The following is a 72,089-nucleotide window of genomic DNA, read 5'->3' as shown; positions in this document are numbered from 1 at the left end:
TCAGTGTATTAAAATAGTTAGAAGGAAATACCTAAAACTGTTGAACTGTATTCTAGTAACCTTGATTCTTAAAGATGATTGTTTAACTATATAGTTTTTAGAAGGTGACTGTGTGGTTGTGAAAACCTTGTGGCTAATACTCCCTTTATTCAGGGTATGGGCAGATGTAAAAAATTAAGGACAAACAAATAAATAAATAATGAAGGGGGGATAAGTGGCATAAACATTTTTGGTTGATTACAATGCTAATGGTCAATGGCAGGGAGGAGTAAGAGGTATGGGATGTATAGGGTCTTTCTTTTTTCTTTTTATTTCTTTTTCTTGAGTGATGCAAATGTTCAAAAAAATGATCATGTGATGATGAATACACAACTATGTGATGATAATGTGAGCTATTGATTGTGTACATTGGGTAGACTGTATGACATGTGAAGATATCTCAATAATACCATAAATGTTTATTTAATATTAATGCTAATAGATTTCATCAGTGAAACCAGTTGAAACTGGAGTTTCTTTCTTACTGGGGAAGTTTGTGACAATAAATTAAATTTATTTAAAAGATATAGAGCGATTCAAAATTTTCAAACTTGTATCAGTTTTGTAAATTGAAATATCCAAGGAATTTTTTCATTTAAGTTTTTTTTCATAAAATCCTTCTTTTTATATTCTGTAGTATCTTCAGCATTTGTAGTGATATATATCTGTGCTGGTTTGAATCTGTTATATACCCCAGAAAAGGTCATGTTCTTTTAATCCATTCATGTGGAGACAGAACCTTTTTCGGTGGAACATTTTTATGAAGCTATTTCAATTGAGATGCGATCCAGCCCATTCAAGGTGGGGCTTAATCCTGGGGCCCTTTATAAGAGGATAAAATGTGTGTAAGGCAGGAGAGTATAGAGAGAAATGCCCAGAGAGATTTGAAGAGTGTTATTGATACCAGAACCCAGGAGAGGACAAACAGACTTCACCATGTGCCTTCCCATGTGGCAGAGGAACCTCAGATGCAAGCAGCATTTCCTCAAAGAATGTATTTCCCCATTATTCCTTAATTTGAACATTTTCATGGCCATAGAACTGTAAATTTTTAGTCTAATAAATCCCCATTGATAAAGCCAAACTTTTTCTGATATATTGCATTCTGGCAGCTTTAGTAGACTGAAACAGATTTTGGTACCAGAAAAATGGGGTGCTGTGATTGGCAAATACCAAAATTCAGAATGGCTTTATAAATGGATGAGGGGAAGATTCTGGAAGAATTGTGAGATGCTTGATAAAATAGGCCTAGATTTCTTTGAGGAAACTATTGGTAGAAATATGAAAGATCAAGGTATTTCTGATGAGGCTTATGCTGGTTTGAAAATGTTATGTACCTTGGAAAAGCCATGTTCATTTAATCCTAAAGCATTCTTCTGTGGGAAGCCATGTTCTTTTAATCCTATATTGTCAGATGGAACCTCTTCATTAGGTTTTTTCCATGGAGATGTTACACATCCAATTGTGGGTTGTGACCTTTTTATTAGATGGAAATGTGACTGTGCCCTTTCAAGGTGGATTTTAAGTAGTTTTCTGGAGTCCTTCAAAGAGTTGGCATGGAGAACAGACCTAGACATTTGAGAGATGACTTGGAGAGCTGACACAGACATGGATGTTTGGAGATTGAGACAGAAAAAGATGGAAAAAGCCTGAGTACTAAACAAGTATTCACAAAAATGGTCAGGAGGACTATTCAGCCCTGAGAGATGCTCAGTTAAGAGAAGAAACCCAGAGTTTTTCTCCAGAGCATCCAAGCGAGGGCCCACAGATGCTTAGTGAGGAAGCCATTGGAATCAGAAGCACAGAACAACTAAACCAGGAACACGGACCAATGGATGCTATCATGCTTTGCCAGCTGACAGAGGATTCATGAACACTATTATTCTTCCTTTGGTGTGAAGGTATCTTAATCTGGATGCCTTAGTTTGGACAATTTTTTAGGCCTTAAAACTGTAAACTGATAAGTTAATAAATCTCCTTTACAAAAATCATTCCATTTCTAGTGTATTGCATGCTGACAGCATTAGCAAACTTAAACAGTGACTTAGATGGAAATTACGAATGTATCATGGCTAATTTGAAAAAACCCTTGTTTTAAAGTAGCAGAAATTTGGCATAATTGAAGCTTGTTATCAGATAGAAGGTAGAATTTGAAAGTGACAAGCTGGAATTTTGTTGAAGAGATTTCCAAACTATGTGGCAAATCCATCCTGGTTTCTTCTTGTGGCTTTTAGTGAAATGTGGGAAGAAAGGGATAAACTGAGAACTAAACTCTTGAATACAAAGCAACAAGAAATTATTGGTTTGGAAAACTCTGAGTTTCCAGAAAGTAGTCCCCAGAGAATAGAACCCTATATGAGGATTTAACTAGTCAGCCTTTTCAGACTGAGTCCAGTACTGTAGATAGAGTTATCCAGAAATGATCTGTGGAAAGTCCTATTGTCTGATGTTGGGACCCTTGTATGGTACATGCAAAACTAGCAAGTGTGTTGTGGGATTTGTATAAATGGAATCACTGTTATTCAGACTAAAAAGCACAAAAAAGGGACAGAATGAAGGAAAAATGACTTCAAAGATAGAACAATGGAAGCTAAGATCTTGAGCCAAGAAACCTTGGCCCAGGAGAGCAAACTCAGCCATGCGCATGGAAAGGATGAGTTTGCCTTGGAGATTGCAGAGTTTGAGCCTTCCACCCCATTGTTCAGGAATTGTTATCACTCCAGGACTCTCAGACCCCTGAGGAATTGAAGGAAGCCCATTGTTCAGGAATAATGTTACCACCCCTGGCCTCAAAGTAGTGGAGGACATTCCCCGGGACTGAAGAATAAGCTCTACATTCTACTCTTCTAAGGGGCTTGAGAGTGTGCTCCAAAGATGGCAGTGAGTTAGCTGCGAATCAGATGCTTGAGGAGGATTGGCAGAGAACAAAGTGGTCTCCCCAGTGCTTAGAGTGATTGGAACCCTCACCCCAGTGTTTGGAGAGAGCAAGGTCCCTGCATCAGCCTTTATAGTGGGTAGGGCTGCAGCTCACTCAAGCCCTGAGGATAAAATGTCATTGTATAAATGTCTCCCAGACCTTAAAAACTAATGAAATATGCCTGTAGCTTTTCAGAATTGTTTGGATCCTGTGACCCCTACTTTCCTTTCAATTTCTTCCTAGGTAATGGAAACATTTATCCTATGACTGTCCCCCCCACCTTGTATATTGGAAGTAGATAACTTGTTCTAGGTTCCACAAGTCAACAGCCAGTGGGGAATTTTGCGTTAGGATAGACCATGCCTGCAACTGTTTCTGGTAAGATGGTGTACTTAATATGGCTGCTGAAGTGACTTAAGGCTTTTGTGATATTGTGATAGAATGAATGTATTTTGCATATGGAAATAACATGTCTTTTTGGGTTCAGAGAGTTGGTGTGTTGGTTTGAATCTGTTATGTACCACAGAAAAGGCCATGTTCTTTTAATCCATTCTTGTGAGGACAGACCTATTTTTGGTGGGATATTTTGGTTAGGATATTTCAATTGAGATGTCACCCAGCCCATTCAAGGTGGGGCTTAATCCTTCACTGGAGCTCTTTTTGAGATAATAAAAGGCAGATAAACAGGTCAGCATAGAAGAAATGCCCAGAGACATTTTGAGAGCCCTTGAAATAAGAACCCCGGAGAGGACAAACAGACTTTACCGTGTGCCTTTCCTTGTGACAGAGGAACCCCAGATGGGCAGCAACGTTTCCTCAGAGAATGTATCTAACTCCTGATGCCTTAATTTGGGCATTTTCATGGCCTTAAAACATAAATTTGTAACTTAATAAATCCTATTGAAAGCCAACCCATTTCTGATAAATTGCATTCCAGCAGCTTCAGCAAGTCTAAACAGTACTGTTTTAACTCCTGATGTTGGTGATTTGTGCTACCTTATTTTTTTGCTTTTTATAGCTTCAGATTTATTATTTTGTATCTTTTTATTTTTTGCTTTATTAGTTTTCTCTTTTGCTCAGTTTACTTTTTTTCAGTTTCTGTTTTTATCTTCATTATTTTCTTTATTTTATTACCTTTGGGTTTATACTGTGCTTCTTTTCCAAGTTTAAGATGGAAACACAGGTGAGTGAATTTAATCTTCTATAGCTTTCTAATATAAGGAAATTATGTAATACATGTCCATCTAAACTCTCCTTTAGCTATTTTTCATACATTTTTTCTATAATATTTTAAATATTTTATTTTTACTTTAATTCAATTTAAAATAGTTATTTAATCTGTGCTATTTAGTTTTTACCCAGGAATAAGGTATTAGTGACTGCTTAAATTCTCAATATATGTAACTTTTCTAATTCTCTTATTGTTGTTCATTACTAATTTAAATTTGTTGTAGTCAGATAAAATACTCTGTATAGTTTTAGTTATTCTAAATTCATTATAACTTATTTCATGACTTATCATATGTCCTTGTTTCAGAATCTTGGAAAATAAGAATTATTCTTCAGTTTTCAGATGTAGTATTTTAGGTAAAAAAAAATTTTTCAAAAAATCTACTAGAGTTAAGATTGTTTGCTTTATTGCAGGCTATAAGTTAAATATAAATCATCAAATGTACTTCTGTAACCTACCAATTAAAAGTTGGAAATCATAACATAAAATAGTACTACTTACAATAAATATGAATAGTTAGGTAAAAATTTAATAAAATATGTGAATGTCTGCACATTGATATGTTTAACACACTCAGAAAACAGAAGAAAACAAAATAAGATGACAACCAAAAAGACCTAAGCACATGGGGAGACATACTACGTGAATGGATTGAAAGACTCAGTAGTGTTGAGATATTGATTGCCCCCAAAGAATCCATAGATTCAACACTTTCCAAATTTAAAAAATACCTTTTTTTCTCTTTTTGTAATAAGCAAGCTAAATCTAAATTTTCTATGGAAAAATAAAAGAAATAGAATACTTTAAAATATTTTGAAAAAGACAAGCAAAGTTGAAGAGTTCATATTACCTGATCCTAAGACTTACTATAAAGCCATCATAATCCAGGCAGTGAAAGTATAGACACTTAGATAAATGGAGCACATTAAGGATTCCAAAAATACACACACATACACATACGCACACGGGGTCAATTCTTTTTACATAAAGGTGCAATACAACTCTATAGATAAAGAATAATATTATCAACAAATGCTTCTGTAAAAATTGGATGTCCAAATGCAAAAATAATGATCACACTCATACCTCATACCATATACAAAACTTAAGTTGAAATGGCCAAAGACTTAAATATAATACCTAAAATATGAACCCCTTAAATACATCATAGAAGAAAAACCTTTGTGGTCTTGGATTCAGCCAAAAAATTAAAAAAGAAACCCTTAAACAGAATACCAAAGTAATATTCAAGAAAGAAGAAATAAACAATAAGTTTGGTTTCATCAAAATTAAAAGCTTCTACTTTTCAACTGGCACAACTAAGAAAATGAAAATATAAGCCACAAACTGGGACAAAATTTTTCAAAATAAATATGAGAAAATATTAACTGTAAAAATTTTAAGTAAAGAAATAATCCAATAAAAAAGCAAAATTTTGAACAGACACTTTACAAAAGATGATACATAAATAGCAAAGGCTCAAATGAAAAGATGCTCAACAATATTAGTCATTAAGGAAATTCAAATTAAAATGCAAAAATATCATTGCACTCTGTAATCATTGTCTCTAGTCTAATATTGAGTATTGACATTTTGAAATAGATGTGCTTGTCTAGTCCTGTAAATTCAGATTTTTCTTTTAAGTCAGATTGACTGGGGTATATTTAGTACATTAAAATTCACCCTTTTTGCATAGTTCTAAGAGTTTTGACACTTACAGTTGTATTGCCACCATCATCACAATCAAGATGTAGGACAGTACTATCAGTTTCTAAAATTACCCCCCAATTGTAGAAATTTAAATGTCCTGCAATGGATGAATGAATTAACCACTGTGGTACACTCATTTAAAAGAATTTTCCTCTGCATTAAAAAGGGGTGAACTTCTGATAAACATTGATTGTGTATTAGAGTGTATCACATGTATACTACATGGGTAATCGCAAATCTACGAAAGAGCGTGAGGAAATTTTAAGGGCTGATGGTGTTGTTCCATATCTTGACTAAAGACTGTAATTACATAGTCAGATGTTTACATATCTGTAGCTTGCTACAAAGGCAGTTTAATAGAGATATGATGTGCTGACATCCCAAATACTACAAGCTGTGTTAACATCAGAAATGTTATTTTCTAAGTACAGGAAAAAAATCTTGGTAAGCCTTAAAAAATAATTAAAACATCCCCACATTTTATACGTGATTACCCTACTGTGTTTGTCAAAACTCATAGACCTTTATAATAAAAGGGGAACAAACACTATGAAAATTGATCAAATCATATAGTTGTATAGCCACCATAACAACATTTCTGAAAAATTCAGTATATTAAAACTATGAAATGATGTTTAAATGGAAATGAAGTTCAATTCTAGGCTTAGAAAGAAAATGAAAACTATGTGGTAACTCAGAGAAGGGACCCTCTAGCCAGATTTTCTGGGCTGGAATAGTGCCTCTGTTACCTCATAGCTCTGTGAAATTGGGAAAATTTCTTAAATACTTTTGTGCTTCTGTCCTCTTCTCTGTCAAATGGAAATGGTAATATCAATCTAATTAGGTTTACATCATTGTTTGTAAAACACTTAGAATAGTTAACTTGCCCATATTTCACACTATAAAAGAGTCCTCTGATTATAATTATTATTGTTACTGTATTATTTAGGGTTCTCTGGAAAAACAGAATCAACAGGGAAAACTTACAAATACAAAATTTATGAAAGTGTCTCATGTGACTGCGGGAACACAGAGTCCAAAATCCACAGGGCAGGCTGTGAAGTTGATGATTCTGATGGAAGGTCTGGATGAACTCCACAGGAGAAGCTCGCCAGCTGAAACAGGAAGAGCCTGTCTCTTCTGAATCCTCCTTAAAAGGCTTCCAGTGATCAGATTAAGCATTACTCATTGCAGAAGACAGTCCTTTTTGGCTGATTGCAAATGGATTCAGCTGTGGATGTAGCTGACATGATCATGATTTAATTCTATGAAATGTTCTCATGACAACAGATAGGCCAGCACTTGCCCAACCAAACAGGTACCACCACTTGGCCAAGTTGACACACGAACCTGACTATGACAGTTACCATAGACAATCTTAATTTTTTTTTATTGATAAGAGTATTTGGGCAGACCTTTGAATTCCTGTAGGGCACTGAAAATACCTTTGTTGTACTGGAGCATCCCATGGAAATGCAGTCCATGAGCATTTCTGGCTCATGCCCTCTAAATGGCAGAACACTTTGAAATTATGGTGACCATGAAAACACTTGAATCAAACTTCCAAAGTGTCCCCAGGGGGCAGAGTGACCTCTTTTAAAAGGAGCACCCCACCCTATTTACTCTCCGCAAAAAAGGCCCTTGTTTGCTTTGCCACTTTCTAGGGAACACATTGGTAGCAAGTTCATTGGTGGCAAGCCATATCCATCTTTGCACATAGTTCACCAACCTCTCAGAATGTCTTTAAGTTTGTACGTTCCCATTGTCTATTATCCTGATAAATGTCTAATATTTATGTTTGGTATTTACAAACTTATCTGCCCCTGGGAGCAAGATAATGACACAGATAATAGCATTCAATAGTTTTCTAAACTCTTTTAAATAATGCTTAGAATATCCATTGTATATGTGCTCTCATGTTTACTTCCATGAGATACAGCCAACTTTTGGCTTTTACAGGAATTATAAGGGCATAGAATTTTTTTTTCTTTGAGATATACTTTAGCTGAAAGGCTGAATTTAATAATTGAAAGTGCATGTTTTACACTGTAATGAAGGTCTAAAAGCAACAGTCACATTTGAAATGGGTCAAGCAAACATTAAGATGCTTGAAACATTGAACAGAAATGTTATTGCTGTAGAATTTCTTAAAAAGACATATTCATTTTTTCTTTTCAGGTGATTTTAAATAAGCCTTATAGGAAGACTACTCTTGGAAATATATTTTTGGTTCAAGTAGATTTTGAAAATAGTTTTTTTCAAGAAATTGGAAATGTTAATAATGTCTTAAATAGTCCATATTAAAATCACTAACATAGTTAAATGGCCCAAAATAAAGTGCATTTCAACATGACATCTATAATCAAAATGTATTTTGTTTATCTGAGGTATCACAAGACTGAGATTCAGATCACTTGTATCTCAATCCTGGCCCTGCTGTAAGTTAATTGTCTGATTTGGAGCAAGATATTGATCAATAACTCCTCAACAAACCTTTGAAGAGTACTTACCAAGCTCTCAACATGGGTATAACAAAGTAAAGAAAATAAGCTCTGCTAATAAGAAATTGATACTCTACTTTGAGAGAGTATAATTATATAGTGAAGGATATATATTACTAAACAATGGAGAGCATAAGTACTATAAAAGTGATATCAAACAAATGGAATAGAAGTACAGTAGAATAGGTAGTTTGGCCAAGAGCCAAAGTATAGAGGGGTGGGGATGCTATCTTTTCCAGAGAGGGAAAATTGAAATTTTGACAGTCAAAAAGATTTTCCATGTGAAGGTAGTAAGAAAGAAACGGAGAAATTTTTATAGTTAGTCAAGTTAAGTACAACACTTCCAAACTGTGTTCCTTGGAATACTTTTAGAAATGATAATCTGGGAAAAAAGGAATGAAGATAGGCAATTGAATGTGGAATCGTTGATAATATGTTTGCCTCTTGGAGCATTTCAATGCATATTTATTTTTAAGGTCTCTGAGAAATCCAACAGTAATACATTTTTATTTAGTCTGTATTTCTCAAAATGATTTGACCACTGAACCATTAAAAATTATGTATGTATGTTTATACATTTAATAACACCAATACTTGATTATTGTTCTAAAAAGGACTTCTGGGATGCAATGATTTCAGGGAAGAGATGAGCGATAAGAAAAGGTGATGGACACAAGAACAATTTTGGAAGTAAAAATAACAAAACTTAATGACTCTTTAAGTGTTAGAGATGAGAACGAGAGAATACTATATGGTAAATACATGAGCCCTGAATAAAGTGACTGAGTAAATCTTTTCGTTCATCAAATAAAATTTCAGAAAGAAAAAGACAAATGAGTCATTTGGAAGGAGAACTTTTCGAGTATGATAAAACCAATTTGTGTACTTCTGGGAAGATGGCTAAATAGAGTAGCTCATATTCAGCTCTGCTCCACAAAAAATTAGAGAAGGGATGGGAGGGTGACTGAGACAGTGATTTAAGGGTGCAACTGACCTAGGAGAACCTTCTGCACCACACAGGGCAGCCCTGATTGCAGAGGCTAAGGAACTGAAAAGCAAAAAGCTGGAGCCTGGCACAGAGGCACAGAGCCCACAGGAGTGTATGGATGGGAGCCAGGGACTAGGAAATAAGCCAGGCTATGTTCCTTGAATGTGCTACCCTCACTGGTGACTCACCCTACATCCCATGCACCTGAACTCTGTTACCTGTTCCCATTCCCCACCTTCCAAGTGCTCCTGCCCTACCAGCCCCTAGTGCGTGCACCCACCCCACACCCCCACACCAATTATAGCCCAACCTACCTCTCCTGCACCCCTCCTGAACACTACCTTCCCTTCCTTGTTCTCTGTAGGCTGTGGCCAGTGCATAAAGACTATGGGCGCTAACCTCCATACCCAGGCTACCCCTGTCCCCTGCCTATAGTGTTGCACAGCCAGGTCACATCTGCCCCCACAAATGAAAGCATTACACTGACCTGCTGACACAGCTCTTTGCATATGCACAAAGGGCCCTTCACCCTAGGAAGAACACACCAGGGTTACACCACCCACACTGGTGCATTCACACAGCTACATCCTTCCTGGCTGCTGGGTGCCTACATTCACAAGCATCAGGGTGACATCTCCAACCTCCACCTATACCTGCTCTGAAACAAATCACTGCATGGTCATGTCCCACCCCGTGTCCTGCCCCCTGCTGCACCTCCCTGAAAGAGAAAGACTTCCAGCCAAGAATACTGTACCCAGCCAAATTGTCCTTCAAAACTGAGGGAGAGATTAAAGTTTTAACAGGCAAACAAGCCCTGAAAGAATTTGTCAACAAGAGATCGGCCCTACAAGAAATACTAAAAGCAGTTCAGTGGGCTGAAAAAAAAAAAGACAGTAAATGGAAGTCTGGAGGAGGGCACAGAATTGAAGAGTACCAGTAAGAGTAATTTAAAAGATAAAAAGATAAAAAGGGAAAAGAGCATATAGATCTGACAAATAAAAGTAAAAAGATAAGATAGTTCATTCAAGAAATGCCTTTGTCAGTAATAACTTTGATAATGGACTAAACTTCCCCATATAATGATACAGATTGGCAGAATGGTTTAAGGAGCATAATCCAGCTATATGCTGCTTACAAGAGACTCATCTTAGACACAAGGATACAAATAGACTGAAAGTGAAAGGATGGAAAAAGATTTTCCATGCAAGTTGTAATGAAAAGAAAGCAGGATTATCTATGCTAATATCAGACAAAATAGACTTTAAACATAAAGTCATCATAAAAAACAAAGAAGGACACTGTATACTAATAAAAGGGTCAATTTTGGTTGTTATATCAACCAAAAAGATATAACAATCATAAATGTTTATGCTCCCAATCAAAGAGCTCCAAAGTACATGAGACAGACATTGGCAAAATTGAAAGGAGCAACAGATGTTTCAACAATAATAGTAGGAGACTTCAATACACCACTCTTCTTTATCGATAGAGCAAATAGACAGATGATCAACAAGGAAATAGAGAAGTTAAATAACTCGATAAATGAATTATACCTAACATTGTATGTCAAAGTGCAATGTTACACATCCTTTTCTAGTGCTCATGGAATATTCTCTAAGATAGATCATATGCTGGGGCACACAAAACAGGTCTTTAAAAATTTGAAAATACTGAAATTATTCAAAGCACTTTCTCTGATCACAACGGGATGAAGCTGGGTCTCAATAACCACCTAAGAATGAGAACATTCACAAATATATGGAGATTAAACAACACACCCTGAAATAACCAGTGGGTCAAAGAAGAAATTGCAAGAGAAACCAGTAGCTATCTGGAGATGAATGAAAATGAGAATACAACTTATCAGAACTTATGGGATGTGGCAAAGGCTGTGCTGGGAGGGAAATTTGTTGCCTTACATGCCTATATTAAAAACAAGAAAGAGCAAGAATCGAGGACTTAACAGCACACCTGGAGGAACTTGACAAAGAACAGCAAACTAACCCCAAAGTAAATAGAAGAGGAGAAATGACAAAGATTAAAACAGAGATAAATGAAAGAGAGAACAAAAGAACAATAGAAAAAAATCAATAAAACCAAAAGTTGGTTCTTTGAGAAACTCAATAAAACTGATGGGCCACTAGCAAGACTGACAAAGAAAAAAAGGAGAGGATGCAAATAAACAATATCAGAAATGAGAACAGGTGCATAACCACAGACCCTGAAGAAATAAAAGAAATCATAAGAGTATACTATGATCTACCATATACCAACAACTATACAACTTAGCTGAAATGGAAAAATTCCTGGGTACACACAAACAAGCTACACTAACTCAGGAAGAAACAGAAGATCTCAACAAATGAATCACAAGTAAAGAGATTCAATAAATTATCAAAAATCTTCCTAAAAAGAAAAGCCCAGGGCCAGATGGCTTCACAACAGAATTTTATCAAACATTCCAAAAAGAATTAATGCTAATCCTGCTCAAACTTTTCAAAAAATTTGAGGAAAAAAGAACTCTACCTAACTCATTTTCTGAAGCTAATATCATTTTAATACCAAAACTGGGTAAACATACTATAAGAAGGGAAAACTACAGTCCAATAATCCTAATGAATATAGAAATGATCAACAAAATACTAGCAAATCGAATCCAACAGCACATTAAAAGATTATGCACCATGACCAAGAAGGGTTTATACCAGGTTCAACATAAGAAAATCAATTAATGTAATACAGCACATTAATAAATCGAAAGGGAAAAACCACATGATCATCTCGATTGATGCTAAAAAAACATTCGGCAAAATTCAACATCCTTTTCTGATAAAAACACTCCAAAAGATAGGAATCAACGGGAATTTTCTAAATATGATAAAGGGAATATATGAAAACTGATAGCCAGCATCGTACTCAATGGAGAGAGACTGAAAGCCTTCCCCATAAGATCAGGTAGAAGTCAAGGATGCCCACTGTCACAATTATTATTCAACAGTGTGCTGGAAGTTCCAGCGAAAGCAATCAGGCAGGATGAAGAAATAAAAGGCATCCAAATTAGAAAGGAAGAAGTAAACTCTCATTATTTGCAGATGGTATGATACCATACTTGGAAAATCCTGAGAAATGTACAGCAATGTCACTTGGGCTAATAAACAAATTCAGCAAGGTGATGAGATATAAAATTAATGTTCAAAAATCAGTAACATTTCTATACACAAGCAATGACCTAGATGAGGAGTCATTTAAGGAAAAAAATTCTACTCAAAATAGCAACTAAAAGAATCAAGTACTTAGGAATGAACTTAACTAGGGAAGCAAAGGACTTCTACACAGAAAACTACATAACATTGTTAAAAGAAATCAAAGGAGATCTAAATAGGTGGAAAGACATTAGCTGCTCATGGATAGGAAGGTTAAATATAGTTAAGATGTAAATTCTCTCCAAACTGATCTACAGATTCAACACAGTACCAATTAAAATTCCAACAACCTACCTTGAAGATTTGGAAAAACTAACTACCAAATTCATCTAGAGGGGAAAAAGATCCCAAATAGATAAAAGTACCCTAACAGAAAATGATGAGGGAGGATTAACTCTCTCTAACTTTAAAACTTATTATAAAGCCACAGTAGTCAAAACGACATGGTACTGGCACATAGATAGAAGCACTGACAATGGAATCAAATCAAGAGTGCAGAAATAGACCACCAAATCTATGGTCAACTGATTTTTGACAAGGCCCCCAAATCCTCTGAACTGGGACAAAATAGTCTTTTTGTAATTGGTCAATGGAAGAACTGGATATCAATAGCCAAACAATGAAAGAGGATCTCTAACTTAAACCCTACACAAAAATTTACTCAAAGTGGATCAAACACCTAAATATAAGAACCAACACCATAAAGTTTCTAGGAGAAAATGTAGGGAAACCTCTCCAAGATCTAGTAATAGAAGGTAGCTTCCTAAACTTTACACTGAAAGCACAAACAACAAAAGAAAAAAATAGGTAAATGGGAACTCCTCAAAATCAAACACTTCTGCACCTCACATAACTTTGTCAAAAAGGTGAAGTGGCAGCCAACTCAATGGGAGAAATTATTTGGAAATCACATATCTGACAAAGGTTTGATTTCTTGTACATACAAAGAAGTCATACAACTCAACAACAAGAGACCAAGCAATCCAATTAGAAAATGGGCTAAAGGCATGAATAGACATTTTTCTGAAAAGCAAATACAGATGGCTCAAAAGCACATGAAGAAATACTCATTTTCATTGGCTATAAGGGAAATGCAGATCAAGACTACAATGAGATACCACCTCACACTCATAGGAATGGCTGCTATTAAACAAACAGAAAACTATAAATGTTGGAGAGGATATGGAGAAATTGGAATACTTACGCACTGCTGGTAGGAATATATAATGGGACAGTCATTATGGAAGACTGTTTGGCGGTTCCTTAGGAAACTAAATATCGAGTTGCCCTATGACCCAGCAGTAGCACTACTTGGTATATACCCAGAAGAGCTGAAAGCAATGACACAAACAAACATTTGCAAACCAATGTTCATAGCAGCAGTATCCACAACCACCAAAAGATGGACACAAACCAAATGCCCATCAACAGATGAGTGGATCAGCATAATGTGGTATATACATATGATGGAATATTATGCAGCAGTAAAATGAAATGCCATCCTGAAGCACGTGAAAAGATGGATGAGCCTTGAGGACATTAGGCTGAGTGGAATAAGCCAGATGGATGAGCCTTGAGGACATTAGGCTGAGTGGAATAAGCCAGACACAAAAGGAGAGATACAGTATGATTCCACTTTTATGACCGGCATAAAGGTATAATCAGAGGCTTCTAGCAAAGAATACAGGGGACTTAGAAATACTTAGAAAATAACGATGGGTGAATCATTAGCTAATGAGGTTGAACTCCAATATAAGGGAATAGATAGAAATTAAGGTGGTTCTTTAGTGGGTCTATAAGTAATATTATCATATTGAAGATGCACAAGATTGAAAGGGGTTTTATAGACCTATGCATCTGTGCTAGTTTGAAAGGATGTATGCCCCCTAGAAAATCCATGTTTAAATCTTAATCCCAGTTTGTAAAGGCAGCCGTTTCTTCTAATCCCTATTCAGTACTCTATGTTTGAAACTGTAATTAGATCATCTCCCTGGAGATGTGATATAATTGAGAGTGGTTGTTAAACTGAATTAGGTGGCGATATGTCTCCACCCATTTGGGTGGGTCTTGATTAGTTTCTGAAGTCCTATGAAAGAGGAAATATTTTGGAGAACAGGAGATTCAGAGAGAGCCAGAGAAGAACGATGCAGCCACAAGAAGCAGAGAGCCCACTGGCCAGCGACCTTTGGAGATGAAGAAGGAAAACTCCTCTCAGAGAGCTTCATGAAACAGTAAGCCAGGAGAGAAAGCTAGCAGATGATGCCATGTTTGCCATTTACCCTTCCAGATGAGAGAGAAAACTTGATTGTGTTCACCATGTGCCTTCTCACTTGAGAGAGAGACTCTGAACTTCATTGGCCCTCTTGAACCAAGGTATCTTTACCTGGATGCCTTAGATTGGACATTTCTATAGATTTGTTTTAATTGGGACATTTTCTTGGCCTTGGAACTGTAAACTAGCAACTTATTAAATTCCCCTTTTGAAAAGTCATTCCATTTCAGGTATATTGCATTCTAGCAGCTAGAAAACTAGAAGAGTTTCCCACTCATTAACACCAGTAATATGAATTAGTTCTTGCAAGAATTACTACAAAGAGTGTTTAAGTCCAGGGTACAGTGGGAAAACTGCTATTGTAGTCTATAGGCTATATTCCAAAGGAAAACATCAACACTGCCTTAGCAACAGCAGAGGTAAATAATGGGGGGAGGGGCAAGTGTTAAGAGGAGGCTTAGATTTCCTATTTGGCACGTATGTGTTTATTGGTTTTCTTCCTCTTGGGGACAAAGAAATTATCGAAAACTGAAAATGTTGATGGACTGTGGACTTTGGGCACTATACGTGATGACAGATGATTGCAGGTGGCTGAAGGATGCACTGACTGAGAAGCAGATTGCAGAACGAGGGTGGATACTTCTGAATGAAGTTTTGTGCTGCTACAAAAAGGAACAAAGTTGTGAGGCAAGCAACGATGTGAATGAACATGTGGGACATTTAGTGAGGCAAAATAAGCTAGAAATAAAAGAACAATAATGGTATGGTCACCTTTAGAAAATGCTTATAAGAAAACAGGGCCCAGAATATAGGCTTTCAGAGCAAACACATTAAGTCCAAAGGCTTATATATATATGAGCGTCTCAAAATCCAGAAATAATAATATGTATTACTATATATATATATATATATATATATATATATTACTATATATATATTATCACATATATATTATAAATATCAAGTTTATATATGTATATATATATATATATATATGTATATAAAACCTGATATTTAGAAATAAGGTATTCACCAATCAGAACTCAGGGGAAGGAAGACAATGTCTATATTTTAGAACTACACATACCATTTGAGACCAAAGGATGAAAGGTTTATTTGGTCTGGAACTGAAATTTTCTGTAGTGCGTAATCTAACTCAACCTATCTGTATAGCTTATTTGAGCAACTGAAACACAGGGACCCTAGAATAAGAACAAGGTCCTTTAATCCTGCATAAATTATTGTAATGTCTGAATACATCCTAGAGTTTATTAAACAGAGTAACCAAAAAGTATTGGCAAAATCCCTTGAGGGATGGGAGAAAGAATATGAAACTATTAATCCTTACCGTCAGGGAATTCCCTGATACTGTGTCAAATTTTAGGGACACCCAAATTAATAGGCATTCCCTCAATCATGAGGCTTTTTTGTGGGAAGTTTATGTAGGTAGTGGAGAAGCTTAGACTACCTATAGGCATGCCTAAGAGTTACTTCTGGAGGACCTCTTTTGTTGCTCAGATGTGGCTTCACTCTCTCTAAGCCCAACTCTGTAGGTGAAATCATTGCCCTTCTTGCTACATGGGACATGACATACAGGGGTGAAAGTCTCCCTGACAATGTGAGAGATGACTCTCAGGGATGAATCCAGACGTGATACCATGGGATAAACAATTCCACCCTGATCAAAAGGGGGAAAAGAAGTGTAACTAATGAAATATCAGTAGCAGAGAGAATTCAATAGAATTGAGAGTCTACTCTGGAGGTTGCTCTTATACAAGCTTCAGATAGACTTTGCTACCTATTATAAACTGCCAATCCCCAACCAGGACCATTTCAGTCTATCCTAAAGAACACCTAGGGCAATATATAAGATTCCACAAGGGTTCCATGCACTAGAGTAACTTTCCAGAAACCTACAACGTCCAGATGGTCCAGATAGTCCTGAAACCTAAAGGGCCCAACCTCTATAGAACATCAGAGAGTTCGATCTCCCTACCCCACATTAGTGTCAAAACTGTCCAATACAAAAAAGTTAGAATGACCATTGTCCAAACACCCCTAAGGAGAGGAATAGAAAGATCAAAGTAATTGGTGGAATTATACAGTGCACATAGGATTTGACAAATGAATATGAATGCTGAATGATTAAATTGATATCTCTTTTAGTCTCCAGTATCTTAGAGCAGCTAGAAGTAAAAACCTAAAATTATGGAATTGTATCCCATGCCAAACTCTGAAATATGTTCTACACCTAATTGTGGAGCTGTGCTTTGAAATTTATAGCTTTTTTGTGTATATGTTATTTTTCACACACATGCACACAAATAAAACAGAAAAAAATCAATTGTGATGGTAAAAAATATTTAAGCCTTCTAACCTCCTATATTCTGAAGCAGCTAGAAGGAAAAATCTGAGAGGATTGTACGGCAGCCCATGACAAACTCTGGGATCTGGCCTGTAATTACATGTTGAAGGGTGCTTTGAAAACTATTGCCTTTTAACTTCTTTGCTTTGTACATGTTATACTATAAAATTTAAAAAATTTAAAACAAACAAACAAAAAAATAAATTGTGATAGGTCTACAATGTATTTGACTCTCCTCCCTTTGGAAGGCGGAGCTTAATTGCTCTTCCCTTGAATGTGGGTTGGGCTTCATAAATAACTTCTAATGAATAGCATATGGAAAATAAAAAAAAATAGTAACTTAAAGTGGAGAAATCAGGCAAGCATCAGCTTAACTGAGTCATCAAACTTACCATCACCCAATAAGTCATATTTCTGTCATGTTGCTGCTGATAAAATGCAATGAGAAAGACACTTCTCCTCTGTATTATTCTTCCCCCAAACCTATAATCCCAAGCACATCAGGCAATCCATATTTGAGGGACTCCTACAAAATACCTACCAGTCCTTTTCTAAAGTGTCAAGGTCAATGAAACAAAAGGAAAGACTAAAACATGGTCAAAGTTTGAAGACATAATGACTAAAATAAGGGTGATGACTAAATGCAAGATGTTACATTGGGTAAGATCCAGGAACAGAAAAAAGACATTAACAGAAAACTGGTGAAATCGGAATAAGGATGCAGTTTACCGAATAGTAGTGTACCAATGTTAGTTTCTTAGTTTTGTGAAATATACCACAGTAATGTGCGTGTATATGTGTGTTTGGGTGTGTGTGTGGAGCAGCTGAAGCTAGAAGAGTAGGTATACAAGAACTCTTTCTGTATTTTTTCTATTTTTCTATTTTTGCCTCTTTTCTGTAAATCTAGAATTATTCCAAAATAAAAATATTAACACAAATAAATAATGATGAAATTGATTATAGCTTTTGAATTATACAGGCATGTTCATGTCCATGTTGATATAAATAAATGAACAAATTAAAATTTGATGATGAGCATGATATTTATATAGTCTCAAATACTTCTCCAGAAAATATTAATTGATTACAATAGGAAAGTAGAATTTCACTTTGGAGAAGTCTTTCAAACACTTCCTTAGTCACGTATATGAAGTTAACATTATCAGAAGTAGGACAAATCAAAATTGCCTGCTGTGTCATAAGATACAATAAAAATACAGCTTTTGTGATATTCATGCCAAATATGCATAATCTGAATCTAATTATACGAAAACTTCAAACAAACCTGAATTGTGAGATTTTTTTTTAAAATAACTGTTCTGAGATCTTCAAAGTTATCAAGGTAATGAAGATGAAGGAAGGATCTCATAATTAAATGTGTGCCATGCTGATTCATTTGCTATAAAGGACATTATTGGGACACTTGTAAAATTGTAATGAGGTCTGAGGATTACATAACGTTAAGACATCAATGTTAATACCCTATTTTTAGTGATATTGTGGTTATGCTCTTATTTGGGTGGATGGGACATCGTGTTAGAAACTTACTCTAAAATGGTTTGCAAGAAAATAAACTCTTGTACTCTACTTATGACTTTTATGTAAACCTATAATTTAGGAAGGTTGGGAGGGAGGGAAGGAGAAAAATCATTATTATGCTTTAGGTCTTTAATGGACACTCTGCTAAATTACTAAAATTGGAAAAAATATATATATTTTGAACAAAAGAGGCCAGCATCTCTCTTGCCAGAAAACAGTCTGACAATAAAGGGAGGCGATTTACATAAATCACAGAAGTTAGGAAGAAATTCTACCAAACTATGTAGCCTTCAGTTCTGCTAAGGTAAAGAGCATTTCTCACAAAGTCCCTTTTGTTTCCTCCATGAACCTGATTGATCTGTCTGAAAGGACTGCACCCCCAGGAGTCTCTCACTTTACTAAATAATTTTACTATCTTGGTGGTGTAGAGTCAGTAGTTGCTTGACCTCACTGTTGAAAATTGGAGACTAACAGATTTATCTACATTCTGGTAAAGAATGGGGATTCATTGCATAAAGAGAAATTAAGTTGTTTTCATTAGAGGAGCTAACATTAGTAAGAAAATAAGGCAAACAAGACATATAGTGCCAAATGTCCATAAAAGCTGAATTCAGGATTTTTGCTTCCCAAAGGATCAGGGGGTCTGACAATATTCCATTTTCTGAATTATGATCACATGGGTGTATTCACCCTGTGCATAGATTCATTTACTTTTCTGCATATGTGTTATACTTAAATTGTTATGTTAAAGTGTATACTTTCTGAAGAACACTTTTGGATACACTGGCCCACACTTTATATTCAGGTTCATTTGGCTTTTGGAAGACAATACTATACATTGAAGAAACTACTCTGTTCTCAAAATCACCCCCATTCTTTACCAGCAAAGCACAGTGGTTAAGTGAAATTGCAGTCCACAGACTTAAATTTGTGAACTACTTTTAATACATATGATGTCACCTTGCCTAAATTACTCAGTTTTCTTAGTGTTTTATAATTACACAACATTGGGAATGATCATAGATTTTTGGATCATGGGACATAACATGAAGACAATTCAACAGATTAAAGGCAGAAGTAAACTACTTACAGCTCCAAGGAAGAGAAAACTGCCATGCAGGATTACACAGAGGGTTGCAAACTGGAACTTGCAAACTGCAGGAGGCAGCTTAAGTATGGAAAAAGCAGTGGGGCTAGCTAGGTTACCTGTCCTCCCGGTGGATTTGCTAATTTGAATAATTTAAAGGGCCGCAGCATACAGAGTAGTCTTCAATTGTTTGATACCTGGCCCAAGGGTGATTAGGGCAGGTGCACAGTGGCTCCAGAGTGAGAACCTGCTGAGGAGAATTACTGGGGAGTGGCAAGAAGGGGAAGTGACAGACCTCCATGCAAAGCCTCAGAGAGGAGCCGATAATCTCTCCAAAGACAGCATTTGGAGGGAAACTATATTGTCCGTGTCTTGCCCTTGTAGCTACACAAGGGGTATTTGCAGAATAAATGTTTAAGTCTTGACATTGTCATCTAGTATCTCAGAAAAAAAGATAACAACCTTTTATTCCTACCAAACAGGGTGAAATGCAAGGCAAATAGAACTTCTACATACAATAACACAATATTTGCTTAATTAGAGTTCCTGTGACGTTATACATCTTATTATTTTATTTGCATGGTGTTGTTTTGAAGTAAGGCAGCTGCAAGACATATCAGATTATGTTTTTTGACTCATAGACCACTAGCAAAACTGCCAAACTGTAGTTTAGTCTATAGGAAACTATAGTGATTTTCTTTGCATTCTTACAAAAAAAATTCTGACGAAAATGGAAGTCACATTCATTTCAAGCAAATATTCCGCATTATTTGTCCCAATATATTTATATTATATTCATAAGCCTGCAAAAGAATAATGTTTATTTAATAATGTCCCTCTATATGCACATCATTTGTTTTGCACAGTGAAAAGGGATTATTCTTAGGTCAAGAGAGTTGATTATAATGGAAAATTGTTATTATAGAGCAGATAACTTTGGTAATGTATTCTGACCCTCCAAAATTAGCACATATAATAATTATAAAATTATTTCCCCCAAGTCTACCTGCTTTATAATGGAATATTGAAGATGCTTAAAAAATAATGACTGCCATGATATAATTACAGTATTACTGATTAATCTACTGCATCAACTGCAAGATGTGGAAAAATAAACTAGAAAAAGCTTTGAGATAAGAAACATGTTGTAGTTCTCATAAACACACACATATACGCATGTGCACTTGCATATATATGTAATATATATATAATATTGAGCAGATAGAGGTATCTGGAGCAAGAATGAATGGTTTAGAGTGGTGTTCAGCTTAGCATCTGTTATATAAATATATTTTATTGTTACACAGGAATGTCCATTTACATATTGCATTTGGCTGCTTTCAAAAGAGAAAACCAGAATCCAGTGGCTGTGATAGAGACTCTAAGACCCACACAGCCAAAGGTATTGACTCTCTGGCCGTTTAACAGAAAAAGTTGAAAGCTCCCTCCTCAAGAGCAATGTTTCTCAAAAGCGGTCTCCAGAGCAACAGTGTCATTAACAACTGGGAACGTTATAGAAAAACAATTCTTACGTCCTTGCCCAGGCAAACTGTATCAGGAACTCTGGGGAAAGGGCCCAGGAATTGGCATTTTAAGAAACCCTGTGGGGAAGTGTGATGTACAGTAACCTTTGAGACTCACTGTTTCAGAGAAAATAAGAAAAACACAAAAGAACCAGACCAATAGGTCAGGTTTTGTGACTCTAACCAACCGCACACATTTGATATAAATGACACTTTCTGGTAAGGGATTTATAATGATTATAAAATCGGTTGCAATTTAGTGCTAACCTATGGTACAAATTTGACCAGTCTTCACGTTTCCAGTGCTACTAACCTAGTTCAAGCTACCATGTCTCTGGCTCAGGCCACTGCAAAACCTACTTAATTGAGCTTCTCTCCTCACACTTTCCTTTAAATAAAAGGCCAGTGATATTTTAAAAAACTAAGTCAGCCCAGCACGAAATAAATCCTCCAAAGACGATTCACAATAATTAGCATAAAAAATAACTCTGGCTCACTCCCATGCAAGCCAATGATTTGTGCTTTCTGCTCAGACTAATTGGAATGTCCTTCATAAAGATATTTTCACTACGGTATCTCAAAATGATCCTGTTGATATTCTCACTTGACTTTTCTTTTCTCACAGGACTTCTCTTATAAGTCTTCCTGGACAATACTATCTAAAGTAAGCCACCACTGTTACTCATGCCTCTGCCACTACTGTTTGCCACTATTTGGTTCTCGAAAAATTTGGGATACATAAAACTAAATTTCAATTATTTGAAATTAAGATAAGCTATAGAGTATACTTCTGCATAGTCCAAAGGACAAAAGAATCCAGTAATCAGTGATTAATCAACTCCTGGCTGAAAAGAGTTAGGCTTATAAAGTCTAGGTTTTACAGAATAGATAGAATTGCTCAATTACTCATTATGTCCCCTCCTACCCAGTTTGAACTGCACGCCTGTAATTGCTTTGAAATATAGATGTGTTGTCCTCTGATTTCTCTAACTTAACATAAAGAATGCAATCATGAACATAAATAGTATACCTTGTCAGGGATTTAAAACCACATGGCTTATTCAAACTACCATTTTGTCAGAAATACAACTATCAATTTGTCATGTGTGGGAAGACATTGGGGAATTCCAACATATTCCTCATCCGTCCCTGAAAGAATATACAGGCTCCACTTTAATTCCTGGGCTTTTAATTCCTGGGCTTTTGCAATGATTAGCAAAGCTCAGTGGCAATCAAAAGCCATTCCTTGGGCTCTCAAAGGCTCTAACCCAACAGCTCATTGTACTTCCACCTGTGTCCACAACTGTCTGCCCATTTCAAAATAATCCATTTTCTGTAAGCCTTAGGCTTAGAATCTTCTACAGAGATGTTTTTCTGTGCAAAACAAAAGGCGAAGGTGTCCTACAGTGTCCAGGTCATGTATTAGAATGTTCATGCATAAACCATGAAATTAAATAGGATAACATGAAAAGTTCTCAGCATGGTTCCTAGGGTTTATTATTGTCTCAAAATTCTTCATTATTATTGTTACTGAAGGAGATGATCATATGACACCAGCCTTAAGAAGAATCTTAGAAGACAAATTGTTGGTTAAGGGGTTACTAAATAGATAGGAAAAAATAATCAAATTGAGTTGACAGCAAGCAGGCAAATACATATATTTAAAATGGCTCACCAATCTAAAAATGAGATAATATATTTTCAGTGTGTTGAGATATCTTAGATCACCCATTTATATTTAGAAAAGGAGGATGGAATTTTCCCATATTTCCAATGATGATAACCTTTTTAATTAAATATTTGGATTTTTCCAAGCTTCCTGTGCTGTAAGAAACATTCTCCATACTCCTGGGTCATCTGTGTCATGATCATTTGCAAATATGGTTCACTCACCTTTATCAATTGCTTTTAAATAATTATATGTATGGACGTAATTTTATAATTAAGTATAATTAATTTTCTAATATAAAATAAAATACTAGCATGACATTATGATCCTCCACTTGGCTCAAGTTTGAGCAAATGCTTTATGCTTTAATGCTTTCCTTATTCTTAGAAATGTGCAAGAATTCTCTTACAAATGGGCTTGATTATTGTTAGATTGGTGACCCTCTTCTCTGGTACTCAAACTAGCAAAATTTTACTCTGCACTAAAGCTTCCGTTGTATAATTTATCCACTTCTATGTTTCTGTTGGGTGAGAAAAAAATGTCACAGTATGCAAGTGATATACCAATCAATGCAGTTTCCTTGAAAAAAAAATACATAAACTACTAAATTTACAAGACTGCTTTGGTAAGTTCAGAAAGTGATCTGATAATGAGTATGCTTTATTTTTTTCTGAAAGACAGGCTCTTATTTAGTCCAACTAAAGAATCTGCCTACATTTAAATAACAACTCAATGACAGATCAAGAAATAGAAGTCATGAATTCTTACTTCCTGTCTCCTAATGCTCTATTTAGTTGTTTCTTGTTGTCATTAGTTCTGTATTCTGATATTCTCATGTTTATCACAGTAAGCAGAAATATTAGAAGGCAATGTATAAATATCACAGTGAGATCAGCAATAAGGAGATAGCAGAAGAGAGTGCTTGAGGGATATAAAGAAAACTAAAAGAGCACAGTAATGTGACAAAGAGATTCGCCCTACCAGCAAAAACCCCCTCAAGGTGGTTGAACTACTAATGGCAACAAACAAAAATCTTTCTTACCCCATCCCCAAAAGTGCCTAACTAGAACAGACTGTGCTAGTATAGTAAACACTTTTTGGCTGCTTAATTCATTTTGTTACGTACTTTCTATATATAGTCTCATTTAATTTTTATAACGAACATGTTAAACAAGAATATCATCCCCACCTAATAATCACTGTAGCATGGTTAGAGAGGTAAAATGACTTACTTAAGACTGCATACTTAAGAAGCACTAGAGCAAGAGCTAAAACATAGTTCTGTTTTACCTCGTGACTACCTCAGGAAATGATTGCATAGCTCCAGTTCTGTTTTATTCTAAACTCCTTGTTCATGACCATTGATTGATACTGTCTTTCCAATAGTCTGAAGGGATTTATGCCTTAAAATGCTTTTTTAAAAGAAATCTAGCTTAGCTCTTCATTGCACTCTGCCACTATGTCTCTGGAGATCCTTGTGCTGGAAATTCTGAAAATGTCAAAGTGTGATAATGCTTGTTTCCTATGCATACCATTCTGAATGGGACCCAGTATAGTTATGGGAACAAGCAGCCAAAGGAAAAAAAATTAGACTGTATATACATTGATAAAATAAAGGCGGTTGCCACTTTATCTGATAAATATAAGGGAACAAAAAGAAACTGGTAGATCTAAGCTGATGTCAGATTATTGCCATTTAATTCCTGGTGTGCAATGAGTGAGCACTTAAAAACTACACAGAATATTGGAGAAAATATTTTGCTAACATGGGAGATAGCTAAGAATATTTGGAAACCATCCATTTTTAAATAAAAATAGAGATTTGAAACTATTGTTAGAAGTAAGAAATTTTCTAAAATTTGAATGTGTTTGTTTCTCTAGGCAGTTGTGATGACTAAATATACTTTTAGTATGACGTCAAAATACTTTCTTTTATAAATAGCAAATATAGGCTTTGGCTTGGCCTTGGCATCTTCCCTAACTTCCCTTGCATCTCACGGACACACAGCTTACAAACCTGCAGTGCAATTTGTGTCTCTGCAGGAACCAAGCCTCAAATGACCTGAACTTCTGTCCTTTGCTTGCTTAGCTCTATAATCCCAATGAAGGAGAAAAGCCTAAGCATTTTCACTTGTTCTGACATTTGGAAATTGAATTAAAACTATTTTTGCCTCAAAGGTCCATAAAATATAGTTTAGTTTTCATTAATATATGTGAAACCTAAACTTCAGTGTGCATTAATAACATCTAAAAAACAGGGAGATGGTAGTGACTTGCATTTGAATGCCAGTTACAGTTATGAATTGGCAAGCTGTGCAAGCTTCTGTAAGGGATTTTCCCTTCTCTAGCCTCGCTTTCCACTTCTGTTAATTGGGGTTAATAATAAATGTCATGTTGAATTAAAAAAAAATTTTTTTTGTAAAATATAACATATATACAAAGAAAAGAAAAAAGCAATAATTTTCAAAGTCTTGAGAGTTAAGAACACAGATCATCAGAAGATAGAGGGTAGAGATTGGGCATTTGGTGCTGAAGGAGTACAGAAAATGCAACGGGACTGTTGTAAAAATTCAGAAATGGATAGCACAATACCATCTGATGGGAACACAATAATATAAGTACACTGAATGAAGAGAATGTGAATAGATGGGGAAGAAAGGCTGGGGGCATGTATGACACCAGAAGGAAAGACAGATGGTATAACTTAGGAATGCCTAGAGCAGACAATGATGGTGCTTAAGTGCACAAATATAAAAATGCTTTTGCATGAAGGAGAACAAATGAATATCAATAGTGTAAGGTGTTGAAAATGGGATGGTTTACAGAAAAAAATATAATCAAGGCAAGCTAGAGTCTGTAGTCAAAGAGTAACATTGTAATATTCTCCCACTGAATGTAACAAAGGCATTATGCCAAAACTAAATGTCAACAAATAGTGGGCATGAGGGAGGAATATAAATTGTTTGCAGAAGTAAAAGAAATGTCTTTATATAGATTACGGTGGCATAATCTATATTCACTAAGGTTGGATTGTATGATGTGCAAGTAAAACTGTTTATAAATGAACAGAGAGAAACAAGTGCTAGAGAAAATGTGGAGAAAGAGATGTACCTATTCGCTGTTGGTAGGAAAGCAGAGTGGTGCACCCCTCTGGAAGGCCAGTGTGATGATTCCTCAGATGGCTATGGGTGGGGTTGCCAAATGATCCTGCAACCCGATTACTAGGTAGATACCTGGAAGAACTGAGAGTGGGGACACACATAGACATTTGCACACTGGTATTTACAGCAGCAGTGTTCACAATTGGCAACTGATGGAGGTGGCCTAAGGGTCCAATGACCAAGGAATGGAAGAAGGAACTGTGATATATACATACAGCATACTGCTGAGTAACTACAAGAAGGAATGAAGTTGTAGGTATCAACTAGGTGAGTGAACCTTGAGGACAGTATGTTAAATGAAATAAGTCAGAACTGAAGAATTCAAGTGTAGAATTGAAGTCTCAAGAGCATGGGTTATCAGGTTAGGACCTATTGTAAAGGATCCTAGATTGTAAGTTCTTACAAGTTACATATTCAGTTATATAACATTGTTACTGTTATTTCTAAATTTTGAGCTACTGATATATTTGTGTATAACCTGGTCAGTCCCTGAAACTTCGGGTATTTATGTGACACCTGAGACTCAGAGTTAGAGCTCTGAAGCTATGAAAGTCAGCATTGCCCTATATAGCAACTGTTAAAAAAATTGGAAAAGTGATCAGATTTTGACTAGAGATAAGAATGATGCTGACCTAGATGGGACTAAGGTAAATCAGAATAAAAGGTAAAAGATGATTGGTATATATTTTAAAACTTCAGATTCTGTGTGAGACCAAAGAGAGGGATGTTTATTTGGTGCAAAATTTACATTTTATGTAGCACATTATCTAATCTAACTTTTGTAGTCAGTTTATTCAAATACCATAATTATATGGAATTGTAAATAGTATGTGAGATCTTGTTGGTTTGTACAGGTTAGTGTGATGCCCCAGGAAATCCCAGAATAATTTGGGCAGAGAACAAAAAGAATATTTGCAAAGTACCCTTGGGGGACTAGGGAAAAAGGAGGAAATATTAAAATTCCCCATTTGGGGAATTCCTGATATTCTTGCAAGCAGTGGGTACAGTCAATTCAATAGGCTGAGCCCTCAGCCTTGGGGTTTGCCCCTATGATACTTATTCTGGCAAAGGAGAAGCTAAGCCTACTTATAATTATGCCTAAGAGTCACCCCAAGAGAACTTCTTTTGCTGCTCAGATAGGGCCTTTATCTCTCCCTAGGCCAACTCAGCAGGTGAATTCACTGCACTACTTCCTCTGTGGGACGTGACTCCCAGGGGTGTAAATCTCCCTAGCAACATGGGACAGGAGTCCTGGGACGAGCCGGAACCTGGCCTCATGTGATTAAGAAAGCCTTCTTGACCAAAACAGGGAAGAGAGAAATGAGACAAAATAAATTTCAGTAGCTGTGAGATTCAAACAGAGTCGGGAGGTTATCCTGGAGGTTATTCTTATGCATTTTATATATACATATAAAATATGTATATAAGAATATATAAATATAAATATATAAAAAATGTATAAATATATTAAATATTTATACATATAAATTATATATGTTTATAAATATATATAAATATAAATATAAAAATATATAATATATATATGCATATAAAATATATATATAATATCATATAAAATATATATATATATATCTATATATATCTACATATATATAGATATATATATCCCTTTTTAGTTTATGGTATATTGCAGTGGCTAGAGGGAAGTACTTGAAACTGTTGAATTATGTTCCAGTAGCCTTGATTCTTGTAAATGATTGTATAACCACATAGCTTTTACAATGTGACCATGTGATTACAAAAACCTTTTGTTTAATGCTCCCTTTTTCCAGGGTTGGATAGATGAGTAAAAAAATAAGGGAAAAATAAGTAAAAAATAGGGGGGCATAGGGGTAGATTGAGATACTAATGGTCAATGAGAGGAAGGGATAAGGCATATGGGATGTATTTTTTTTTTCTTTTTTATTTCTTTTTCTGGAGTTACGCAAATGCTCTAAAAGTAATCATGATGATGAACACACAGCTATGTGATGATATTGTGAGCCACTGATTGATTACTGTGGGTGGACTGTATGTGTGTGAAGACTTCCCAGTAAAAATATTAAAAAATCATCATCATAATTTTCAAAATACACTTCAACAAGTACTTACAAAACAAATTTCAGAATTTGTTATCAGTTATTATTCCACTATTTCAGATTTTTCCTTCTAGCTGCTCCAAAACACTGGAGGGTGGTTCGATTTCCAGACCATGATCCCCCAAAAATAAAATAAAACTGGATGGTGGAAAAAATGCTGGTATAGTGATTCAGCAGTCAAATTCATTTGTTAAATCTGATTTTCCTATTTTCTCTATTATTTTCTCCTCCTTCTCCTTGGATTCTTCTCCTACTCTTTAGCCAATTCTTGTTCTGACTTTTTCATGTTTTTTAGTGTTGACACTAAAGGAAAGGGGAATGTAATTAGTTGATAGCCTTGGAGAGGCTGGTCCCTGTGAATTTCAAGACTTGTCTGGCCTTGGAACCCTCTGGAAAGTACAGGTTCTGGGAAAGTAAACAGTGTACAAATCTTTCCTTTTGTCTCAGCTCAAGCCCTAGGTCTTCTTAAGAGTTAACAGGAATGATGTTGGTTGGGGTTCAGGAAACCATGGTAATTAGCACTATCTGACTGAAGCTTGCACAAGAGCAGCCTCCAGAATAACCTCTTGACTCTATTTGATCTCTCTTAGCCAACGATGTCGTATTTTATTATATTTCTTTTCCCCCTTTTGGTCAGGAAGGCGTGGTTGATCCCACGATGCATATCCCTGGGAGTCTTGTCCTACATTGTCAGGGAGTATTTCACCCCTTAATATCATGTCCCATATAGGGGGAGTATAATGATTATCCTTGCAGAATTTGGTTTAGAGAGAGAGAGAGGTAACATATGAGCAACAAAAGAGGTTTCCTGGAAGCACCACTGAGGCCTTGTTATACGTAGTCTTAGCTTCTCCACTACAGAAATACGTTTCATAAGGGCAAGCCTCAAATCATGGGCTTGGTTTATTTTCATGGAAGTCCCCAGTGGTTGGAGAGAGCCTGGCATTTCCTAGATGGGATTATTTAGTAGTTCCTTTTTTTTGTTTGTTTGTTTGGATCCTCAAAGGACTCTATTGGTACTTTCTAATTTTCAGCCCACCATTGTCTGAGATGTGTTTGGGTATTACATTAAGCTATACAGAATTACAAGGCCTTGTTCCCATTCTGGAATCCAGGAATTTGGGTTGTTTAAATGTGCTATCCAGAAAGGCTGATGTAGATTGTGTGTTACAGAAATTTTAGGTTCTAGCCAGAATAAACCTCTGTGCCTTTGGTCTCATACAGTAGGTGAAGGACTAGATTGCATACACTATCACTTTTATTCTGTATTCTGATTTACCGTAGTTATAGCCAGATTGTCTTCATTTTTATCTTTAATTGAGGCCCAATCTCCTTTTTGGTTACTTTAACTGTTTTTGCATATAGCTATATGCAATATATATAACCTCTTAAGGGCTGCAGCATCCCATTTCTGGGACTTACATGTTAGAGTGTTACTCAAAATTACAGGGAAATACCTGCTGTTGCACATATAGCTCAGTGTTTCAGAATCTAGAAATACACTTACAACTTCAGACTAAATGTGGCCAGTATAAGGGCTTACAATGTAGGCTCCAATTTTTATTTTTCTTTTATTTATTTATTTTTTTTATACATGGGCAGGCACCGGGAACCGAACCCGGGTCGTCTGGCCTGGCAGGCAAGTGTTCTTGTCTGCTGAGCCACCGTGGCCCGGCTCCAATTTTCTTATACATATTTTCTGAAAGAGACCTTAGCATATTGGTTCTTTTGTTTCTGGCTTATTTTGCACAACACATTGTCCCCAAGTTTTATTCAGTTCATTGTGTGTCTCTCAATGTCCTTTCTTTTATAGCCACATGATTTTCCATCATATAAATGTATCACAGTTTGCCATCCTGCTTCTCAGTCATTATACCCTTTGGCTCCCTCCATATACCAATCATCATGGATAATATCCAAAATAAACAAGCCATGTCTTATAGTATTCTCACTTGGTAGAACAATCAGCAGTACTCTCAGTTTTAGATCACAGAGACAAAGTACCAGCAAACACAGCCTCACCAAATATCAAATGAAAACTACTCCTTATCACTTATCCCTCCCACCACCCCAATTAGTTGCTCCTGATAATGCTATGGTGTTGTTGATGTTTTCCTGTTAACCATTAACCATAGCATGCAATTTCCATTTCCCCCTATATCCCTCTACTATTGGCTCTTTGTCCAACATCAAACCTTTGAAATAGTTCCTGCAAGAGCTTGTTAATTGTAGATTTAATCAGTGGGATACATGGCACTATACACCCCTTTCACTCATATACACCTTCAATATGGCGATGTTACTTATAATCTCACTGATTAGTTACCGTCACTTCTATTCATCTTGCATTTAAGTTCAGCCTCTTTGGGGAGCCTTATTTCTGTGTCTAGTTTTGGGTACCTCTAGGTCTCCTATGTTCTGCAGTTAACTCTGAGATTATCTTTAACAGAGCCATAATAGCAAAATCATACACTATCAATCCTTTTGAGTCTGACTTATTTCACTAAGCATTATGTCATCAAGTTTCATCCACATGAATATATGCTTCAGGACTTCATTTTGTCTTATTGCTGTGTAATATTCCATCATATCTATATACAATGATGTTCATCCACTTATCTATTGATGGACACTTGGATTGTTTACATCTTTTGACAATTGCGAATAGTGTCACTATGAACATCAGTTTGCAAATGTCTGTTCGTTTAACTGCTTTCAGCTTTTCTGGGTATATACTGAGTACTGGTTTTGCTGGGTCATGGGGCAACTCAATATTTAGTGTTCTGAAGAATCACCAAACTGTTTTCCACAGCAGTTGCAACATTATGTGTTCCCACCAACAGTGAATAAGTGTTCCAATTTCTCCACATCCTCTCCAACATTTGTAGTTTCCTGTTTGTTTAATAGCAGCCTTTCTTATAGGTATCAGGTGATTTCTCATTGCTGTCTTGATATGTATTTTCCTTATAGCTAATGAAAATGGGCATCTCTTCATGTGCTTTTTACAATTTATATGCTTTTTGGAAAACTATCTATTGAAATCCTCTGCCCATTTTATAGTGGGGTCACTTTATTCTTTTGTTGTTGAGCTATATAATTTCTTTATATAAGGAATTTTTTTTTTTTTTTTTTTTTTTTTTTTTACTGAAACAAATTCTTTTTTTTTTTATTAATTAAAAGAAGAATTAACAAAACAATTAGAAATCATTCCAATCTACATGTACAATCAGTAATTCTTAATAACATCACATAGTTGCATATTCATCATTTCTTAGTACATTTGCATCGATTTAGAAAAAGAAATAAAAAGACAACAGAATAAGAATTAAAACAATAATAGGAAGAAAAAAAAACAAAAAAAACAAAAACAAAAAACCTATACCTCACATGCAGCTTCATTCAGTGTTTTAACATAATTGCATTACAATTGGGTAGTATTGTGCTGTCCATTTCTGAGTTTTTATATCAAGTCCCGTTGTACAGTCTGTATCCCTTCATCTCCAATTATCCCTTCTCTTTTTTTTTTTTTTTAATTAACGGAAAAAAAGAAATTAACCCAACATTTAGAGATCATACCATTCTACACATGCAATCATTAATTCTTAACATCATCACATAGATGCATGATCATCATTTCTTAGTACATTTGCATTGGTTTAGAAGAACTAGCAACATAACCGAAAAAGATATAGAATGTTAATATAGAGAAAAAAATAAAAGTAATAATAGTAAAATCAAAACAAAACAACACAAAACAAAACAAAAACCTATAGCTCAGATGCAGCTTCATTCAGTGTTTTAACATGATTACTTTACAATTAGGTATTATTGTGCTGTCCATTTTTGAGTTTTTGTATCTAGTCCTGTTGCACAGTCTGTATCCCTTCAGCTTCAATTACCCATTGTCTTACCCTGTTTCTAACTCCTGCTGAACTCTGTTACCAATGACATATTTCAAGTTTATTCTCGAATGTCCGTTCACATCAGTGGGACCATACAGTATTTGTCCTTTAGTTTTTGGCTGGATTCACTCAGCATAATATTCTCTAGGTCCATCCATGTTATTACATGGTTCATAAGTTTATCTTGTCTTAAAGCTGCATAATATTCCATCGTATGTATATACCACAGTTTGTTTAGCCACTCTTCTGTTGATGGAGATTTTGGCTGTTTCCATCTCTTTGCAATTGTAAATAATGCTGCTATAAACATTGGTGTGCAAATGTCCGTTTGTGTCTTTGCCCTTAAGTCCTTTGAGTAGATACCTAGCAATGGTATTGCTGGGTCGTATGGCAATTCTATATTCAGCTTTTTGAGGAACCGCCAAACTGCCTTCCACAGTGGTTGCACCCTTTGACATTCCCACCAACAGTGGATAAGTGTGCCTCTTTCTCCGCATCCTCTCCAGCACTTGTCATTTTCTGTTTTGTTGATAATGGCCATTCTGGTGGGTGTGAGATGATATCTCATTGTGGTTTTGATTTGCATTTCTCTAATGGCCAGGGACATTGAGCATCTCTTCATGTGCCTCTTGGCCATCCGTATTTCCTCTTCTGAGAGGTGTCTGTTCAAGTCTTTTTCCCATTTTGTAATTGGGTTGGGTGTCTTTTTGTTGTTGAGATGAACAATCTCTTTATAAATTCTGGATACTAGACCTTTATCTGATATATCATTTCCAAATATTGTCTCCCATTGTGAAGGCTGTCTTTCTACTTTCTTGATGAAGTTCTTTGATGCACAAAAGTGTTTAATTTTGAGGAGTTCCCATTTATTTATTTCCTTCTTCAGTGCTCTTGCTTTAAGTTTAAGGTCCATAAAACCGCCTCCAGTTGTAAGATCCATAAGATATCTCCCAACATTTTCCTCTAACTGTTTTATGGTCTTAGACCTAATGTTTAGATCTTTGATCCATTTTGAGTTAACTTTTGTATAGGGTGTGAGAGATGGGTCTTCTTTCATTCTTTTGCATATGGATATCCAGTTCTCTAGGCACCATTTATTGAAGAGACTGCTCTGTCCCAGGTGAGTTGGCTTGACTGCCTTATCAAAGATCAAATGTCCATAGATGAGAGGGTCTATATCTGAGCACTCTATTCGATTCCATTGGTCGATATATCTATCTTTATGCCAATACCATGCTGTTTTGACCACTGTGGCTTCATAATATGCCTTAAAGTCAGGCAGTGCGAGACCTCCAGCTTCGTTTTTTTTCCTCAAGATGTTTTTAGCAATTCGGGGCACCCTGCCCTTCCAGATAAATTTGCTTATTGGTTTTTCTATTTCTGAAAAATAAGTTGTTGGGATTTTGATTGGTATTGCATTGAATCTGTAAATCAATTTAGGTAGGATTGACATATTAACTATATTTAGTCTTCCAATCCATGAACACGGTATGCCCTTCCATCTATTTAGGTCTTCTGTGATTTCTTTTAGCAGTTTTTTGTAGTTTTCTTTATATAGGTTTTTTGTCTCTTTAGTTAAATTTATTCCTAGGTATTTTATTCTTTTAGTTGCAATTGTAAATGGGATTCGTTTCTTGATTTCCCCCTCAGCTTGTTCATTACTAGTGTATAGAAATGCTACAGATTTTTGAATGTTGATCTTGTAACCTGCTACTTTGCTGTACTCATTTATTAGCTCTAGTAGTTTTGTTGTGGATTTTTCCGGGTTTTCGACGTATAGTATCATATCGTCTATAAACAGTGATAGTTTTACTTCTTCCTTTCCAATTTTGATGCCTTGTATTTCTTTTTCTTGTCTAATTGCTCTGGCTAGAACCTCCAACACAATGTTGAATAATAGTGGTGATAGTGGACATCCTTGTCTTGTTCCTGATCTTAGGGGGAAAGTTTTCAATTTTTCCCCATTGAGGATGGTATTAGCTGTGGGTTTTTCATATATTCCCTCTATCATTTTAAGGAAGTTCCCTTGTATTCCTATCTTTTGAAGTGTTTTCAACAGGAAAGGATGTTGAATCTTGTCGAATGCCTTCTCTGCATCAATTGAGATGATCATGTGATTTTTCTGCTTTGATTTGTTGATATGGTGTATTACATTAATTGATTTTCTTATGTTGAACCATCCTTGCATACCTGGGATGAATCCTACTTGGTCATGATGTATAATTCTTTTAATGTGTTGTTGGATACGATTTGCTAGAATTTTATTGAGGATTTTTGCATCTGTATTCATTAGAGAGATTGGTCTGTAGTTTTCTTTTTTTGTAATATCTTTGCCTGGTTTTGGTATGAGGGTGATGTTGGCTTCATAGAATGAATTAGGTAGTTTTCCCTCCACTTCGATTTTTTTGAAGAGTTTGAAGAGAATTGGTACTAATTCTTTCTGGAACGTTTGGTAGAATTCACATGTGAAGCCATCTGGTCCTGGACTTTTCTTTTTAGGAAGCTTTTGAATGACTGATTCAATTTCTTTACTTGTGATTGGTTTGTTGAGGTCATCTATGTCTTCTTGAGTCAAAGTTGGTTGTTCATGTCTTTCCAGGAACCCGTCCATTTCCTCTAAGTTGTTGTATTTATTAGCGTAAAGTTGTTCATAGTATCCTGTTATTACCTCCTTTATTTCTGTGAGGTCAGTAGTTATGTCTCCTCTTTCATTTCTGATCTTATTTATTTGCATCCTCTCTCTTCTTCTTTTTGTCAATCTTGCTAAGGGCCCATCAATCTTATTGATTTTCTCATAGAACCAACTTCTGGCCTTATTGATTTTCTCTATTGTTTTCATGTTTTCAATTTCATTTATTTGTGCTCTAATCTTTGTTATTTCTTTCCTTTTGCTTGCTTTGGGGTTAGCTTGCTGTTCTTTCTCCAGTTCTTCCAAATGGATAGTTAATTCCTGAATTTTTGCCTTTTCTTCTTTTCTGATATAGGCATTTAGAGCAATAAATTTCCCTCTTAGCACTGCCTTTGCTGCGTCCCATAAGTTTTGATATGTTGTGTTTTCATTTTCATTCGCCTCGAGGTATTTGCTAATTTCTCTTGCAATTTCTTCTTTGACCCAGTCGTTGTTTAGGAGTGTGTTGTTGAGCCTCCACGTATTTGTGAATTTTCTGGCACTCTGCCTATTATTGATTTCCAACATCATTCCTTTATGGTCCGAGAAAGTGTTGTGTAAGATTTCAATCTTTTTAAATTTGTTGAGACTTGCTTTGTGACCCAGCATATGGTCTATCTTTGAGAATGATCCATGAGCACTTGAGAAAAAGGTGTATCCTGCTGTTGTGGGATGTAATGTCCTATAAATGTCTATTAAGTCTAGTTCATTTATAGTAATATTCAGATTCTCTATTTCTTTGTTGATCCTCTGTCTAGATGTTCTGTCCCTTGATGAGAGTGGTGAGTTGAAGTCTCCAACTATTATGGTATATGAGTCTATTTCCCTTTTCAGTGTTTGCAGTGTATTCCTCACGTATTTTGGGGCATTCTGATTCGGTGCGTAAATATTTATGATTGTTATGTCTTCTTGTTTAATTGTTCCTTTTATTAGTATATAGTGTCCTTCTTTGTCTCTTTTAACTGTTTTACATTTGAAGTCTAATTTGTTGGATATTAGTATAGCCACTCCTGCTCTTTTCTGGTTGTTATTTGCATGAAATATCTTTTCCCAACCTTTCACTTTCAACCTATGTTTATCTTTGGGTCTAAGATGTGTTTCCTGTAGACAGCATATCGAAGGATCCTGTTTTTTAATCCATTCTGCCAATCTATGTCTTTTGATTGGGGAATTCAGTCCATTGACATTTAGTGTTATTACTGTTTGGATAATATTTTCCTCTAACATTTTGCCTTTTGTATTATACATATCATATCTGATTTTCCTTCTTTCTACACTCTTTTCCATATCTCTCTCTTCTGTCTTTTTGTATCTGACTCTAGTGCTCCCTTTAGTATTTCTTGCAGAGCTGGTCTCTTGGTCACAAATTCTTTCAGTGACTTTTTGTCTGAGAATGTTTTAATTTCTCCCTCATTTTTGAAGGATAATTTTGCTGGATATAGGAGTCTTGGTTGGCAGTTTTTCTCTTTTAGTATTTTAAATATATCATCCCACTGTCTTCTAGCTTCCATGGTTTCTGCTGAGAAATCTACACAAAGTCTTATTGGGTTTCCCTTGTATGTAATGGATTGTTTTTCTCTTGCTGCTTTCAAGATCTTCTCTTTCTCTTTGACCTCTGACATTCTAACTAGTAAGTGTCTTGGAGAACGCCTATTTGGGTCTAATCTCTTTGGGGTGCGCTGCACTTCTTGGATCTGTAATTTTAGGTCTTTCATAAGAGTTGGGAAATTTTCAGTGACAATTTCTTCCATTAGTTTTTCTCCTCCTTTTCCCTTCTCTTCTCCTTCTGGGACACCTACAACACGTATATTTGTGCGGTTCATATTGTCCTTGAGTTCCCTGATACCCTGTTCAAATTTTTCCATTCTTTTCCCTATAGTTTCTGTTTCTTTTTGGAATTCAGATGTTCCATCCTCCAAATCACTAATTCTATCTTCTGTCTCTTTAAATCTATCATTGTAGCTATCCATTATTTTTTCTATGTTTGCTACTTTATCCTTCACTTCCATAAGTTCTGCGATTTGTTTTTTCAGTTTTTCTATTTCTTCTTTATGTTCAGCCCATGTCCTCTTCATGTCCTCCCTCAATTTATCGATTTCATTTTTGAAGAGGTTTTCCATTTCTGTTCGTATATTCAGCATTAGTTGTCTCAGCTCTTGTGTCTCATTTGAGCTATTGGTTTGTTCCTTTGACTGAGCCATATTCTCGATCTTTTGAGCGTGGACAGTTATCTTCTGCTGCTGGCGTCTGGGCATTTATTCAGATTTCTCTTGGTGTTGGACCCAGCAAGGTTGTAATATTTTTCTGTGAAATCTCTGGGTTCTGTTTTTCTTATCCTGCCCAGTAGGTGGCGCTCGTGGCACACGTTTGTCTGCGGGTCCCACCAGTAAAAGGTGCTGTGGGACCTTAAACTTTGGAAAACTCTCGCCGTCCTGGGGGTTCGCTAGCCGAAGCGGCTTGAGCCGGCCCAGGGGTCCGAACGCAGGGAGGGTGTCTGAACGCAGGGAGGGTTGCTGGTCGCCGCAGCCAGGGAAAGAGCCCGTCCGAATTTCCTAGTCGGCCCTGGGCAACAAGCGTGGCGGGAGGGCGCCAGCGGCAGCGGCCCGCCCGAGAGAGTGCACGTTCCCCGGGAGTCACGGGTTTGGAAGGGGCCTCCCCCACCCGTCACCGTTCTCCGCGGCCTGGGGGTTTCCGATCCAATTCTCTCAGTTGGTCCGGGGGCTGCGCGTGGTGTGGGCGCCAGCCGTCTTTGTTTCAGGGGACCGCCTCTTCAATTCTGTATATAAGGAATTTTGACCAAGTTCTTTGAGGCACAGAAGCTCTTAATCTTAAGGAGTCCCTATTTATCTATTTTTTTTCTGTTGCTGCTTATGCTTTAGGTGTAAATTTTAAGAAGCTACCTCCTATCACTAGATCTTGAAGATGTTTCCCTACATTTTCTTCTAGAAGTTTTCTTTGTTGTTGTTGTTGTTTTTTCCTAGAAATTTTACAGTACTTGCTCTTACATTTAGGTCTTTAATCCATTTTGAATTAATTTTTATAGGATTCAATATAGGCGTCCTTTTTCATTCTTTTTGCTATTGATACCCAATTATAACATGTCTATTTATTGAAAAGTCTTTTCTGTCCCAGTTCAGTGGATTTGATGGACTTATTAAAGAACAATTTTCCACAGATGTGGTGGTCTATCCCCACACCCTCAATTTGATTCTATTGGTTGATACTTCTATCCTTGTGCAAGTACCATGCTGTTTTGATCACTGTGGCTTTATAGTAAGCTTTAAAGTCAGAAAGTGTTAGCCTCCCACTTCACTCTTCTTCTTCATCTTTTTTTTTTTAATCATATCTTTAGCTATTTGTGGTCTCTTTCCCTTCCAAATAAATTTGATATCTAGCTTTTCCAAGTCTTCAAAGTAGGTTATTGGGATTTCGATTGATATTTCAATGAATCTGTAGATCAATTTGGGTAGAATTGACTTCTTAAATGCCATTCAACCTACCTATCCATGAGCACGGAATGTCTATCCATCTATTTATGTCACTTTTTATTTCTTTTAGCAATGTTGTTTAGTTTTCTGTGTACAAGTCCTTGACATCCCTGGTTATGCTTATTCCTGGATCCCTGATTCCTTTGATTGCTATTTTGAATAGAAATTATTCCTATTAATTATTGTCATTACTTGTTTATAGAATAGGTCATTACTTGTTTATAGAAACATTACTGAATTTTGTAGCTTAATTTTGTATCCTGCCACTTTGCAAAATTTGTTTATTAGCTCAAGGATCTTTGTCATAGATGTCTCAGGGTTTTCCAAGTATAGGATCATGTTATCTGCAAATAATGAAAATTTTACTTTTTCCTTTCCTATTTGGATGCCTTGTATTTCTTTCTCCTGTCTAATCACTCCAGCTAGAACTTCTAGTACAATGTTCAATAATACTGGTGACAATGGGCACCCTTGTTTCATTCCTGATTTTAGGGGGAATGCTTTTAATTGCTCACCATTAAGTATGGTGTTAGCTATGGGTTTTTCATATATGCCCTTTATGAAATTGAGGAATTCTTCTTCAATTCTGAGCTTTAGAATTGATTTTATGAGGAAAGGATGCTGAATTTTGTTAAATGCTTCTAAAGCATCAAATGATATGATCATGTGATTTTTCCCTTTTTACTTGTTAATGTGCTATATAACAAATAAATGTGCAATATAATTTATTTTCTTCTGTTTAATCACCTTCACATTCTGGGTATAAACCCCACTTGGTTGTGATGTAAAATTCTTTCAATGTGGCATTGGATTCAATTTGCCAGTATTTTCTTGAGAATTTTTGCATCTATGTTCATTAGTGAGATTGGTTTGTAGCTTTCCTTTCTTATAGCATCTTTACCTGGTTTGGATATTAGAGTGATAGTTTCATAAAATGAGTTAGGTAGTTTTCCTTTTACCCAATTTTTTGGGAAGAATTTGTGTTTGATAAAATTCCCCTGTGAAGCTGTCTGGTCCTGGCCTTTTCTTTATGGAAAACTTTTTGATGATTGATTGAATCTGTTTAGCTGTAATTAATTTTCTGAGATGTTCTATTTCTTCTCTAGTCAGAATAGGTAGTGTATGTGTCTCTGAGAATTTGCCCATTTCATCTAAGTTGCCTAGTTTGCTGGCATATGCATGTTCTGAGTATTCTCATGATTTTTAAAATTTCTTCGTGGTCTATGGTAATGACCTCCCCTCCATTTCTGATTCTTTTTTATTTGAATCCTCTCTCTCTCTTTTTTTTTCTTTGTCAGTCTAGTTAGGAGTTCATCAATTTTATTGATTTTCTATGTTGTTGATTCTTTCTATTATTTTCATTCTCCAGGTTATTTATTTCTACTTTAATCTTTGTAATTTCACTTCTTTTACTTGCTTTGGGGTTAATTTGTTATTCTTTCTCTAAATTCTCCAGGTGAGCAGTTAAGTCCTCAGTTTTTGCTCAATTTTGTTTGGACTCTAGGCATTTAGGGCAATAAACTTCCCTCTCAGCACTGCCTTTGCTGCATCACATAAGTTTTGATATGTTTTATTCTCATTATCATTAATTTCCAGATATTTACCAATTTCTCTAGCAATGTCTTCTTTGACCACTGATTATTTAAGAGTGTATTGTTTAATCTCCATATATTTGTGAAAGCTCTGGTTCTTTGGTGATTATTAATTTCCAGCTTCATTCCATTGTGGTAAGAGAAAGTATTCTAGATAATTTCACTCATTAAATTTATAAAGACATATTTTGTGTCCCAGCATTAGCTCTATCCTAAGAATATTCCATGTGCACCAGAGAAGAATGTATATCCTGGGGTTGTGGGGTGTAATGATCTATAAATGTCTATCAGGTCTAATTTATTTATGAAATTGTTTAAGTTCTCTATTTCCTTATGGATCCTCTGTGTGGTTGATGTATCTATAGTGGGGAGTGATGAATTGAAATCTTCCAGCATTATTGTTGGAATGTTTATAGCTCCCTTCAGTTTTGCTAATATTTGCCTCTTGTACTTTTGAACTTCTTTATTGGGGTTATAAATATTTATGATTGCTGTTTCTTTTTGGTGAATTGTTCCTTTTATTAATATGTAGTGTCTTTCTTTGTCTTTTATGACATCTTAACATTTAAAGTCTATTTTATCTGATTGGTATAGCTAATTCTGCTTTCTTTTTGGTTAAAGCTTTCATAGAGCATCTTTTTCCATCCCTCCCGTTTCAATCTATTGGTGTCCTTGGGTCTAAGATGCTTTTCTTGTAAAGAGCATATAGATGGATTGTATTTTTAATGCATTCTGCCAATATTTCTATGTTAATTGGTGAGTTTAGTCCATTAAAGTTCAAAATTATTGTAAAAGCCGTTCTTGAAGCTACCATCTTATTCTTTAGCTTTTATTTGTCACATCTATATATTCTTATCCCTTCTCTCTCTCTTTTTATCCTTTAAATTATACTTACTGGTACTCTTCAATTCTGTGCCCTCCTCCAGACCTCCCTCTCCTATATTTTTTAATGTTTTTTTATTATGAAATATAGCATATAATAAAAAAACATTAAAAAATGATAATTATGAAATATAGTATATATTAAAAAAAAACAGTAAATGTCCAAGTACATTTTAACAAGTAGTTGTAGAGCAGATTTTAAAGTTTTGTATGGGTTACAGTTTCACGATATTTCTTTTTTTTTTCTTTTGGCTGCTCCAAGACACTGGAGACCAACAGAAACATCAATATAATGACTCAGCAGTCATACTCAATAGTTAAATCCTATCTTCTCTGTTACACTCCTCCTTCTCTTTAACTAACATGTATACATAAAATAATAAATTTCAAAGTACATCATAACAATTATTTGTAGAACAGATTTCAGAGTTTGGTATAAGTTATAAGTCCACAATTTTAGGTTTTTATTTATAACTTCTCTAAGGCACTGGAGACAAAAAGAAATATCAGTATAATGATTCAGCACTCATACTCATTTCTTAAACCTGCCCTTCACTATGTAACTCCACCATCACCTTTGATCTTTCTCCTTGCCATATGTTTTTCTCTTAACCTTTTTTTTATTGTATAATATAACATAAATACAAAGCAAAGAAAGAAGAAAACAAGTTTTCAAAGCACTTTTCAACAAGTAGTCATAAGACAGATTCCAGAGTTTGTCATGGTTTACCATATGATCCTCTCAGATTTTTCCTTCTAGCTGCTTCAGAATATAGGAGGCTAACAATAATAAATATTTTTTCATCATTATAACCAACCTTTTTCTATTTTGGAAAATTAACTCATATACAAAAAAGCAATAAATTTCAAAGCACAGTACCACAATTAGTTGTAGAACATATCTGAGAGTTCGGCATGGGTTACAATTCCCATGTAATTGTAATTTTAAGTTTTTAAGTTTTTACTTCTAATTGCTCTAAGATAGTGGAGACTAGAAGAAACATCAATTTAATCATATTCATTTATTAAATCCTATCTTCTCTGTTTAACTCCACCATCACCTTTCATTTTTCTATCCCTCTCTTTAGGGGTGGTTGGGCTATGGTCATTCTAACTTTTTCATGTTGGTAGGGTCTGTCAGTAATGTAGGATAGGGAGATGGAACTATCTGATGTTCTGGAGAGGCTGAGCCCTCTAGGTTTCACGACGTATCTGGCCCAGGGAGCCATCTGGCATCTCACGTCTTTTTTATTCTTTTTTCAGCTGACAGTTCTCTCATTAGTATTTCTTATAGGTATGGACTCTTGTTGACTGTTTCTCTATCTTTGTCTTTATAGATTTTGTTCTCCTCAATTTTGATGGACAACTTGGCTGGGTAAAAAATTCTTGCATGGGAGCCTTTCTCATTCAGCATCTTAAATATATCATATCACTGTCTTCTCACCTCCATGGTGCCTGTTGAGTAGTCCAAAGTCAGACTGATTTTATACATAGACTACTTTTCTTATTCTGTTTTCAGGACTTCTGCTTCTCTTCAAAACTTGACAGCTTGTTCATATGTGTCTTGAAGTAGGCCTATTTGGATTTATTCTATTTGTGGTTCATTGGGTGTCTTTGATTGGCCTATTTATTTCTATTATACATGCTTGGAAGTTTTCCTCAATTATATATTCAACTAACCTTCTCAGTCTTTTACTCTTCTCTTCTCCTTCTGAGACACCAATGACTCTTATATTGTGCACCTTTTATTGCCCATATTTCCCTATGACCCAGTTCTTTTTTTTCCATTTTACTTCCCATTTGTTCCTTTGTGCACTCCAGTTCAATTGTTCTGTCTTCTGCCTCATGTATTTTTCCTTTGGCTTCTTTGTATCTGCTATCGTATGTCTCTAGTACATTTCTAATTTGGTTTACTGTATATTTTATCTCTGTGAGATCTGTCATTTTTCTATTTAATCTTTTGAATTCTTGTTTATGTTTTCTAGTGTCTTCTTGATACCCTTTATTTCTTTTTAAATGTACTTGGGTAGTTGTTCCATATTCTGTGTCCCCTCCAGGGTTTTGATTTGGTCATTTGTCTGGGCCATTTCTGCCTGGATCTTCATGTGCTTTGTGATTTTCTATTGTATTAGAGGTATTTGATTACCTTAATAAGTTTATTTTTCAAGTTTGTTTCCTTTACTCATCTAAAGCTTTGCATTTACTTGGTTTTGTGTTGAATGTTCACTTTTGCACTTGGTGTATCAGCAATTCCCCATCAAACCAAGGTCTGGATCACATGTAGGGTATACAATTCTACCTGAGGGCTTATTAAAAGCTAGATAGGGGTGCGTGGTTAGTTCAGTGGCAGAATCCTACCTGTCAAGCAGTAGACTGAGGTTTGATTCCCAGTCCATGTACCACCACCCCCAACAAATAATAATTATAAAATTAAAATAAAAATGTTAAAAAAACACACCTCAGCAATAGTGGGTCCTGAAGTCAGAAGGAGACTCCCCCACATGATATATTGAGAATGAACTCAGATTGGTGCTCACAGAAGAGAGAGAAAAATTAAAAAAAAATAATAAAATGTATAAATACATAAAATGCATATGAATAAAAGTTAAAAATAAAAATACTTACAATAAAAAATATAGAGAATATATGTAAAATAAGCTAGGCGGATAGCGAGTTTGCCAAACTGCACTTACAGCTTCGTTCCAGCAGGTGGCATGCCTGAGGCACCGCCTCCATTCAGACTGTTTTGTGGTCAGCTGTGAAGACAGAGCATGTGGTGCGAGTCTGCTCTTAGCATGCAGTGGGGGGGATGACTGGTCCTCCTATGTGGAATGGGGAGTTGAACACAGCACTAAGAGAACAGCTGATTGCAGAACCTGGCAGATCCAGTGTTTACTATGTCTGCCAGAAAAGCTATTCACAGCATCCAGCGGTGTGACTGTTCCCCTTGCCTGGGGGTGGAGCTATCCATGGGGGTTGGCTAGGCATGCCTCTTGGTTCTCTACGGGTGCTGCTGGCTATGGAACCGTGCAGAGATGTTTCCACAGTCAGCAGCTGTAACAGGCTGGAACAGAGGGACGTCAGTTCTCTTGGATCCCTCACTGGTCATCATGGTCCATCAGACCCACCCAGCTCTCTCCATCCCAATCTCTCTGTCTCTTTCCTCCCTATGAATTATTGAAGACCCTCTTCAAACATTCATCCACCAGGACTGCAGTCCCTGTCATTTTTTCCCCATCCCCTATCTTGTTTGATGGAGCAGGATTGAATCCAACCAAACCTATTCCACCATCTCTCTGGAAGTGAGCCATGTTGAATTCGCTATGAGGATTTCCTAAATTATATACAGAAAAGTTCCATTGCTCTGTCTGATCTACAATTCATCTTCCCCTAGATGACCAGGACAAAATATAGATGGCCAAATTGTCACTTCTTGGAGATATTTCTAAAAGTACCAAACTAACCCTGAGAATGACTTTTACTGTGCGGGCTGAAAGTCCATTTTTTTCCTGAAATCTTGACACAACATTGTGCTGAAGCCCATTGCCTAAAATCCTACTTAAAGTAGGAATATGAATATGAAGATCTTCTGGCAACATCTAGATAATCTTAAAAGAACTGGGAAGTTGATGGACTTTGCCCTTAAATCACCTATATATTCAAATTGAAGAAGAGAACCTCATGATACCAATTGTGTGAATCTTGTTGCTAAATTATGCCCTTCGTTTAAGGGGTCAGGTATCATTTGATGTCAAAACAAATGGTCTCAACAAGAGCAAATCAGGGAGTATTAAAAAGAAAAAAAGCCTCTAACTACATATTCAATATGTGCACATTTTATTAAGAACATAATTAACTTTCTGTGAAAACAAGCAAGGAAGCAAGTGAAATAAAAAAGAAAAAGAAAAGAAAGTCAAATTCTCTTACAGGTTGTGAAGCAGAACTGGCAATTGGCAAAAGAATTCAGGAAGAGCATGTAACTCTACTGAACATATTCTATGAGTTTTTCACACAGATACAGGTCCCTGAGACAAGGTTGCTCCCAATCATTCCCCTCTCCTGCAGAGAGAGACTGGTGGATGGGGAAAAGCAACTGCTCTATAAGCTCTCAGGTTCTGTTTCAGCCAGCAACCGGTGTTCACCGTGAGACGGAACATGGTGGGGCTCTGACAGCGTGAGTATGATGGCCAGCCAGGCTGCACATTCAATCACTGCCTGTGGAAAAACAAGAGAATGCAACAACCTTAACAACCACAAAGTAATGGCAACTCATTTTGTCTGCCCAAGCTGCATTGTTACAGATGCAGTGGTAATTGCATTTTGGGTTGGGACGCTCAAATGACAGACACTTTCAAATTGGCTATCAAATGCAAACAGAGTTGTGTCAAAAGAGCCTTTTGTTGGCAGTCGTTGATTGGGAAGGGATTTTATTTATCAAGACCCAGCCATCAAATTGCATTCAATGCTGAGCTCATGGATCCAAATGGATTCTAACAGATTCTTTGCCTAGTCACTTGCATATTTCTGTTTTTTGTTTTTTTTTTTGAAGTGACTAGGACATCATTTTAATAAGGTAACATACTCATTTAACACAGCCTTTATTTTCTGTTGCAAAACAGAATTTCCAGGAAACGAAACAAAATACTTGTAATGGTTGGGTGCAAATGAAATATTTATATATTTTAATACAGTGACTACTGGAATCTGGGACCTTTGGAAATTGAATAAGGTGTTTTGCCCTCTGAGATTACAAGCTTGGGAAAAATAAAAAACTATCAATGAAAGTGTAATAACATTAAATATATTTGGGCTTGCAATATCACGGAGATTGTTATTGATTATTTTAGAATGACAATGATATTGACAAGACCTGCATTTTGACCATCTCAGAATATAAGTGAGGAAACAGATTCTAAGTAATGAGGCAATTCAACAGTGAGTAGAAGACAACATACTCCTCTTTCAGTGTGATTTTTTGACTACATCATACAAATTCTCAAATGGTTTCCTTTTTATTATAACCTTGTTTCCAATTGATTTTTATGATCTAGAGCAATTTCCCAGAGCAGTCATTTATGGGAGAAGCTTTAAGATGAAATTTCCTCTTGTTCCTTACTGTGTAAGCTTTGACAATTAAGCATTCTACAATAAATACTGAAAATTCTCTTCATTATGATTGCCTTTCTAAATTGGCAGAAAGCCAGCACTAGATGGTATTCCACTTAAATTCTTAATGTTCGTATAAAATGATGTTTGTAATAAATCTGAGAATCATCCCTGGTCAGATAATTCACTCCCTGAAAGATAAAGTCTCCCATGTTTCTGGAAGCCAGTAAATCCTAGCAGGAAAATTATCTCATTAATTCTGAACCTAAGTCTACATGAGACAAATATATGCATGGTTTACTTTACAGCCTGGACATTCCTGGATCCTCCCATGTTGTTGAGCTTCCCTCCCTTTTGCATCCTTTTCAGCATTCATCTACCTCAGAAATGTACAAGATTATGTACACATGCGCACACACCCATGCACACAGACACAAACAATTGATATTAAAAATAAGGATGAGCTGGCTCTGGACCAGAAAGATAGCTAATAAAACACTAAGAGTCAAAGAAAGTTCTACCTTATATGAAATATCTAAACACTGATGAAATAGGAAAAATAAAATAATGCACAAGCATCAAGGTTTTTGCAGACAAGTAGAAAAAGTCAATGTTGTGATTTGATGGTATTCAGGAGCAAGTTCTGATCCAAAAATTCCCATTTCATTTAATTATTATGGATTTCTGACTTATTTAAATAAACAACTGAGGATATAATACAATCATAGGCAAGAGAAGCTTTTATTCCATCAGTAAAATGTTTATCATTCAATTAACTGTTCACTGTGCAAGATGTTATAAAGGATATGGATATGAAAAAAGCCTCGATCAGGGCCACTCCATGATTCTTTCAGAAAAAAAGCCTCATACACAAAATAGTAAATAACAGTGGGAAGCAGCATGTGATCAAAGGTTAAAATGCATCCTATCTTAATTAGTAAGAACTTGATTTTGTATGAGCAACATTTTTAATAGAAGTATTGTCAAGCCAGTCTAGGAAACAAAGGTCAGTGAACAGGGGATAGATGGTTTGAAGGCACTATGAGGACAACAGTAATTACAAAGGACCTTCTCAGGACATCCAGGAAATTCCAACAGAATTCAGGGCCTACACATTTATGCAAGAGGAAAGGCCAGTGTGGGCCTGAGAAATGGTTTAAATTTAAGAGGAGAGAAGAAAGAACATAGCATTAGTGGAATTGCTTCTGGTATCTGTGGTACGTGAAAAGTGGTATGAGCGATTTAGCAGAGAATGCTCAGGATAGGAGTTTTAAGAAATCACACTGAAATCCCATTGTTCTAGTTTGCTAGCTGCTGGAATGCAATATACCAGAAACAGAATGGCTTTTAAAAGGGGTAATTTAATGAGTTGCTAGTTTACAGTTCTAAGGTCAAGAAAATGTCCCAATGAAAACAAGTTTAGAGAAATGTTCAATCTAAGGCATCCAGGGAAAGATACCTTGGTTCAAGAAGGCCGATGAAGTTCAGGGTTTCTCTCTCAAGTGAGACAGCACATGGTTAACACAGTCAGGGCTTCTCTCTTGGCTGGAAGGGCACATGTCGAATACAGTGTCATCTGCTAGCTTTCTCTCCTGGCTTCCAGTTTCATGAAGTTCCCCAGGAGGCATTTTCCTTCTTCATCTCCAAGGGTCACTGGCTGGTGGACTCTCTGCTTCGTGGTGCTGCAGCATTCTCTGCTCTCTCTGAATTTCTCATTCTCAAAAATGTTTCCTCTTTTATAGGACTTCAGAAACCAATCAAGACCCACTCAAATGAGTGGAGACATGTCATACCCTAATTCAATTTAACAACCAGTCTTAACTAAATCACATCATCCAGGGAGATGATCTCATTACAGATTCAAACATACAGTATTGAATAGAGATTATTCTACCTTTATGAAATGGGATTTATATTAAAACATGGCTTTTCTTAGGGGGCATACTTCCTTTCAAACCAGCATACCCATTATCTGCAAGATCAGTGGATGAGTAGGAGAACAGATATATTAGTAAAATAAGTTGGTCTACAAACTATTGTAAGAACTTAAGCACAAAGAAGAAAGGAGAGACCTTGCAGATAACTTCTAAGAGTTTTAAGTTGGAAATATTCCCTAAAAGAGAGACTTTTTTTTTATCAATACCTTATGTCAGGTAAGTTTAATAATTTTCGATCAATCTTCAGAGTCCACACTATTTCAATGGTTTTCTGGTAGATTTTGAACCACAAGACAGTCTTCTAGAACCCACAAAAAAATCGATAACTACTAAGGTATGGAGGAGAATTCTGAAAGGCAAAAAGGCCATTTATTGAAGTGATAATCAAATTCTGCAGTGCAGTTTCACCTATTTCTTTGTGATGCCAGTTCTGGCCAGAATTTTATATATAGATTCTTTCTTGTTAGAAGAATTAGGAATAGTTGAAGATGCAAATATGAATGTGCCTACCTATCATATCAAAGGATACAAATAACTCAATGGTTAAAGCACTGAAAATATTCCCACAGAAGCAATAGAGAGAGCAAACTACCATTTAAGTCACAGTGGAAAGAACATGCCTTTGAAACTTTAGATAATTAATTTAATGACTCAACCTTTATTGAATTCCTATAATGTTCTGGGTTCTGGTTAGTTTGCTCAGAAGGTAAATTAGACATGGCCTGTATGCAATGCTCATGCCAAGAATCTTTTCAACAATGAGCCACATTATGTACCTGGGAATATTCAGTGGACTATCAGCAAGTAATGTAAGAGATGTAGTAACTCAGGATTAGGATTTAGGGTACAGGAATTTATAGTTTGAAGGGATACAGTTCTTATGACCTTTCAATGATTATATTCTCCTGATGGGGCACACACACTAGTACGTGTGTGTGTGTGTGTGTGTGTGTGTATGTGTATATTAGTATATACGGATGATGATTAAAGCATCTAACTCCAACTCTTTCATGTGAGAACCAACGCTGTATAGGTGATAAAGGCTTTTATCCACTCAACCCATCCTTATAGCCTATTATCTCTTAAGGCAGTGGTTCTCAAAGTGTATGTTGGACCAGCAGCATCGGTGTCACTTGGGAACTTCTTAGAATTACAACTTCTTGGGCTCTACTGCAAAATTACTGAGTCAGAATTTCTTGGTAGGGCTCAGTAATATGTGTTTTAACAAGCTGCTGAGTGATTCTAATGTATGCTATGAAATTTGAGAAATGATGCCTTATGGCCCAAAGCATTCATATGTCAACTTGTTCTACTTTTACCTCTTACATGTTGATATCCTTTGGATGTATGTTTGCCTTTTCATATTATATGGGACTGTGATATGTTAACAAGAATTACATATACATTGTACATGAACATAATATGTATATTTGCCTATGATCAGGGATGCATGCTTTTTCCATAAATAAGTTTATGTATGAGGTTTTAAAGATACCAAGGCTATCTTCTATTTTGGTATAATCCAGTGGTTATTCACAAACTGAAATTATTTTGGACCCCAGGGAACATGTAACAATGTCTCTAGAAATATTTGGTTGTCACTGTAGGGGAAGGTACAATTGGTAGCTAGTGGGTGGAGACCAAGGATGTTGCAAAATATACTACAATCCCTACCCCAAACCCTCCAAAAAATATCTTATCTCAAATATCAGCTGTGTCAAGGCTGAGAAAGCCTAGTATAATCTACACTGCTTAGTGCACTTTTAGGCATGCATTTGGTGCTAGATACAGTATAATCTTCAATTTAAAACATCTACAGTATAAAAGGATCCAGAAGTCATCCTACACAATTCTTTGGTTGAAGAGCTGTATCTATTGGCTCATTATGAGACTAGGATCTGAGAGCTATTTTCTTTGAACTGGAACCCCCCACATATTTTTCTCTAAGTTCAAACTTTTGAAAAACAAGACAAACATATCCTTTGGAAACATTTCCTCAAGAGAAATCTATCTGTCCCATATGAGCCAGGTAAAATTTTTAAGACAAATGTGGCATAAGCAGAGATCTTTGCTGATAATAATGGCATATATTTGGAAGGCTTTCATCTGATCTCTCTTACTGTATGTTTATATACGAGTGTTGTTTTTAAAAAGGATTAATTCATATATTGTATATAGCAGACATCTAGATATTTCCTAAATACCACGTTTCCCATGACTGAGGTTCTGGTTGAGAGTATTGCTTTGCTTGTTTCCCTTACAGATGAAGACATGATAGTTTGTAATAGCCTAATCTACAATTGTTTATTTGTGTCTCCTAACCATCTACATGCAAGTTTGATCCTTATGCAGTTGGTATGTCCCAAATAGCTATGGCTGCCTTGCCCCACAGTTCCAAAGATGCTTCTTTCACTTCTTATATGGAAAAGACTAAAAGGAGAGAGACTGGAAAGAAAAATTTGGTAACTGAACCGATGTGATAGTTGAGTGGAAGGGAACATAAATCAAAACGACACTAGGGATTTCATTTGGGAAAAGGAGAAGTTGATTTTCTCTGAGGTAGTAACAGGAGAGAGGAGAAAATAAATAAATAATTCTAAATCACTTTTCAAATTAGCAAAATCATGCTCATGGACCAGTGGCCACTTCTCTTCAGTACCAGCATTTCATGCTCATAGCTAAACACTCCCCACAGAGGGGAGGATGGTGAGACAGGAATGCACAGAAGTGCTCATTCATCAGCACATAAAGTTCTCCTCATGGTTACAGCAAGGGCTTGAAACATGAAAATATGATTTCAAAAGAGATGCCACTGTCCTCCACAGTAACACAGCCTCTACTTGCCTCCATATGAGTAAGAGGAAAAAAGTGCAGGCTAGGAGCTTCCAGATTTCAGAAAACGTACATCCCTTAAGAAATACCTGTATGCTTTAACACTAATTCTTTTTAAATAATTGTGGCTGAATATGACACCTAAATCCACTTTAAAAGGTTTCAGGTTAAGATGACTCCCTTTTGCCCAGAAATACAATGGAGAGGTAAAGAACTCTGAAAGACCGTGCACACACACACGCACATATCCATCTATCATCTGTCTAAATCCTTCTATCTATTTCTCTATTTAATTTATCTACAGAGAGAGGCTATAACAAGATACTTCCACCTTTATAGATATTGAAATTCATAGTCAACCCATTTAAATCCCATTTTATAAAACAAGCAAAAATATCTTTCCATAATGACTTGAAATTCCTTTATTTTTGTCTTTTGAATGCAGATGTTTAAAATAAATCAAGAACTTAGCTTTCCCACTTCTCATCACTTCCTCATTGTTTTAGATGCTCTGCTTTCAGGAAAGCGTGTACTGAAGGAACACATCCTTATCTTCCACTAACCCACATACGAATGTGCCCATATTTTTTAAGAGGAATTTATCCTTAAGTACCTCCATCAATCAACCTATTTCAATTCCCTTGGGAAAGGAAATTTTCTATTGTTATTATGTGAACTATTTTATATATTATGCCATCTTTCTTCAAGTGAGCAGACAGCTCAGGTTTCTTAGAGGCCTTCAATGCCAGTAAGATGGCATCAGTCAAAAAGACAAGAACCCCCTTGGAGCAATTCTGCAACAGGTAGCCAATTTGAGTCCTAAGGACCTCTCATAAACCTTAAAGGATGATATTTTTAAAGAGCTTCAAAGAAATTGACCTGGATATAGAGAAAAAGATGGTCTTTGGAGTCAGTGCTCTCCAGAAAACAAATTCATGTCAGAAAGCTGCTGACACCAGCTGTTCAGAATCTCTCCTATGTTCTGGTAAAGACACTGAATCTTCTCCTTCTCAGCAACAGCTGTTGGATTCAGATTTCATTGATCCTTTTAAAAAAGCAGAATATCTCAGCTGATAAACAGAGTACCACCAACATTAAATGGTCACTTGAATCCCACGAGTAAGAAGCCAGCTGCAGGTCTCCTGCTACCCACTGTAGCCACTGTCATCCCTACCCCTCCACTGCCACCTTCAACCAACCTACTGGTCTCAACCCCTCCTCAATCTGTAAATCTTCACTCCAATTCCCCTCGGACTCCAGGCAGCCCGGGAAGTCAAGACCTACTGTTGACAGTTTTAGTCAAAAGGGTGGAATATATGAAGACCAGCAAGACAGATACATCTCTAGGATATCTCTGGAAACTTATCCAACCCCCCACCCCGGTACAGTTCTACTAAAGTGTCCAAAGCTTATGGAAGAAAACCATACAATATCTCACAAAAAGTCCAAAAGGAAAGAAAAAAGAAAAATGAACAGCAAAGAAAAGGACCAAATAAAAAAGCACAACACTGTGACTGTTGAGGAAAAGGAGGAGGACTTTAAAAGAGAATAGGAAATTGCTGGGCTAAATAATTCCAGTCCGAATTCCAGCGAAGGAGTTCAAGAGGGTTGCACTGTCACTCTGGAGCCTTCTTCAAAAATTGAGCCCCCAGATTATTTGATAAAATATATTGCTATTGTCTCCTATGCGCAACACCAGAATTACAGGGTTAACTTCGATTCTGAGTATAAGTACGAGGGCCCTGTACTCCAGGAGGGGAGACTGTAGCTAGAAGATTTATCAAATTGAATGCACAACAAAAGCACTTACCTCCGGGTTCAAAAGAGTATCAGAATGTTCATGAAGATGCTTTACAAGAATTTGGGGAGATCAAGTAGTATAATCCCATTTACCATGAAGAGAAATATAGATGTGAGTATCTTCACACTAAGCTGGCTCACACCAAAAGAATAACGGGTGAATTTACCAACAGCAAGCACAGCCATGACACTAAAACTCAGCTGGGACCAGAGGATGTGAATAAACTTAAGCTTATTTATTTTAAATCCCAAGTGAGTTGCTCTAATATTCTAAAAAAAAATAAAAATAAAAATAAAAAAATGAAACTTTTGCCTGTTGAAAGTTTCAGTATTAATCAACTTTAGCTCTTTTTTTTATTTTTCACTTGGTTCTGTTTCCTTGCATCTTTTTACCCCCCCCCCCTTGTGGACAATAACATATATACAAAAAAGCTATATATTTCAAAGTGCAGCACCACAATTAATTGTAGACATATTTCAGACTTTGACATAGGTTACAATTTCACAATTTTAAGTTTTAACTTCTAGCTGCTCTAAATGGGACTAAAAGAGATATCAATTTAATGATTCAGTATTTGTGTTCATTTGTTAAGTCCTATCTTCTGCACATAATTTCACCATTACCTTTGATCTTTCCACTTTGGGGTGTTTGGGTTATGGGTTATGGCAATTCTAAATTTTTGATATTGGAAGGGTCTGTCACAAATGTCAGGTAGGGAGATGGAACTATCTGATGTTCTGGAAAGGCTGGGCTAGGTTTTGGAACTTATCTGAACCAGGGATCCATTTGGAGGTTGTAGGTTTCTGGAAAGTTGCCCTAGTGCGTGGAACCCTTGTGGAATCTTATATATTGCCCTAGGTATTCTTTAGGATTGGCTGGAAGGGTCCTGGTTAGGGGTTGGCAGGTTATGATAGGTAGCAAGGTCTACCTTAAGCTTGCATTAGCACCAGGGTAGCCTCTCTACTCTATTTGAACTCTTTCTGCCACTGATACTTTATTAATTACACTTCTTTTCCCCCTTTGGGTCAGGATGTAATTGTTGATCCCATGGTACCAGGTCTGGATTCATCCTCAGGACTCCCCTCTCACATTGCCAGGAAGGCTTTTACCCCTGGATGTCATGTCCCACCTAGGGGGGAGGGCAATGATTTCACTTGCAGACTTGGACTTAGAAAAACTAAGGACACATATGAGCAACAACAGGGGTTCTCCAGAAGTAACTCTTAGGCATGCCTGTAGGTAGTCTAAGATTCTCTGCCACCTACATAAGGCTCACAAGAGTAAGCCTCATGACTGAGGGTATGGCCTATTGATTTGGGTATCCCTGAAGTTTGACATAGTTTCAGAGGATTCCCTGATGGTGAGGTTTAACAGTTCCATAGTTTTCCTTCTCTCCCTCAGGGGACTTTGGCAATACTTTTTGATTACCTGTTTAATATACTCTAGGATGTTTCCAGGCATTACAATGATCTATACAGGATTAAAGGACCTCTTTCTTATTCTGTGCTCCCTGTGTTTCAGTTGTTCAAATGAGCTATAAAGATAGGTTGAATTAGATTATGCACCACACAAAATTTCAGTTCCAGATCAAACAAACCTTTCTTCCACTGGTGTCCAAGAGTATGGGTGGTTCTAAAATGCAGCCACTGTCTTCCTTACCCCTACGTTCTAAATTACTTTAACCCCAACCTGTTTGGCTTCATTCTTATCTCTAAATATCAGGTTATATATATAAAACAGCCTCTCAAAATCCAGAAATAATAATCACCACTCTGGACTTAATGTGTCTGTTCTAAAAACTTACAATCAATATCTGCTTTCTTATAAGCATTTTCTAAAGGCTGTTGTTTTTTTGTTTCTGCTTTATTTTGTCTCACCAAATATCCCACATGTTCATTCACATCGTTGCATGCCTCACGACATTGTTCCTTTTTGTAGCACAACCTTCACTCATAAGTATACACCATTGTTCTCCAATTTACTTCTCCATCAGTGCATCCTTCAGCCACCTGCATTCATCAGGCATCATATAGAGGGCCCGAAGTTCACAGTCTATCAACATTCTCAATTTTAGATTATTTCATTGTTCCCAAGAGAATGAAAACCAATAAACATACCCCCAGCAAATAGGAAATCTGAACCTCCTCTCAACTTTTGTTCCTCACTCCATTATTTACCTCTACTGTTGCTGTACTAGTGCTGATGGTTTCCTTTTGAACATAGTTCATAGTGTACGATAGCAGTTTTCCCTCTGTACCATGGCCTTAAAAACTCTTTATACAAGAATAATATCTTTGAAGTAATTCTTACAAGAACTCATTCATATCTCTAGTGTGAGTCAGTGGTACACGTAGGTCTGTATAGCGCCTTTCAGTCTTGTTCATCTCCAATATGGCAATATTAGTTCTAGACCCACTAAAGAATTACCTTTGCTCCTATCTAATTCCTTACATTAGAGTTCAACCTCATTAGCTAACAATTCACCCAACTCTACCATCTATGTATCTCTAAGTCTCCTATATTCTGTGTTATAAGCCTCTGATCATACCTTTATGCTGGTAATAAAATTAGAATCATACAGTATCTGTCCTTTTGTGTCTGGTTTATTTCACTCAACATTGTGTCCTCAAGGCTCATCCATCTTGTCATGTGCTTCAGGACATCATTTTGTCTTACTGCTACATAATATTCCATGGTATGTATATACCACATTTTATTGATCCACTCGTCTGTTGATGAGCATTTGATTTGTTTCCATCTTTTGGCAATTGTAAATAATGCTGCTATGAACATCGGTGTGCAAATGTCTGTTTGAGTCATTGCTTTCAGCTCTTCTGTGTATATACTAAGTAGTGGTATTGATGGGTCATTGGGCAACTCGATATTCAGTTTCCTAAGGATGCGCCAAACCGTCTTCCATAGTGGCTGCACCATTATACATTCCGACCAGCAGTGCATAAGTATCCCAGTTTCTCCAAATCCTCTACAGCATTTATAATTTCCTTTTTGTTTAATAGCAGCCATTCTTGTAGGTGTGAGGTGGTATCTCATTGCAGTCTTGGTCTGCATTTCCCTTATAGCTAGTGAAAATAAACATCTCTTCATGTGCTTTTGAGCCATCTGTATTTGTTCTTCAGAAAAATGCTTATTCATATCTTTAACCCATTTTATAATTGGATTGTTTGGTCTTTTATGGTTCAGTTGTATGATATCTTTGTGTATACAAGAAAGCAAACCTTTGTCTGAGATGTGATTTCCAAATATTTTCTCCCATTGAGTTGGTTGTCTTTTCATCTTTTTGAAAGAGTCTTTGAGGTGCAGAAGCATTTGATTTTGGGGAGTTCCCATTTTATCTATGTTTCCTTTTGTTGCTTGTGCTTTGGTTGTAAAGTTTAGGAAGCTACCTCCTATTACTAGGTCTTGAAGATATTTCCATATAATTTCTTCTAGAAGTTTTATGTTGCTAGTTCTTATATATAGGTGTTTGATCCACTTTGAGTTAGTTTTTGTGTAGGGTGTAAGATATCCAGTTCTTCCATGCCCAATTATTGAAAAGACTATTTTGTCCCAGTTCAGAGGATTTGGAGGCTTTGTCAAAAATCAGTTCACCATAGATTTGATGGTCTATTTCTTCATGCTCAGTTCAATTCCATTGGTCAATGCTTCTGTCTTTGTGCCAGTGCCATGGTGTTTTGAGCACTGTAGCTTTATAATAGGTTAAAAAATCGGGAAAAATTAGCCTCCAACTCCGTTCTTCTTTTTTAGGATGCTTTTAGGTACTTGAGGTCTCTTTGGCTTCCAGATGAATTTGGTAGTTAGCTTTTCCAAATCTTCAATGTAGATTATTGGAATTCTGATTGGTACTGTGCTGAATCTGAGGATCAATTTGGGGAGAATTGACATCTAATTTATATTTAGCCTTCCTATCCATGAGCAGGGAATGTCTTTCCACCTATTTAGATCACCTTTGATTTCTTTTAGCAATGTTATGTAATTTTCAGTGTACAAGTCCTTTACATTCCTAGTTAAGTTCGTTCCTAAGTTCTTGATTCTTTTAATTGCTATTTTGAATGGATTTTTTCCTTGACTGACTCCTCAGTTAGGTCATTACTAATGTGTAGAAACGTTACTGATTTTTGCACATTAATTTTATATCTCACCACCTTGCTGAATTTGTTTATTAGCCCAAGTAACATTGCTGTGGATTTCTCAGGATCTTCCAAGTATAGTATCTTTTCATCTGCAAATAATGAGAGATTTTTGCTTCCTCCTTTCCAATTTGGATGCCTTTTATTTCTTTGTCCTGCCTCATTGCTCTACCTGGAACTTCTAGCACAATGGTGAATAATTGTGATGACAGTGGGCAACCTTGTCTTGTACCTGATCTTAGGGGAAGGTTTTCAGTCTCTCGCCATTGAGTATGATGCTGGCTATCGGTTTTTCATATATTCCCTTTATCATATTTAGGAAATTCCCTTTGAGTCTTATGTTTTGGAGTACTTTTATAAGAAAAGGATGCCGAATTTTGTTGAATGTTTTTTTAACATCAACTGAGATGACCATGTGATTTTTCCCTTTTGAATTGTTAATGTGCTATATTACATTAATTGTTTTCTTTTATTAAAACATCTTGCCTTACTGGTATAAACCCCACTTGGTCATAGTGTATAATTCTTTTAATGTGCTGTTGGATTTGATTTGCTAATATTTTATTGATAATTTTTGCATCTATGTTCATTAGGAAGATTGGATTTCAGTTTTCCTTTTTTATAGCATCTTTACCTGGTTTTGATATTAAAATGATATTAGCATCATAAAATGAGTTTGGTAGAGTTTCTTTTTCATCAATCTTTTTGAAAACCTTGAGCAGGATAGTTGTTTATTCTCTCTGGAATATTTGATAAAATTCTCCTGTGAAGCCATCTGGTCTTGGGTTTTTCTTTGTAGAAAGATTTTTGATAACTGATTAAATCTCTATACTTGTGATTGATTGGTTGAGATCTTCTATTTGTTCCTGAGTCAGTGTAGCTTGTTTGTGTGTCTCCAGGAATTCATAAATTTCATCTAAGTTGTTTAGTTTGTTGGTTATAGTTTTTCATAGTATCCTCTTATGATTTCTTTTATTTCTTCAGGGTCTGTGGTAACACACTACTTCTTATTTATGATTTTGTTTATTTACATCCTCTTTCTTTTTTTTTTTCGGGTCCATCAATTTTATTGAGTTTCTCAAAGAACCGAGTTATGGTTTTATTGATTCTTTCTATTGTTCTTTTGTTCTCCCTTTCATTTATCTCTGCTTCAATCTGTGTTATTTCTCTTGCCCTATTTGCTTTGGGGTTAGTTTACTGTTCTTTCTCAAGTCCCTCCAGGTTTGCTGTTAAGTCCTCGATATTTGCTCTTTCTTGTTTTTTAATATATAGGCATGTAGGACAATAAATTTCCTTCTTGGCACAGCCTTTGCCACATCCCATAAGTTCTGATAAATTGCAGCCTCATTTTCATCCATCTCCAGATAGCTACTGATTTCTCTAGCAATTCCTTCTTTAACCCACTGTTTATTTAAGAGTGTGTCATTTAATCTCCATATATTTGTGAATGTTGTCATTCTTTGGTGGTTATTGAGATCCAGCTTCATCCCATGGTGATCAGAGAAAATGCTTTGAATAATTTCAATGCTTTTATATTTATAAAGACCTGTTTTGTGTTTCAGCATATGATCAATCCTGGAGAATGTTCCATGAGTACTAGAGAAGAATGTATAACCTTGTGCTTTGAGGTGCAATGATCTATATGTGTCTGTTAGGTCTAATTCATTTATCAAGTTATTTAACTTCTTTATTTCCTTGTTGATCTCCTGTCTGGTTGTTCTATCTATAGAAGAGAGTGGTGTATTCAAGTCTATATTATTATTGTTGAAACATCTATAGTGATAGATGTTTCCTTCAGTTTTGCCAATGTCTGTCTCATGTACTTCAGAGCTCCTTGATTAGGATCCTAGGCATTTATGATTGTTATATCTTCTTGGTGAATTGAACCTTTAATTAGCATAAAGTGTCCTTCTTTGTCTCTTATGATATCTTTACATTTGAAGTCTATTTTGTCCGATATTAGCATAGCCAGTCCTGCTTTCTTTTGGTTACAACTTGCATGAACAATCTTTTTCCATCATTTCACTTTTAGTCTATTTGTACCCATGTGTCTAAGATGAGTCTGTTGTAAACAGCATATAACTGGATTATATTTCTTAATCTTTTCTGCCAATCTGTATCTTTTAATTGGTAAGTTTAGGCCATTAATATTCAAAGCTGTTAATGAAAAGATGTTACTTGATTCCACCATCTTATCTTTTTTATTTTATTTGTCAGATCTATATATTCTTTTCCCTTTTTCTCTTTGTATTATTTTAATTACCCTAGTGGTACTCTTCAATTCTGCACCCTCCTCCAGACCTCCCTCCCCTGTCTTTTTTTTTTTTCCAGCCAGCAGAACTCCTTGTAGTATTTCTTGTAGAGCCAGTCTCTTGTTGACAGATTCTTTCAGGACTTTTTTGTGAAAATTTTAATCTCTCCCTCAATTGTGAAGGACAATTTAGCTGGGTACAGAATTCTTGGCTGAAAGTCTTTCTCTTTCAGGATCTTGAATATATCATTCCACTGCCTTCTTGCCTCCAGGTAAGCAGTTGAGTAGTCTGAACTCAGTCTTATTTGATTTCCCTTTATGTAGTAGATTGTCCTTCTCTTGCCACTTTCAGGAATTTCTACTTCTCTTCAATATTTGACAGACTAATTATTATGTGTCTTGGGGAAGGCCTATTTGGATTTATTCTGTTTGGAGTTTGTTGGGTTTGTTTGACTTGTATATTTATGTCCTTTATGAGGGTTGTGAAGTTTTCCTCCATTATATCCTCAATTACTCTTCTTAGCCCTTTATTCCTCTCTTCTTCTGGTACACCAATGATTCTTATTCTTATATTTGTGTGCTTCATTTTGTCTATCATTTTCCTGAGTTCCCATTCAATTTTTTCCATCATTTTTTTGTCATTTGCCATTATATTTTGAGTTGTTGAAGTCAATTATCCTCTCCTCTATGTCACTTATTCTTTCTTCTGTCTCTTCAAATCTGGTGTTGTGTGTCTCTAGTATGTTTTTTATTTGGCCAACAGAGTCTTTAATCTCTGTGATTTCTGGTATTTTCCTATTTACTCTTTCAAATTACTTTTTATGCTCTTCTACTGTCTTCTTGATCTCCTTTATATCATTTGCTATCCCACTTATTTTATCAAGTAGAATTGTATGAACATCTTTGATTAGTTATTCCAACATCTGTGTCTCCTCTAGTGTGTTAATTTGGCCTGTAGGCAGGGCTCTATCTGTCTGCATTGTGATATGCTTAGTGATCTTCTGTTGCGTTCATCACATGTAAAATGTCTTGATTGATTTACTTTGGGAGTTGGTTTCTTTCAGTAATCTAAGGCCTTGTGTTTGCTGGATAGTTGTACAGCAGGGAGCAGGACATGGGTTGGAGCACTCAGTATCATTTGTTTTAGGGCAGATATGTGCACAGTTGGGGATGTTACACTGATGCATATGAAGTGGGCACCCATTGGTCAGGGAGGATGTAGTTGTGAGGGTGTAGTGGTCTGGGGGGCATAAAACTGGTGTCACTGGTCAAAGGCACGGGGCCCTTTGTGCATATGGGTAGAGCTGTGGCAGCAGGTCAGCATTATGCCGTCATGGATTGAGGGCAGATTTGCCCCCCTGTGCAGGCTGGCACTTTCTCAGGGTTGGAAGAGCTGTGGCTGAGGGCTGTGCACATGTGCAGTTCTAGGACTGCTGTAAAATGCGGTTCTCAGAGCTGAATGGCATGACTGGGGGCCTGTGCACATGGGTGGACCTGGGAGTGCCATAAATGGATGCGCTGAACCCAGGGAGGGTGGGGTGAGGCTGTAAGACACTATGGGCAGAGGTCGGGGGTAGCCTAGGTATGAAGGTTAGTGCTTGCAAACTCTATGTGCTGGCAACTGCCTGCAGGGAACAAGGAGGGATAGGTAGTGCTTGGGAGGGGTGCAGGAAAGGTGGGTTGGGTTGCACTTGGGGTGGGGGTGGGAGGCAAATATGTGCACTGGGGGTGGTGGGGTGAGAGCTCCTGGAGTTCAGGGAATGGGAGCAGGTGATGGGGTTCAGGCGTGTGAGGTATGGGGTGAGTATCCGGTCATGGGGCTACACTGGTGAGGGTAACACCCAGGGAACGTGGCTTGGCTTACTTCCTACTCCACACCTCTGTGCCTCCATGCCAGGCTCCAGCTTTCTGCCTCTCAGTTCCTGGTCTCTGAAACCAGGGCTGCTGCATATGGGCAGCAATCTATCCCAGGTCAGCCAAACTCCTGAATTGCCACCTCAATTGCTCTCCTGTCCCTTCTCTAACTTTTCCATGGGGCAGGGGTAATCTTGAGCTACTTTAGTTGGCCATCTTCCCAGGTGTCTTTTCTTGCATTTTTAAAGCTGTTTTTTCTGGTTCTTCTTTTGCTTAAGACTTGTGTTTGTTAATAAGAAATTATTATTTTTTTTTAGATAGCTATATTCAGTATCTGGAGATCCAGTATCTATATTTTAAAGAATTTTTTCCTTAATTTTTTTTCCTAAAAAACTTGTATTTGTCATTAGAAATTATTTTTTTAAGGTATTGAAGATCAAGTGTCCACAACTCAAAGTTGTGTGCCTAAAAAATAAAACCAAAAAACAAAAAAAAGTTAAGCTTTGAAAATCTTTTCTGGTTATCTATTCCACTCCAGTTCCCAAACTAAAGTGAACACAAATATTTCTTGGTTAAGAGGGAGAAAGAGTGAGGGAGTTTATTAAAGAAACTGGCTCCTCATGACTTAAATCTTATTTCTTGGGGAGCAGCGTGTCTTCAAGGATGAGATAAAATGAAAAGTAAAATGAAACCAACATATGACCTTAGCAGAATAAAATACGTCCTATGAACTTTCATGTTCTCCAGAAAGTAGACATCCATGGCTTGCAGCTCAGCTTCACTTTGCTATCCGAGTTCCATCTAGAATATGAGATATTTACTGTTCATTTTCACCCCATATTTTTCTACTGGTTTCCAAAGTGTTGTCTCTCTTAACTTTCCTTTATCAGCCTTAAAGATTGATGAAAGTCCCTTGCAGTACGAATTAATCCAAATAGTTGGGAATATGCTTTAAGTTCATATATTTCCTGTAAAGGAGACTGTGATGGTTCAATTCACATCTCAGCTTGGGCAGAGAACACTGACTGATACACAGACTAAGCATAAAATCTAAATTTTCCACATCTTTAAAGAAAAATAAACTATCATTTTTCATTCATTTATCCATTTAACAAACATCTATTGTGTTCTACTTTATTGCAGACATTGGGATAGGAAATTTCAGACAAAGATTTTTACAGTAAAAATCATTACAGTGCCCAACATAATATAATTCTCTTAAAATCTGATATTTCATCTTCTTCATCTTGCAGATGAGGAATCAGTATTATATACTGGCAATGATAAGCATGAAAAATCTTCAGTATTTCCTCAACCTACAATATTTACTACATTAGACTATAGGCAATCCCAATATAATATACTTGGTCTTACTGACTTTAAGGCTCTAAAATCTAAATATTATTTATATTCTGATTTATTTCTTAATATAGACAGGAAAGTGATTCACTTACAGGTTTCTCTATCTCTCTCTCTTTTTTTTATAAGAGAAATTGAAAAAGGAACACGTGGCTAATTCCTATAGGCTGAGCCCATGTTCAAATTACTTTGGGGACATTTTAATTAATCATTCCTTCAATATATCTAGAAAGGTCAAGTACTGTTGTGCAGAAGAAAATTGCAGCACCGATATCTTAAATTATTTGCATGCATTGACCACAATCAAATAGTCACATAATCAATTGCCCAACTGGAATTCTACTCTGAAAACTGTGTAGGATGCAAATCATTCTTCAAATAGTAGTTTTCCTCTACTTTCATTCACATGCCATGGCCTCACCTCACAAACCAGCCTTTCTTCCCTCTAGCTGTCTCATAAATATTTTCCATATGCTCAGTCTACCAGTCTAAAGTGCCCCTTTTATATCCTCTGCCAGTCCTGACCCTGTCTATCTTAATTTTGATGGTTGGCCTAATCATGAATTCCTCCTCAAATTCTCTTACTTGCAATGACACCCATGCGGAATTCACATTTATATATTTTCATCTCAATGTCTTATCCTACTATTATATTCTTAGGCAGAAACAAATGCAAAAAAGCTGGCATATTGCAATGTCACCTAGTTCCAGACATTGAATAACTCCATCTAGCTCTGTATAAGACTTCAGACTCTGTCATTCATTTCATGTGCATATGGGTGGCTTCATTTCAAGTAGGTTGTGATGAAGAAGACTGTCGATATAATAGCCCATCAGAAAATGATATCTTCTTTTGGAAATTCTGATTATTCTTGCCTCTGATATAAAGTGACAATGATTTCTTAACCTCAAAGGAGTCATTGTTCCTCTCTGTCTTCTCAACATATTTACAAGCTCAGAACAGCCTTTAATCAATATTTTTGCTATTTCATGCCTAAGTCTAGACAGATTTCTAATAAGATCCAAGGTGGATTCCTTGCATTCAATTAATGTTTCTCTATGAATAGCTCCTTCTTGATAAAATTCTCTGACATCTCTGCATTCTATAGCTGCTGCTGTTAGACTGCACTATTGAGTTAAATTTGGTAACCATTTGTCTGTCTCATAATTATTAGGCCCTATACCCTATGATTAGCCTAAAATATTTATTAAAACTAACCATGCACAAATCAATATTAATGACTTAATTAGGCATACACCTTACTATATTAGCCATGCTGTAGACAGCTCAGTTAACTGAGGTGGAAGGAACAATCTGAATGAAAATTAATCACAACTTTTCTGTTGTTCAATATTCTGGCACTTGCATTAGGTCATATAGAAATTGAGTCATCCATTTGCACAATGGGATTCACAGAAGTATCTTGTCCCAAACAATAGCATCCTCAAAAGGGAGGACACGTGAAATTTCAGGAGAAGGTCTTTATTTTTGCCAATATCCTTGCGTCTTTCCTAGACTTGACCACAATAATTGAGATCTTCAGTGCTCCATATTGAAAACATATGACAGTATTTTATATTCATGTTTTCAAATAGTTTTTATTATAATCAAAATAATCTACAGTGACATATCCAGATCAGTTATAGTGTGATTAAAAGTTCTCCCCAGCTCTGGCTCTCCTTCCTCCCTCACTCCCTCTCTCCCTGTCCCCTCCTCTTTCTCCTCTTCCTCCTCCTTCTCCTCCTCCTTCTTCTCTCTCTCAGGATTCATTGTTTTTAAATGAATTTAGGAATAATTCTTAAGATGGGTTATACTTTATACTTCCTACAGGAAGGATGGAATTTGGAATTATGTTTCCCAAATTCTCCTCCATGTCGTTGGCTGGGAAGCCCATGGCACCTTCTTACAAAAGGGATATGCCTTCTGTATGCTATATTAGCTCACATTTGTTGCTTGAAGATCATGTGCCTCAAGCTTTTCTTAGTTTTTTATATGTATTCCATCCCACAACATTATAAGATAGGTACTATAAATACTCTTGTTTACAGACGAAGAAATGGAGGCAGGGAAAAGGCACATAACTTGCCCAAATGTGCACAGCTATCATGTATCAGCGCAGCAGGATAAATTAGGTTTGTCAGACCTTGAAGTCTGTTTTCTTAACTACTGTACTCTGAGATATAAAAAATCTGTTTTACACAGATTTTGAGTGATAAAACCATGATTTAAATACAGATATTCAGATCATGAAACCTGTGTTTTTAATGAGCATAATGCCCTACTCACGGAAATTGTGTTTGCTGATTTATATAGAGTATATGCAGGGATCTTTTGCAGCTGTACACAACGCCAAGATTTTCACTTTTTGATTTCCATATCTGCATTTTTTCAAGACAAAAACCACATAACCTATTTATTTGCATTTTGTCGTTGAAGTTTATATCTTACTCTCCTAGAAATACATTTTATTTGACATGGGTAGGCTCTAGGAATCGAACCCAGGTCTCCGGCATGGCAGGAGAGAGTTCTGCAACTGAGCCACCATTGTTCCACCCTGGGAATACATTTTTAATGAAATAAGATATGCTGATTATTTCCCCCCAATATTGTAAGGAAAAAGTTTAAAAATCTGAACATAATACCTTGACAGGAGGCATGTTTGTTTTTAAGATGATTTGATTCCCCACAGGTGAAAACCTTAACAGGGTTGCCATTTCATACCCTCGTGCGTCATGCCTTTTTTTCCTTTTCCAGAAAAAGGGCTTTGCTTTTGAAACCGGTGCCAGTTCACCATCAGTCAAAGCCACAGAAGCTCAGAATTGGCAGTATCTTCAGCGTTAACATAGTCCAACCCCTCTACCATCTACTTCTGTCATTCAGTATGATGTTCTCTCTGAGTACTAGTCCAGTGAAATATAGCAAAGCAGTGTAACCCTCCCTGGAAGCTAACTGTGTGACTTTCACAAGCTAATTAACTTTGCTCAAGCTCCATTTGTTAATCTCTAAAATGGGAATGTTAATTCCTACCCACAGGGTTGTTTTGAAGAGCTAATGAGCAGAGCATGTGGCATATGGTGGGGATTCAATTACCGCTGTGTTCTCCTCTCTTCCCTTCCTTCTGCGTCATTTATGCCCTATGTGGTACACTAGGCATATAAGCACTGTGTGCAGGTACATGTTTTTCTACGGCCCTGAAAGAATACAGATAATTCTCTAATCTGTGGCCTCTTAGCACTTTGTATTTAACTCTATAATGGCACCATATTGTCTTTGGTTCACTTGTCTATTTGCTTGTTTCATCTGCTAGTTTATGAGCTTTGTGAAAAAGAAACCGATTTGTTTATTGTATTCTGATCACTTACAGCAGTTCTTGGCACGCACCAATCAAAGCATAAATATTTGCTAAATAGAAATGAAGTAATTTAATGCCTTTCTGTGTCTTGGTTTCCTCATCAGTAAAACTGCAATATGAAACAGGACCATTAACCTCCCAGGATTTCAATAAGAACCAATTGAAATAGGTATTATTTTAATTAATAAGATTATTTCAAATACTCAGTTGTAATAAAACCTATTCGGACATTCAATCTACTCCCTTCCAAAATGGACGAGATACTATTTAATGTCACTGTATGTGCGCATATTTCTCTGACCCATGTATATTAATTAGGGACATAGCTGAATTAGAGCTCATATCTCTTAATATTCACCCTCTACTTGAAAAAAATGTTCCTCAGTTGTCCCAGGTCGATTTCATTTTTGGAACACTTCTGTGCTTGAGAAGATAGCATACTTTTCTGTATAATCACTGTCCCTTTAGGCAAATACTGAAAGAGATATTTGAGGGAATTAAAAGAAGACTTTCTTTTCTTTGAATTCCTATATATCTGCATTTTTTGGATCCTAGATCAATTTTAGGAGTTAACGCTTCACCTTATCTTTCTGGTGAACATAAATCTTTGCTACTTTCTTATACTGGGAAATCAAAGGATATTCTTCCATGGATGATGGGGAAATGTGAGCAGGATATATAGAGTGTCGAAGCTAAAAAGAAGAACTAAAGAACTGAGAGTTCTTGCTTACTTACCTAGACCAACCTTTAGCAATTGCCTCAGACAACTGAAAAACCTCTGGTGACAATGCTACTTAAGGAAGTAGCTACCGACTCTTTCTTCTACTTATGAAGTAGACCCTCCCCTCCCATAAGGTTCTCTTTCATACCATTCCGATTTCTCATGAGATATAATTTTTACAGAGTCTCTCCTGATCACCATACCCCATCTACAAATCTTCTATGATTGTAAAACTCCTATTTCTCACCATCTTTATATTTCTTTATGGGTTAGATCATTTCCTGGAACGATTTCTTTCTCTTTCTGATTAATCTTTTTGTGACTCTGATTAGAGTATAAGAACTAAGATTTTATCAACATTGTCTCTTTTGCCCATTTCTCAATCAACAACAACTTGAAAACTGCCTGGCATATATAAATGCCTAAAAGAGTTATTAAAAAATGAATGAATAGGTGCACGGGTTGTTCAGTGGTAGAATGCTCCTCTTCCATGCGGGAGACCGGGATTCGATTTCCCGACCATGCACCACCACCACCCCCCCAAAAAAAAGAGTGAATAATTAAACGCAAGAGTTTTATTGATGGGAAAGTAGAAACAAAGAGAAAAACTTTTGTGACCTTCATTGAAAACACATGCGTAGCCGCATAAATCTGGAATCCACACAGCTTTTGTTCTTAGTAATAGAGTTTGTGGAAATCAACATGCTACTGCTTAAGCCTCACCAGTCCTTTGTAAAATTCTTAAAGGACATCATGATGCCCTTCGGCAGCTCTGGCTGACCAGTGTTTCTTTTGAAAGGCTTGTGAGCAAATTTTTGAAATTTTATGTTGTAGCCTTGTTTCCTATCAGAAACTAATTTTTACACAACCACGCACATTAATGCATGTATTTTGGAATGTTGGCTTTTCTTCCTTAAGAGCATTTTTAAAGGGATCCAGGGAAATGTAGGAAATTGGCGATATTTGAGACATAACATTAATTTTCCTGGCCCAACTGCCAACGATATTATTGGCAGATTAACAATCATCTGAAGGTGACCTCAAGGAGCACATCTAGATCAGCAAGATGAAATGCATTGTGGCTTATTCTATAAAAGAGGCACGGTCACACACGCAAAGACAGTATGTATTCACAATTAATCGTAAATTTTACAGTAAGTAAAATGAATTCTAATACTCAATTATTTTTAAATACGGAGTTAACTAGCCAATTTGAAGTCTTTTCAAACAACAAGTTCTGTATTTTCCCTGCTTTTTCTGTTATGTTATTCCAGCCCACCTCTTCCTTTCCAATGACCAGCAGTTCAATCCACATATCTTCAAGTTGAGCCCTCTTCATTATTCTTTGATCTAGCTGGATTGGTTTTCCTAGGACCTCAGTGCTAGCCCTTTCCCTGGATCAGAGCCTATCCAGATGGTTAGCATTACCTAAGACTCTTTTTAAAAGGCAGCAGTTACCATGTGGATGGTGATATTTCCAGGGCTGTTCTCAGAGATTTAAATAGGCCACATTCATTAACCAGGAAAGGAAACACCAAGTTTCACTTTATGTGTCCCACAGTAGATTGTAGAAAGTGGCTTTGGACACAGACCATGGGCCTATGTCTCCCCATGGTGGGGACTCTGAAGATGAATTGTGTAGTCCTGCAGGCCCAGTATCAGGTGTGGTAGTGAATACAGAAAATCAAAGTTCACTACATAAGTATTAGGACTAAGGAGAAAGTGTTCTGTAAAGCCTCATGAGAGATAAAGCTTTTTATTGTAAGCAGGCCCTAGATGTTTTGTATATATTATCCTGCTTCTTCTATTTCTTTATCTACTGCTATTCCGTTACTGCTACTGCTGTTACTACTCGCACCATCACCATTAATATGTGCCTCTACTTTGTGCAAGTTACTGTTCTATGAAATTTACATGCATTCATTAACACATTCTTTCCCCAAACTGTCAAAGTTGATATTGTGCACAACTAATGAATGAGGAAACTCAGAGTCACTTACATAGGCGGTGAAGTGGAGATCCATGAAAAACCCAGTAAATTCACATGCAAAAAATGGGTGGTCTCCCCATTGTACCTCACTATAACCATGTAGAACACCTGGCAAATGCTGCTCAGTTTTATCTTCTAATCTCTTAATCTTTTTTGCTGATATGATATAAATATTCTAAAATGGCTAGTTTAGTATCACATTTCCAGGAAATAGTTTCCAAGACAATCATTTAACTTTCCCAAGCCCATCACTGCTAACAGCTTTTTGTTTTTTTTTTTAATAATGTACAAACTATATCTACTACTCCTCTGAGAGAAAGAAAAACTGGAGGCATGGAAGATAAAACGTTTTTATTGTTTTCTCTGGATACCAACTGAAAAGAATATAGAGGCTATTTTCATGATCTTCAAGGGCAGGAGGAGGTCAGAGTCACAAATTCTCCTATTTACACATGGAAGTAGAAATTCAAGTTGTGCTTGTCAGCTTTGACCCACAGGAACCCAGTAGATCTTATCTAGTGTTACCTAGTCAAGTTCAAAGAGAGACAGGGAAAAAGAAATTTTAAGGAAAATAGAAAAAAGATCACAAATGTTACCTTTGTGATGAATTGTTTTCAAATAATAGAGACACTGGTAAGGTCAAAAGTAGTAAAATGTTTTGAAAAATGCTAATTTAAAGTACTTGCCTTCAAGTACCCCCATGGATGGGACAACTCTAAAGGATGCTACGCGTACATCTCTTCATGACTGGATAGTTGAAAAAAAAAAAAAAAGAGAGTAATCATTTTACTAGTGAAGTTTCATCTCAGAGTAGAATAATTGGTAACCAAAAAGTTAACATCAGCTGCATATTTTCTGGGAAAGAATTCTGTTTTAAATTCAACAGATAAGGCAATGAGCAGAAATTCAGCAGTCAGCAAGAAATCTCCCCATTTTTTGAACTTGGACTGAATATGCTGTCTAACAAAGTGAACAAGGAGGGACCAGCCACGTGTAATGTCTTCATTTGCTTGGAATTTCCCAAGATGAATCCTGATATATTTCTCTCCTAGACAAGTTTATGAGAAATGTTACAATCATAGCAGTGATGCTTTTCTTTTAGAGGTTTACTCCTTTGTAACTGTGGTGACTTTATGAGGTGAGAATTTTGAGATTCTTGAAATTTTTCCCTCATTCTGAATAACTTGTCCTATTACGGATTCAATTACTATCTATTTACCTAATATAGATGGGACATTGTTAAAGTTGATGGCTTAACCTAGTCCTTCATGCTTCATTACACACTTAGAAACACATAAAAACACATATCAGTAGGTAATATTATATGGACTCCCCCACTTAAATTTGTAATACCGTGTCCTTGATTTTCCATGAAACCATTTCTATTGTAACAAATGTGTTAAGGTGGGGGAATGGAATGGAATAGAGAAATGAAATAAAATTACCTGCCTTCATCTAAATTTATATTCCAATTACAAAAAATGAAAAAGAAACATACAATCTCTACCCTTGTTTTGTTCCTCTTTTATGTAAGGATATATTCACTATGTGCATCTAAATATTTTTAAACATAATAAAGTTGAAGCATTGATGAAACTACTCAATCTCAAGCCATGAACAGATTCAGTGTGTGTGTGTTTGGGGAAGGTGTGTTTGGGGAAGGTTTGGGGAAGTCACGTCTTCAGTGAGATAGTGAACTAAAAGTACCCGAACAGCAGCATGAAGAGTGGTTACACATTTTTCTATTTCTGATTCAACAATACCTTTAGAGTTAGCAAGCTGGTTGAACTTGACTCAGGAGGGGTTGGTTTCCTCACAAAGACGCTGTTCTATTGACTATATGCCCTCAGTGTCTATAAATGGATTCTACTAGGAATTGGAATTCTTTGACAATAGAAATAGTCAAAGTTTCTGTTCTGAAAGACCTCATGATCTATGGGTAAAAAATGACTTCTTGGACATCAAAGTTTTTCCAAAATCACTCTAAGTGAGGTCATCCTAGTTGGACAGTTTGAGCTTTTCTGTGTTCTTATACTAATACTGCAAAAACTGGATTGTCGCCTCTAAGTTAAGAAACTTAGTTTCATCTGATCCATTACTTTCCCATTACAAGCATCCTTCCTAAAACATCTAGCAGAAACATCTCTAGTAGGATTTCTAAAAGATTTAAAACACACTATTTTCAGGGGTGCAAGGGTAGTTCAGTGGTAGAATTCTTGCCTGCCATGAGGGAGACCTGGGCTCGATTCCTGGTACATGCACTTTCTAAAAAACAAAGAAACAAGCAAAACAAACAAACAAAAATTAAAAAAATGGTGCTGCAATAACAGGATACTCACATGGAAAAATAATGAAATGCAACCCCACCATGCAGCATACAAAACACAAAAATGAAAGCAAAACACTATTTTCTAATGTTTAGTGATAAAACTCAGAGAATTAATACAAATTATGGTGTATACTGAGATATAACACACACGTACACATATATACACATGTGCAGAGTGGACCAAACTTTGTGCAGTATTTAATCTAATTTTTTTGAGACCAGCCTACTTTTCTGTCTTTATTAAAGTAAATGAGAACTCTCACGTCACTGACATGTCAAACCCTGAAAGTTGGTTTACCCTTTCTCTTTGTCCTCACAATACAATGGTTTCTAATCATCTACCATTTCTCAGATGTTCTTGGCAAGAAACAGCCTGTGACTGCGTTCATATATGCCTCCAAACACCTAAGAATATGCATCACTGTCTAATATGAATTGCCTCATTGTATTCCTCCAGAGGCTCTTCTGAAATAAGCCTAGCAGTTTCTGCAAGTAAGCCATTTGCCAGGCAGGGAGTGAAATGCCAGTTACCCCTTTTTGCAAACAGCCATGGATCCCCTGAAGTCTTCTCACTTGACTTAAGGAGAGAATAAATCATTCTTCTCTCTTCCTTCATGGAGGAGGTCTTAAAGCAGAACAGTCTGCCTTTAGAACTACAGCTAATTACTGGCCTACAAACTCTACTTACTGAATCACTTTTAAACTTCTACTTTTCTCTTGTCTTTGGGCGGCTAGAATAAGTTGATGAAAATTGAGGGTGCTGAACTGGCTCTACTATCTTTTATTAAGTCAGCCACGAAGAACTCATCATTTCTCTTCACAATGTGAGGGCTATTGATCTCTATTATTTTTCCATCTTTGTGGTTTCAACAGAAATTCAAGACTCAGGACCCTTAACCCCAAGATTGATGGAAGGTAAAAGGGTTCATATAGTGTGGGTCTTGTCTTATCGTTTCCCCATTTCTAGCAGACTAAATTTTATTGCCAACTTGGTCCTGTTAACATTTTTTTCCCTGCACAAGAAAACCATGAAATGGTTGGAAATAGATTAATTTATATCAGCCTTTTGAAAGGCAATGAGTTAAGAAGAGAGAAAATTTCTAAATGCAGGAAATAATACTTTCTGGGCCATTGGTCAGCATTTTCCAATTTTCAGTTATTTCATTTATTGTATAGAAAAGCATTGAGAGTAGGCACATTATAAGTCAGCTTCAGTCTATTTAATGAATCTAAAAAACCCTTGAATTGCATTTATGTGCTCTTCCATTAGCATTTTAAAGTTCTAATTGTGTTCCTATAATGAGTCATTTTATATCAGTGGCTGACAGTTGACAATCAGGGTGGCTTGGCAATGAAAATTCTTTACCTATCAAATTAGGCTTTGTATATGTAATAATTGGTAAATGAAAGACTCTGACAAAAGTAATTTGATCACTATGTGGATTACCGGAATCTGCTTCTCATTATAAAACATTTCCAGAGACCATTAAGAGACATACCGGGGAATTGCCATGCGATCGGTAAGCAGAAATGGGCTCAAAAATCTACAGTTTAAATTTTACCAGAGAATTT

The 72,089-nt window shown here is 36.3% G+C and overlaps 1 pseudogene; it reads left to right on the top strand.

Annotated features, from left to right (window-relative positions):
• Positions 1-48,088: 48,088 nt before the first annotated feature.
• Positions 48,089-64,966, top strand: LOC143651409 (RNA polymerase II elongation factor ELL2 pseudogene; annotated as a pseudogene).
• The last annotated feature ends 7,123 nt before the right edge of the window (positions 64,967-72,089 follow it).

Source organism: Tamandua tetradactyla, chromosome 12, assembly GCF_023851605.1.
Source record: "Tamandua tetradactyla isolate mTamTet1 chromosome 12, mTamTet1.pri, whole genome shotgun sequence".
NCBI lineage: Eukaryota > Metazoa > Chordata > Mammalia > Pilosa > Myrmecophagidae > Tamandua > Tamandua tetradactyla.
Note: the sequence above shows the minus strand (reverse complement) of the source record. Positions and strands in the feature narration are given on the sequence as shown.